This window comes from Cherax quadricarinatus, chromosome 20 (assembly GCF_038502225.1).
Source record: "Cherax quadricarinatus isolate ZL_2023a chromosome 20, ASM3850222v1, whole genome shotgun sequence".
Classification (NCBI taxonomy): domain Eukaryota; kingdom Metazoa; phylum Arthropoda; class Malacostraca; order Decapoda; family Parastacidae; genus Cherax; species Cherax quadricarinatus.
In genome coordinates this window covers 48,654,325-48,725,434 of record NC_091311.1, presented here as the reverse complement: position 1 = coordinate 48,725,434, position 71,110 = coordinate 48,654,325, and the positions used below count along the sequence as shown (strand labels likewise).

At 39.5% G+C, this 71,110-nt stretch overlaps 1 protein-coding gene across 2 annotated transcripts; it reads left to right on the top strand.

Annotated features, from left to right (window-relative positions):
• Positions 1–10,427: 10,427 nt before the first annotated feature.
• LOC128703898 (proteasome maturation protein) lies at positions 10,428–54,048 on the top strand. 2 transcript variants are annotated; one of them, XM_070087078.1, is made up of 3 exons: positions 10,428–10,587; positions 51,386–51,607; positions 53,718–54,048. In XM_070087078.1, exons 1-3 carry the CDS (start codon positions 10,585–10,587, stop codon positions 53,898–53,900), a joined length of 408 nt encoding a protein of 135 aa, XP_069943179.1. In that variant the 5' UTR covers positions 10,428–10,584; the 3' UTR covers positions 53,901–54,048. The 2 variants fall into 2 exon arrangements, with proteins under 2 accessions (XP_069943179.1, XP_069943180.1); XM_070087079.1 differs by lacking the exon at positions 10,428–10,587 and adding an exon at positions 10,781–10,800.
• The last annotated feature ends 17,062 nt before the right edge of the window (positions 54,049–71,110 follow it).

The window sequence follows — 71,110 nt, the reverse complement described above, 5'->3', positions numbered from 1 at the left end:
ATAGTTGAGACAGACAGGAGCGACCTGTTCTAAACCCATGTTGCCCTGGGTTGTGTAACTGATGGGTTTCTAGATGCGTGGTGATCTTGCTTCTTAGGACCCTTTCAAAGATTTTTATGATATGGGATGTTAGTGCTATTGGTCTGTAGTTCTTTGCTGTTGCTTTACTGCCCCCTTTGTGGAGTGGGGCTATGTCTGTTGTTTTTAGTAACTGTGGGACGACCCCCGTGTCCATGCTCCCTCTCCATAGGATGGAAAAGGCTCGTGATAGGGGCTTCTTGCAGTTCTTGATGAACACAGAGTTCCATGAGTCTGGCCCTGGGGCAGAGTGCATGGGCATGTCATTTATCGCCTGTTCGAAGTCATTTGGCGTCAGGATAACATCGGATAGGCTTGTGTTAATCAAATTTTGTGGCTCTCTCATAAAAAATTAATTTTGATCTTCGACTCTCAGTCTGGTTAGCGGCTTGCTAAAAACTGAGTCATATTGGGACTTGAGTAGCTCACTCATTTCCTTGCTGTCATCTGTGTAGGACCCATCTTGTTTAAGTAGGGGCCCAATACTGGACGTTGTTCTCGATTTTGATTTGGCATAGGAGAAGAAATACTTTGGGTTTCTTTCGATTTCATTTATGGCTTTTAGTTCTTCCCGCGATTCCTGACTCCTAAAGGATTCTTTTAGCTTAAGTTCGATGCTTGCTATTTCTCTGACCAGTGTCTCCCTACGCATTTCAGATATATTGACCTCTTTTAGCCGCTCTGTTATTCTTTTCCGTCGCCTGTAAAGGGAGCGCCTGTCTCTTTCTGTTTTACATCTACTCCTCCTTTTTCTTAGAGGAATAAGCCTTGTGCATACATCGAGTGCCACCGAGTTAATCTGTTCTAGGCATAAGTTGGGGTCGTGTTGCTTAGTATATCTTCCCAACTTATATCGGTTAGGACTTGGTTTACTTGGTCCCACTTTATGTTTTTGTTATTGAAGTTGAATTTGGTGAATGCTCCCTCGTGACTAATCTCATTATGTCGGTCTGGGGCTCCGCGCATACATGACTGAACCTCAATTATGTTGTGATCTGAGTATATTGTTTTTGATATGGTGATATTTCTTATCAGATCATCATTGTTAGTGAAGATGAGGTCTAGTGTATTCTCCAGTCTAGTAGGCTCTATTATTTGCTGGTTTAAATTGAATTTTGTGCAGAGATTTAAAAGATCGCGTGAGTGTGAGTTTTCATCAGAGCTGCCTCCTGGTGTTATTACTGCAACAATATTATTTGCTATATTCCTCCATTTTAGGTGCCTTAAGTTGAAATCCCCCAGGAGCAAGATGTTGGGTGCAGGAGCTGGAAGGTTTTCCAGACAGTGGTCAATTTTTAACAGCTGTTCCTGGAATTGCTGGGATGTTGCATCCGGAGGCTTGTAGACTATCATAATGACTAGGTTTTGGTTCTCGACCTTTACTGCTAAAACTTCCACTACATCATTTGAGGCATTTAGCAGTTCTGTGCAAACAAGTGACTCTGCAATGTACAGGCCAACCCCCCCCCCTTTTGCCTGTTCACTCTGTCACATCTGTATAGGTTGTAACCTGGGATCCATATTTCGTTGTCCAAGTGATCCTTTATGTGGGTCTCAGTGAAAGCCGCGAACATTGCCTTTGCCTCTGCAAGCAGTCCACGGATGAAAGGTATTTTGTTGTTTGTTGCTGGCTTTAGACCCTGTATATTTGCAAAGAAGAATGTTATCGGACTGGTGGTATTGTTGGTACTGGGGGGGGATTTTTTTTCCGGCATTAGTATCTGTATCTGTTGGTTTGGAGTGGAGGCCATCGACTGTGGTTCCACTCCAGGAATGACTGGATTTGGTGTACGATTTCTGCCATTTCCTGCCAGTTTTTTTTCCTTCCTGGCACTAAAAAACCTCTCCCTCTTGAGTGGCTGTGGCTACCCAGGTTTTCCCATGGCCTGGATGTTTTGTATCTTTTTGTCCCCTTTAGATGGTATGCCTGGCAATTTAAGTTATAGCACAGTCTTTCCTGTACTGAAGAGGTACACAGTTCAGGGTGAAAAAGCTTACAGGAAGGGAGTTTGCATTTTCCTGTTGTCATATGGGCATGGCATTTCCTAGGGTGGTCATAGTTGCACGTCCCATCTGTTTTTCCAGATTTCCCATGCCAGCAGATACCGAGTGCATAGTATGTGCACAGGCTTGGTTTCCGTTTGCCTTGGGTTTCTGTGACTGTATTCCCTATTGGTGCATGTTTCCCTGTCTTACTTCTATCCTCCCTAGCACCAACAATGGAGCTCCCACCAGTTGTTTTTGGTAATATATCCTCACTATTGCTAGTGGAGTCCTCTTGTTTGCTATTTCCTGCGGTATTTCTAGTTTGCAATATTGGTTTTATCTTATCTTTGACTACACTTGTTTCCCTACTATGGCTCCTGTCCCCTATGAGGTCATTTATATGTATTCCTTCCTGCGTATAATTCCCGACTACCTGGACAAAATCTCCAGCTTCACCATTACTGTCTCCCAGGACAGCATCTCCAGCTTCCCCATTACTGTCTCCCAGGACAGCATCTCCAGCTTCACCATTACTGTCTCCCAGGACAGCACCTCCAGCTTCCCCATTACTGTCTCCCAGGACAGCACTATCAGCCCCCCATTTACTGACTACCAGGACATCATCTCCAGCCTTACAGTTTCTGACTACATGGCCAGTATCAAGGGCAGTACCATTCAGCCCGGACTTTTTATGTTCCCATCTGTTGTAGAAAGCTTCCAGGTTTTCTATGAAAGCAGCTTTGATGTTGACCTCTTTTAATACCCTTGTGATTTTAGTCCACAGATTTATCTCATTTGGGCATACCCAAAAACACTTCCCTGTTTTAATACTGCTTGTAGCTAGTTCTTGGATATCTGCACAAGGGGCGTGACACCAATTTCCACAGAAATGACAATTTATGCATGTGGAAGCCCGTTTGTTTGACTGACCACAGACTACACACAGCTTCATAATGATTTGAATGGTTGATTTACTGCAATTTTACTAGCAACCTCTTGAATATTCTATTAATAACCTGCTAGGTGGTGCACACCTAGTTTGGGAAGCGATGTAGTGGAGGCAGGATCCATACATGGCTTTAAGCAGAGGTATGATAAAGCTCACGGTTCAGGGAGAGTGACCCAGTAGCGACCAGTGAAGAGGCGGGGCCAGGAGCTCGGACTCGACCCCTGCAACTTCAACTAGGTGAGTACAACTAGGTGAGTACACACACACACACACACACACACACACACACACACACACACACACACACACATATATATATATATATATATATATATATATATATATATATATATATATATATATATATATATATATATATATATATATATGTCGTGCCGAATAGGCAGAACTTGCGATCTTGGCTTAAATAGCAACGCTCATCTTGCCATATAGTTTAGTTAGTTAGTTTAATATGTTTATTATGCACCCCATACCCATCCTGTGGGCGGTAGTCAAAAGATTACAGAGGTACATAATTGGTCCAGGGACTGGACTCCAAAGTTTTGATAGCTGAGCAAGTTACAGAGGTAATGAACTCACAATTTACAAAGGTAATGAACTCACAATTTACAAAGGTAATGAACTCACAATTTACAAAGGTAATGAACTTGTGTATGCAATAATATCGCCAAAATCATTCTGAACCTAACGAAAAAAATATATTTGATTGTGTTTGTTTAGTATTAAATTATTGTAAACGTATTTAAAATATATTTAGTTGGGTTAGGCTAAAATAAATTGCTCTTGCTGTAATAAGGTTAGGTAAGTTTTCTAAGATACTTTTGGTGCAAAATTAAAAAAATTTAATGTAAATTTTTTTAATTTTAATTTTTAATTAAAAAATTTTAATGTAATTTTTTTTAATTTTGCACCAAAAGTATCTTAGAAAACTTACCTAACCTTATTACACACAGCAAGAGCAATTTATTTTAGCCTAACCCAACTAAATATATTTTAAATACGTTTACAATAATTTAATACTAAACAAACACAATCAAATAATATATCTTTAAAAAAATATATCTTTAAACGTATAAGAGAAAATTTCAGAAAGGACTTAATTTTAAATGAGTTCTTGCTAACTGACCAGTTTTACATATTCGGCACGACATATATATATATATATATATATATATATATATATATATATATATATATATATATATATATATATATATATATATATATATATATATGTGTATATATATATATATATATATATATATATATATATATATATATATATATATATATATATATATATATATATATATATATATATATATATACATGCCTACAAATGTATGCCTATATATATGTACAATCACAATCAATGAACACATTTATATTGTCTGTAAAACAATTTGTAATTTCCCATGTAAAGTTTCTGTTAGATTAGCTTTGCCTACATCTAAACTTTATTCTGAAAAAAAGATCAAGAACTCAGTGGAAATAAGTCACTTTGTTTGGCTTTACTGAGATATATGACCCTTGGAATAAATTTCTATAGTGTGTTAATTGTATGTGTCCATAAGAGTTGTGTGCCCTGAAGCCTACTGTAAGAAAGTGTATGCTGTATACATAATATCTAAATAAAAGCTTGCTTACTTAAAGGGGTGGACTGGTAAGCCAGCGAAAGGCCTCGGTCAGATGACCAAAAGCTCCAGCGGCTGGTCATCATATGACTTAGATCCGCATCAGGAAACACTTGTCCTGTTTCCTGACAAACCTTACCTACAAAGTACATTGAAATTTAACATTACTTAACAGGAATAAAAATTTAAGTTTTACACATAAAATGGGTAAATCTGCAGCTATGTACTTGAATTTCTCTCTGATGTGGTCAAATTAGGAGGCACCTTTTATGAATACAGCACCGAAGTTTTGGAAGTTCTAAGCCATTACAAGATGATGATAAATGATAAACTTTATTTCTATAAAGATGGTTCACCATTCAAACAGAAAAGGTGATATTATAGACATTTTATAGGAAGCCCCTGGTTATGCATTTCTTGTTCATTAAGTTTGGTCATGGGGCACCTGCACATACCAACTGTTTCAAGAATGTAGCTCTAGCTACTGTACACAAACGTAGATATTAATTGCATGAGCCCTTTTCGAGTTATAAGGAAAATAATAATGAAAACTTGGAAGAAAAAAAAAAGACAACTTCACTGCAGCCGCAGCAAGCAGCAACAAGGCTGCTCCTATATCTTGCCGTCCCCTGGGCCTATCCGAACTCCAGTGATGGCCAAATTTGCATGTACTGCTGCAACAACATGCAAGTTAACTATAGTTACATAAAAACTGACGGTGACGACAACGAAATGGACTAAATATGACAGAAGAGGGACCGGCATTCAAGTACCAGACCTGCTGCCAGACGTGAACCAGACACGAGACGTTTTCCACTAAATGAAATAACTGACCTCCATATCAACTGCACCAGTGTTTAACGGGAAGACAACATGGCAGAAATCCTGATCAACTAAATCTCCAAGGAAATGCCAGGTCTGTAGGACTTTTTTCGTCAGTGCCAAACGAGGGAAAGATTTGAGCCTTTAAACATGGCTGACCGGCATTCAAACAGCAGCTACTGCCAGACGTACAACTAGCCAAGTGAAATTCTCATCTTTACTGACGTTCATCTGTTGACAGTAGCATCATATCTGTACCACCATCATATCACCTGTACCAGTGCTAACGAGAGGGAAACACAGGAGACATCGTCAAATCAACAGTACAAAACTCCAAGGTATAGGACGGTTATCCCTCAGTGCCAGTCATGGGAAAGAAGTGAATAGTTAAATAGTCAAGGTTAATATTTTAGTAGCTGACCTATATTCAGCTGACCAGTGTACAGTGAGAGAATCATAGCAGAAAAAGCCAAATATATCTATAAACTCAAGGAAAGTCAGGTGGTGTTACTCCCCTCAGTGTTTTAAAAATGGCTGAGTCAGCAAAACAGGTCAGGAGACAACAACACGACACAACCCCCGATAAATGGAATTGAGGGGGATTTGGAAGGATAAAACCATTCATTAAACCTTTCTGGTCTACCAGAATGGAAAGGAGTTAGAAGTTAATTGGTGAAGCCAGACTGTGAAGTGAGGTGGGTAAGGGAGGGTGAATAAGGGGTTAAATGTAAGGGTGTTGTGAAGTTAAGGGAAAAGTGAGCAGTGAAGAGGGTTTTGAAGAGGAAATTTTACTAGTAATTCAGTGTAATTAAAGCAGATACTAAGTGTACTAGGGACTGGAAAAGAGAAATAAATATTATTGTATATGAGTAAAAGAGCGAAGAGTGAAAATGGCAGGCATTAGAGGAGTACAGGCTGCCATAATTATATTTATATTTCTTCTTCAATTCCATGAAGAAAGAAATCAGTCATGGGGGTTGGAAAAGGTGAATGGAGTAACAGCGCCCTGGACAGTAAAAGCCCAACAGTTGCCATCCTACCAGAAAAGTAAACCTCACTATCGCCGCAAGGTATGGCAACACCGCATACCCAAACAAAAACAATGGCACACAGCTCTTATTGTAGCGCTCTTAAGTGGTGATATCCAAATTAATCCAGGACCTCAAACTATTGTGCAGAGGCAAAACAGACAGATAAATGACGGCAATAATGACGGTCTAGTAGCTAGGAATGATAACCTTAACTCCATATGTAATGCATACATAGGTCAATGTGAGACAATACAGCCATTATTATCTCAAACACTACCAAACAGATGCATACACTGTACTAAAGTACGCATGAAAAACAGAAAAGGCACCTTATGTAAAATGTGTAAGGGGTGGGTGCATGATGGATGTATGTACAATTATAGCAACGGTGCCAGAATTCATTTTGTGTGTAACAAATGCACTTTGGCACAGTTACCCTTTAGCAGTGATGACATTGATTTACCTAATTTTAATACAAATGACCCATTGCCATATATTGATGATTATGATTGTTTTATGAAAACAGGCCTTCACTTTATTCATGTCAATGCAAGATCACTTCTTCCTAAATTGGCAGAGATTAGGATTCTAGCTAACAAAATTAGGGCGGCAGTTATAACCATCTCTGAATCTTGGTTGGATGATACGGTGACTGACGACGAGGTCAAAATAGAAGGTTACAATATAAAACGCTTAGATAGGAACAGAAAGGGTGGTGGAGTATGTGCCTACATTAGAAATGACTTAGCTTACAACCCAAGACCTGATTTAAATAACAATAAACTGGAGATTCTATGGTTTGAAGTGCTGCTTCCCAAGACCAAACCCATATTAGTAGGAACTAGTTACCGCCCTCCTACCCAGGACCAGTTCTTAGAAGACTTTTCCAGAGTCTTGTCCGGAGTTGAAAGCAATTACGAAACAATAATACTGGGCGACTTCAATATCTGTTTTCAGCAACAAAATAACGGGCTATGCAAAAGGTATAAGCAAATTCTAGGATTAAATAGCTACACCCAACTAATTAATAAACCAACCCGGATCACACAGTTCTCAGCCACCCTAATTGACCACATACTTTGCAACCGCGCTGAGAACATTAGTCAGGCGTCATTACCACAGGTCTTAGTGATCATTTCATCATTTACTGCACCAGGAAAATCACTAGGGATAGGATAGGCCTACACAGGACAATAAAAATGAGGTCAACTAGAAACTACAGTAAAGAAACACTGGTAAATAGGCTACACAATTGTGACTGGACAGAGATAACAAGTTGCACGGACGTAAACGATGCCTGGGAAAAATTCAAAACAATGTTCACTACCATTCTTAATAATATTGCACCAGTTAAAGAGGTTAGGATTAAACGAAGAACTGAACCCTGGATGACTACTGAGATATTAGATAATATGAAATTCAGAGACCAGCTGCTAAAAAGATTTAAAGCAAACAGACAGGATATTGCAGCACTAAATGAATTCCAAAGGGTGAGGAACAGAGTACAGAGGCTTATAAAAGGAGCAAAGGCAAAGCACTATTGCTCAAAAATTGAAGAATATAAGCATAACCCCAGAAAGCTCTGGCAACAACTAAAACAGTTGGGGTATAGCCATAAGCCAGTAGATAGGTCTAACATAGTACTCACTATCGATAATGAGGTATGCCACGAAACATCTAAGGTGGCAAATTGCTTTAATTCCTACTACACATCTGTTGCATCAACACTAGTAAGTAAACTACCAGCTGCATCAAATACCTTTAACACAGACTCTGATAAGTTTCAAACATACTATACCAATAAAGGGGTAACCCCAAACAGTTGTCAACTAGTAAGTGTATCTCATGACTTCATTCAAAAAGAACTAAGCAGGTTAAACCCAACTAAGAGCACAGGCCCTGATAACATCCCATCTAAGTTCCTAAAAGATGGTGCTTCTGAACTGTCAGTCCCTATTGCTCACATAATAAATCTATCAGTCACCACTAATACCGTACCGGAGGGGTTCAAGGAGGCCAGAGTTACTCCTATCTTCAAGAAAAATAATAGGTCTGATGTAAGCAACTATAGACCTGTTAGTATACTCAGTATAATATCTAAAATTCTGGAGAGGGCGGTGTATTCTCAAGTAGTTAAGTACCTTAATGACAACAGCATTCTCCATAGCTATCAATCGGGCTTTAGAAGATCCTACTCAACCGATACCTCCCTTATTAATCTGATGGATTACCTGAGAACTGAAATGTCAAAAGGGAACCTCATAGGTATGGTAACCTTAGACCTGCAAAAGGCCTTCGATACTGTCAACCACAATATATTATGTAATAAACTTCATGCTATCGGTATAGGTTCTGTAGACTGGTTTAAGTCCTACCTTAGCAACAGGAGACAAATAGTCAAAATCAACAAAACAGAATCAGAACCCCTGCCGATAACATGTGGAGTTCCCCAAGGTAGTATTCTGGGTCCCTTACTATTCTTATGTTATGTCAATGATATGCCTATCAGTGTCAAGTGCAAACTCCTACTGTATGCAGATGACAGTGCTCTGTTAGTGACAGGTAAAGACCCACAAGATATTGCTAATGTTTTAACACTGGAACTGGAGTCCTGCAGCAAATGGTTAGTAGACAACAAACTATCATTACACCTAGGGAAAACTGAAGCCATTCTCTTTGGAACGAAACATAAACTGAGAAGGGTAAATAATTTTAATGTTCAGTGTAATGGGGAGTCCATCACTTTGGTTTCATCAGTTAAATATCTGGGAATCCCCTTTGACCCATGCAAGTCAGGAGAATTGATAGGGAACAGTGTAGTAAAGAAAGCGAATGCCAGGCTGAAGTTCCTGTATAGACAAGCACAGTGTCTACCTACTGAGGCTCGCAGGACCCTATGTCTAGCCCTTATACAATGCCATATGGATTACGCTTGCTCTTCTTGGTACTCTGCCTTGACAAAAAAACTGAAAGATAGACTGCAAATCACCCAGAACAAAATCGTAAGATTCATCCTGGGGCTGGGACCAAGAGAACATGTAGGCCAGGATGAATTACAGCAGTTGGATATGCTGAATGTTGAAGACAGAGTAAAACAACTGAAGCTAAATCATGTTTATAAAATTGCTCACGAACAGTGTCCCGAATATCTTGCTGTCAATTTTGTCAAGGTTGGGAACCAAAGCAATCATAGTACTAGGGGGAGAGAGCACAACTTTGTAGTACCCACAGTCAGTGGCCAGGCTTCAAACACCTTTTATTGTACAGCAATAAAGGAATGGAACAGACTACCCACAAACGTCAAGGCCAGTCATAGCTTGAACCAGTTCAAGAAGACTGCCAAAAAGTGTCTGATGAATGAAGCAACAGAAAGGGAGGGGAATGATTTTCTATTTTTTAGCTAAAATACGTGTAAATTTTACCTTATCCCTAGTAATGACCCTCGTATTGTAGATAGTCGTAATGACCCTCGGGTAGTAGATAGTCTTAATGACCCTCGTATTGTAGATAGTCTTAATGACCCTCGTGTAGTAGATAGTCTTTTTAGTATGATAATAAGATGTTATCTTCATTATAGAATAATAAGAAAATATTATAACCTTTATATTATAATAATAAGGTAAAAGGACCCCAATGGAAATAAGTCACTCTCTGACTTTTTTGGGTTATCCTAGGTTCTCTACACATATGCTGCTATGTATGATAATTCTATGTAACTGTATTGTGTATACCTGAATAAATTTACTTACTTACTTACTTACTTACTTATGTGTTATCGTATTTTTTTCTTCATAACAGTAAAAAAAATATACAAGACATAAATTTCAAAAGATATACAAATGAAAATATTTTGTCAATTATAACTATATAATATACACAAACTCAGTATAATTCCGACCCAATACAGAGAAAATGTGTAAATGTAAAATATATTTTTGTGTGAGTGTTGTTGCATGAGTCGACATTACGGTAGTGTTGAGCAGCAGCAGCAGCAGCAGCAGCAGCAGCAGCAGCAGTAGTAGTGTTGTGTCAGTGTCATTCTTATTTCCATCACTCTTCCATAATGGTGAGAATTTTATGATATTGTGAAGGACCATTCAGATGGGAGGGTGCTGGTGAGATCTCTTGATCCATGGAATGTGATTTACCTCTGATCAAACCACATTGCGGCTTGAGTTCCCAGTCGCTGTGACCATTACGGGTTTAGTGTTACTCAAGGAATGTAATAATTAACACATTATTGAGTGAGATTCCTTCAAGGAAGGGTATATACTTGATGGTGAAGGGTTCATGATTGAAGGAATAGGTCACTCATACTCAGTGGAAATAAGGTCACGAACCCCAATGAAAATAAGTCATTAACTTTTTTTATGCCGGGTCATGGTATGATTTGTTTGCAATCGTGTCATTACGATTTTCTGAGTCACCATCTGGAAAAGAGCAGGACCGGGACAAGACCTACTACAGTACACACTTTTTTGGTTATTCTAGATAATTTACATGTTAGAAAGTTTATTTAGATACAGGCACACAAATACAGTTACACAAATTATGATACATAGTAATGTGTAAATTACCTAGGATAACCCAAAGAGGTCAAAGTGACTCATTTTCATTGAGGATGTGAAAAATTATTATATTTATTATTATTAGCAAATCACCTGCAGGAGGTTTACAGGGCTTTACCTGAATTATTACCTGCAAGTAATTTGGTTGAGGTAAGTGGGACTTAAGTCACAGTAGGTCACTGCACTGCAACTCCGACAGCCCACTCCCATACTACTTTCACGAAACCTAGACGTAACATTAAATTAATAATTACAATATTTAAACCAGTTACTCTGGTTCATTATTGTGGACTGTATTTTATTTTGGTTTACTTGCTAGGTACTCGAAAATATAACTATTAATACAGTACATATAATCCAATGGTGTTACTAGAAAAGAACTTTTTATTACCACTAACCATTTTATTGCTGGACGACACTTAATGCTGTTGGAACATCCTAACCTAACACCTGGGAACCAGAATTTACGATGGCCAACACAAAAACTACTGTACCTTATGGGTAGACACTTAGCTAAGGTGTGTTGTTGGGAAGGATTCATTGAAGTCATCTATTTTCGTCCTCCAGACGCAATTCTTGCAGTCCCACAAATTTCCTGTTCTAATTCTTCAGGAACCTGTCAGTAATTTCTAAATTACGAATTAAGGCTGATACACCTAATTTTGGCCTTGAAAGATGCTGAATTATTAGCACCGTGCAGACCAGTGTTCACTCATTAAATTCAACACGGCGACTCCCTCCCCGGCATTCCTACTGGCTGTTCTTCTACCCCCCCCCACTTGAAATTTCTTGAAGGGTCCAAACAGCATCATATTTTATTACACAATTATTATATTATTAATTCATATGTTCTACATTTAGGAAATTATGTAAAAAATTTCCACAGGTGTCCTTGATTTGTGACTGTATTTGTGCATACCTGTACCTTAATAAACTACAGTTTATCTCAAAATCTAGGCCCAAAAATATAACTGTTCAATGTACAACACACTTAAAGAATTTATGACATTTTATTATATCCAAAAAATCCTAAACTAAATTATTACCCATTTTTGTTTTACAATGGTTTTGAGGTCACAAATATACTGTACATTAAGTAAGTTTCTTTAGGTACCGGTACATACACATAAGTACAATTATCATACATAGTGTAAATTACCTAGGATAACCATAAAAAATCTAAGTGACAAATTTCCATTATGTAATGATAGTATAATAATGTAGGTTTATTTCTTTGTAGCTACAGGAGAAAAACCATGCTTGTGTCCCATCTTCTTTGTTATGTAATTATTTTGAAAACTTTCCAGTGGTTGCAACACTTACTACAGTGGTACTTTGACTTACGAGTTTAATTCAATTAGTGACCGAGCTCGTAAATCAATTTGATCGTATATCAAATAAATTTTCCTCGTTGAAATTAATTGAAATGCCATTAATCCATTCCAGCCCCCCAAAAAACCACTCCTATTTTTTTGTTATGTTTTTTAAGTAAGAACAACGTATTTATAAATAAGAAATATTGTATACTACACCCACCACCCTCACTACTACGCCCACCATAACATCGACTCCACCCAACGGTAAACAATATGATGTTCAATGAGGACAAATTCCATCTACTCCGTTATGGAAAACTGGAGGAGATAATAACTAGAACAGAGTATACTACAGACTCTGGCCATACAATAGAGCAGAAAAATAATGTAAGGGACCTGAGAGTAGTAATGTCTGAGGATCTCACTTTCAAGGATCACAACAGTGCCATGATTGCAAGCGCAAAGAAAATGATAGGATGGATGGTAGGTAAGACACATAGGCAACAGTTAGGCAACTTTATTCCGAAACGTTTCGCCTACACAGTAGGCTTCTTCAGTCGAATACAGAAAGTAGGCAGGAACAGTAGAGATGTGAAGACGATGTAATCAGTCCATCACCCTTGAAGTCGTAGAATTTGAGGTTGTCAGTCCCTCGGCCTGGAGAAGTTCAGTTCCATAGTCAGGAACTATCTGAAGATCAAGCGACAGTGCGGAGACTTAAATACTGTCGGAAGGAGAGGTGCAGAGTAGTAGTAGTAGTAGTGAGAGTGTAGCCACTGAGAGGTCAGGTCCCTCTCAGATCCAACAGTTCTCACTTGAAAGGGTTGTCTAAGGCATTTTCTGTACCAAGAGGCCATGTGTTGCAGTGTCTGACAAGATGAACATCAAAATGGTATACAATACCGACAGGTTGGTAGGTAAGACACATAGGCAACAGTTAGGCAACTTTATTCCGAAACGTTTCGCCTACACAGTAGGCTTCTTCAGTCGAATACAGAAAGTAGGCAGGAACAGTAGAGATGTGAAGACGATGTAATCAGTCCATCACCCTTGAAGTCGTAGAATTTGAGGTTGTCAGTCCCTCGGCCTGGAGAAGTTCAGTTCCATAGTCAGGAACTATCTGAAGATCAAGCGACAGTGCGGAGACTTAAATACTGTCGGAAGGAGAGGTGCAGAGTAGTAGTAGTAGTAGTGAGAGTGTAGCCACTGAGAGGTCAGGTCCCTCTCAGATCCAACAGTTCTCACTTGAAAGGGTTGTCTAAGGCATTTTCTGTACCAAGAGGCCATGTTTTTGCAGTGTCTGACAAGATGAACATCAAAATGGTATACAATACCGACAGGTTGGTAGGTAAGACACATAGGCAACAGTGGCTACACTCTCACTACTACTACTACTACTCTGCACCTATCCTTCCGACAGTATTTAAGTCTCCGCACTGTCGCTTGATCTTCAGATAGTTCCTGACTATGGAACTGAACTTCTCCAGGCCGAGGGACTGACAACCTCAAATTCTACGACTTCAAGGGTGATGGACTGATTACATCGTCTTCACATCTCTACTGTTCCTGCCTACTTTCTGTATTCGACTGAAGAAGCCTACTGTGTAGGCGAAACGTTTCGGAATAAAGTTGCCTAACTATTGCCTATGTGTCTTACCTACCAACCTGTCGGTATTGTATACCATTTTGATGTTCATGTTCGATAGGATGGATAATGAGAACGTTCAAAATGAGAGATGCCAAGCCAGTGATGATCCTTTTCAAATCACTTGTTCTCTCTAGGCTGGAATACTGCTGCACATTAACATCTCCATTCAAAGCAGGTGAAATTGCAGATCTAGAGAGTGTACAGAGATCCTTTACTGCACGTATAAGTTCTGTCAAGCACCTTAACTACTGGGAACGCTTGGAAACACTTGACTTGTACTCGTTGGAACTCAGGAGGGAGAGATATATCATAATCTACACTTGGAAAATCCTGGAAGGAATGGTCCCAAATCTGCACACAGAAATCACTCCCTACGAAAGTAAAAGACTGGGCAGGCGATACAAAATGCCCCCAATTAAAAGTAGGGGCACCATTGGTACACTAAGGGAAAACACCATAAGTGTCCGGGGCCCAAGACTTCAACAGCTTCCCATCAAGCATTAGGGGAATTGCCAATAAGCCCCTGGCTGCCTTCAAGAGAGAGCTGGACAGATACCTAAAGTCAGTGCTGGATCAGCCGGGCTGTGGCTCGTATGTTGGACTGCGTGCGGCCAGCAGTAACACCCTGGTTGATCAGGCCCTGATCCACCGGGAGGCCTGGTCATGGACCGGGCTGCGGGGGTGTTGATCCCCGGAATAACCTCCAGGTAACCCCCACCACTATCGGTACTCCACCCACCACTATCACTACACCCACCACCATCACTGCTCCACCTACCACTATCAGTACTTCACCCACCTTAATTAATATTTCTGGAAAAACTCTGAGTGTTGAAATGGAGGTTACCTCTTCCCCGGATTTATAGGAGAACCAAACAGTGGACGAGGTGCCTCACTACAATCTGGGATTCGTGTGGGAGTAGAGATCCCCAGTGGGACTTCTTTTTTCTCTATTGCTGTATAAATATGTTCTAGCATGTGGATGATAGCATCATTAGTATTTTTATTAGGCCTGAACCCAAATTGACAGTGGTTGAGTTTGTTGTGGGAGATGAGGTAGGAATAGATATGCTTATGGATTAATTTTTCAAAGATTTTAGAGAGAGGGTGTAAGTTGGATATTGGCCTATAGTTATTCAAGTCTGTGTGGTCTCCTTTATGGATTGGGGTGACCCTTGCTATTTTGAGAACTGTAGGAAAGGTAGAGGATTCATTGGATTTGTTAAAGAGTGTTGCAATGATTGGTGATAGCACCTGTGACACTTTTTTGTATATAATGGGTGGTAAGGTATTTAAATCTCTTGTCTTGTTTTTTAGTTTGTTGATAATAAGGGAGACTTCAGTTGGGTTAGTCGGAGCTAGGAACAGTGTTCGGGTAGTTGCCAGCAAGGTAGTCATTGGGTGGGGTATCTGAGCTTGGGATTTTATTGGCAAGGTTTTTTTCCTATAGTGGAGAAGAAATCATTGAGTCTGTTTGCTGTTTCAGTAGGTGGGAATTGGGGTTCATCTGGTTTTGTTAATTCAATTTCGCTATTTCGTGTTATCTTTTTTGTTCCTAGTATTTCTGATAGAGTTTTCCAGGTTTTTTTTATGTCACCTCGTAAGTTGGATAATCTGTTCTCATAATACAATTTTTTAGCCCTTCTTATTAGGCTGGTTAGGATTGACGAGTAACGTTTTGTTTGGTCTCTGGTTGTGTGGCCCATTCTGTGCTGTTTTTCGTATAGGTGCTTTGTATTTATGGATTTGAGGATACTGGGTGTTAGCCAGGGACTGTTCAGTCTCTTTGCAGTCATCTGTTTAGTTTTTTTAGGGCAGTGCTTGTTATAGAGGTATTGGGTCTTTTTTAGAAAATTATTAATACATTCGTCAATATCTGTATAGATTTCTAGCTCAGTGTGCCAGTCAGTGTTTGTCACTGCTGCTGTGAAGTTATTGATAGCTGCCTCATTGTGAAGTCTGAAAGTGACTTTAGTAGTGTCTAGGGGTAATTTGCCAAGGTTTGTTATGAGGAAGGTAGGGTAATGGTCTGTGGTATTATCTGTGATTATGCCTGATCTTAAGGGGGATATGGTGTTGGTCCAGATGTGGTCTAGTAGGGAAACACTAGTCTCTGTAACTCTTGTAGGTTTTGTTACTGTTGGTAGCAACATGCAGTTACTCAGTGTTTTTGAATTCAGTAACATGTGGGTCTTGGTCTTGTAGGGGATTTATATTGAAGTCACCTGAGAGTAGTAAGTGATCTTTGTTCATGCGTGCATCAGTTATCATACTTCCTAGGTTTTCACTAAAACGGCTAATGTTTGACTGTGGTACTCTGTAGATGTTTATCGCTGTGAGAGGTTTTTGTAGGTATTTGGATTTAAATTTAGCTATTATATATTCCCCATGTTCATCCCTTGTGCAAGTATTAGTGATGGTATAAACCTTGGTAATAAATACCATGTTAGAAGTGATCAAGGTCCCAGGACCGAAACGTTTTCTAATAAGTATGTCATATTGTTTGCTTACATGTCTTTCTAAACCAAGTATTAGTGATACATTCTAGTTGGTCTGAGTAGTATATAGCTGTACCACCCCCTTGTTGATCTGGCCTACAGTTGTGTATGGCTGTGTAACCAGGAATGGCATAGACATCTGTAGTATCAGGCTTTAGCCAGGTTTCAGTGAGAGTAATGATGGACATACTGGCATGCAGGGAATTTAGTAATGCTATGAGGTCATCGTAATGTTTGCTTAAAGATCTGATATTGTAGTTAAAGACAGTTATGTTGTTGTTGGCTCTGAGAAGTGCCTTTGATTGTTCTGCTGTGTAGTAATTACAGTTACTGTTTGATTCATTTAAGTCATTAGATAAGAGGTTGGTATCAGGATCAATGCTTGCTATCATAAGATTTATAGTGAAATTATAGTTAGAATTAAGTATAAGACAAAGTAAATATTCATTCATTCATTCAAGAGAATGGATTATTCTATTAGGTAATGTAATTAAAAAGGCATAGTTTGATAGGGTCACAGGTTATACATTTATGAGATACAGTTATTCAGTATTTATTTAGTTGTTGGTGAGTAAGTGGTTTTTAAGAAGAGTCTTGAATTGATAAACACAGTGTTTCTTTTATATTCACAGGTAATGAATTCCAGATTTTTTGGGCCTTTTATGTGCATTGAGTTTTTATATAGTGTGAGATGGACACAGGGAACATCAAAGAGTGAACTGTGCCTTGTGTTATGGTCATGTGTTCTGTTGAGGTTGGTAAGGAGAAGTTTGAGGGGAGGGTTTATATCCGAGTTTAGTGTTCTATGTATGTAGTAGGCACAACAATAAGTATGGATGTTTTGTACGGTGAGTAAGTTTAGAGTTTTGAATATTGGTGGAGTGTGCTGCCTGGAGTGGGAATTTATCATTCTGACTGCAGCCTTTTGTTGGGTAATTAATGGTCTGAGATGATTTATTATTGTTGAGCCACATGCACATATTACATAGGTGAGATAGGGGTAAATGAGTGAGTGATATAGGGCCAGGAGAGCTGATTGTGGAACGTAGTACCGTATCTTCGATAGTATGCCTACGATCTTGGAGATTTTCTTGGAAATTTGTTGTACATGTGTTTGAAATTTGAGTCTATTATCAAGGTGGATTCCTAAGAATTTTCCTTCTGTGAGCTTTGAAGTAAGACATTCCCGATGATGCACTGACTTTGAGTTATCTGGGGTGGTTAACCCTCCAGGTTAAAATTCTGAATAAATCTTAACAGTATGGAGTGGAGTCATTGCCAGAACACACTAAAGGACCCCTGTCTACAAATCAGTTTAAGGCCCAAATAAGAAATCACCTCATCACCCAAAATTAACCAGACATACCGTACCTAATCACTACCAGTTCTCAAAAGCTACTCATATTGTGGTGATGAATTCTCAACCACTTACTACTACAAAATTAGGATGTTTTTTTTTTTTTCATTGTAATACATTGTAATAGAGTACATCATAATGTAAATTGTTCCATTGTAATGCCAAATTTCATTGTTTTAAATAGTACTAAACTGTAATACATCAAACCATACCACGGGCGGGATTTGAACCCGCGGTCAGAGAGTCTCAAAACTCCAGACCGTCGCGTTAGCCACTGGACCAGCTAGCTGGTCCAGTGGTTAACACGACGGTCTAGAGTTTTGAGACTCTGACCGCGGGTTCAAATCCCGCCCATGGTATGGTTTGTTTGCAATCGTGTCATTACGATTTCATGAGTCGTAATATACATCATATTGTAAATTGTTTTAAATTGTTATAATGTAATATTGTAATCTTTATTAACTAATTCAATAGTGTAATAAGTCCCTACTAGACTTATCTAGAATATTCAATTCTCCTGTACTCCCTGTAACTCGTCTAATGACCATATGAACTTTGTATTATTGCCTTACTAATCTAAAGTTAATCTTTAAGTTTGCCCGAAATGCTCTGCATACAAAGGGGCTTTTGGCATGTACACCCAACTATTATATTCCTCTGTACAACCATGTAATTGGTCAAAATGAACATCTTTAATCTTAATCTATATCAATAATGCGAGTACAGGAGGGCCCCGCTTTACAGCATTTCACTAATGTGAAACTCTGTAAAGCATATTCAGACTTCCTACTTTAAATATATTCACAGCTTGCAATAAGCTAAGGATGAAAATACTTTAACAATGTGTGTGTACTGTATATGAGTATGCATTTTTTAGGCCTAGCTCTGTTGTTCATTTAACCCTTAAACTGTCCAAACGTAGATCTATGTTCACTCACGCAGCACTCCAAATATTTTGAATTTTTTTTTTTTATTTATTTATTTATTTATTTATTTATTATTTATTTATTTATTAACAATTTGAGCACACATACAGAGGTACAAAAAAATACAGATAAGAGCAGCATGCCAAAGCCACTTATACTATGCATAGCATTACGGGCTGGCTTAAAATTAACTTAAGATTAACTAAGCAATGATGAAATCAGTGATAAAACATTAATGTAAACAGATTACTATAAAGCACAAGTGAGTATTACAAAGACAGGTCATATGGTTGCATGCATTGTTGTACATTCAGTCATATGGAGTATTCTGTTAGGTAGTGTATTTAAAAAATAATAAAGTTAGATTGTGTTTTAGGTTTAACATTTATGTGATATAATTGTGAGAAACATTTAAGATATACAATTTATCAGGTTCAGTTATTCAGTATTTATTTGGTTTTGGGTGAGCAAGTGATCTTTGAGAAGAGACTTGAATTTATAAACAGGTAGTGTTTCTTTTATATTTACAGGTAATGAATTCCAGATTTTAGGGCCTTTTATGTGCATTGAGTTTTTGCATAGTGTGAGATGGACACGAGGAACATCAAAGAGTGATCTGTGCCTTGTGTTATGGTCATGTGTTCTGTTGAGGTTGGCAAGGAGATGTTTGAGGGGAGGGTTAATATCAGAGTTAAGTGTTCTATGTATGTAATAGGTGCAGTAATAAGTATGGATGTTTTGTATGGTGAGTAGGTTTAGTGTATTGAATATTGGTGGAGTGTGCTGCCTGTAGTGAGAATTTGTTATCATTCTAACTGCAGCTTTTTGTTGGGTAATTAGTGGTCTGAGATGGTTAATTGTTGTTGAGCCCCATGCACAAATTCCATAGGTGAGATAGGGGTAAATAAGAGAGTGATATAGGGCCAGGAGGGCTGACTGTGGAGCATAGTACCGTATCTTCGATAGTATGCCTACAGTCTTGGAAATTTTCTTAGAAATTTGTTGTATATGTGTATGAAATTTGAGTCTATTATCAAGGTGGATTCCTAAGAATTTTCCCTCTGTTAGCTTTGTGATAGGTGATCCGTTTATCATTATGTTAAGAGGGACATCTGTAGCTCTGTTACCAAACTGAATGAAGTAGGTTTTGTCAATGTTTAGTGTAAGTTTGTTAGTCCTCATCCAGGTAGATATTTTCTGTAATTCGGTATTTACAGTATTGGCTAGCGTGACTGGGCTCGGGTGGGAGAAGACGTATGTAGTGTCATCTGCAAATAGTGTGGGTTTGAGTAATTGCGAAGCATTTGGTAGGTCATTTATGTATAGGAGAAAGAGAAGAGGGCCAAGGACACTTCCCTGTGGGACACCAACTGTAATTGGTTGTGCAGAAGAGTTTGCCCCATTTGCATACACATATTGGCTTCTGTTGCTGAGGTATGACTTGAGGTAGTTTAGAGAGTGCCCTCTTATACCATAGTGTGACAATTTTACGTGGAGCAAGTCATGGTCAACTGTATCAAAAGCTTTACGTAAGTCAATGAAGATCCCCAGTGGGACTTCTTTTTTCTCTATTGCAGTGTATATATGTTCTAGCATGTGTATAATAGCATCATTAGTATTTTTATTAGGCCTGAATCCAAATTGGCAGGGGTTGAGTATGTTTTGGGAGATGAGGTAGGAGTAGATTTGTTTATGAATTAATTTTTCGAAGATTTTTGAGAGAGGGTGTAAGTTGGATATTGGCCTATAGTTATTCAACTTTGTTTGGTCTCCTCCTTTGTGGATCGGGGTGACCCTTGCTATTTTGAGTACTGTAGGGAAGGTGGAGGATTCAATGGATTTGTTAAAGTGTTGCAATGATTGGTGATAGCACTTGTGACACTTTTTTGTATATAAAGGGTGGTAAGGTATTTAAATCTCTTGCCTTGTTTTTTAGTGCGTTGATAATAAGGGAGACTTCGTATGGGTTAGTCGGAGCTAGGAACAGTGTGTTCGGGTAGTTGCCGGTGAGGTAGTCATTTGGGTGGGGTATCTGAGCTTGGGATTTTATTGGCAAGGTTTTGTCCTATAGTGGAGAAGAAATCATTGAGTCTGTTTGCTGTTTCTGTTGGTGGGAGTTGGGGTTCATCTGATTTTGCTAATTTTATTTCGCTATTTCGTGATATCTTTTTTGTTCCCAGAATTTCTGATAGGGTTTTCCAGGTCTTTTTTATATCACCTCGTAAGTTGGATAATCTGTTCTCATAATACAATTTTTTTTGCCCTTCTTATCAGGCTGGTTAGGATTGACGAGTAACGTTTTGTTTGGTCTCTGGTTATGTGACCTATTCTGTACTGTTTTTCATATTGGTGTTTTGTATTTATGGATTTGAGAATGCTGGGTGTTAGCCAGGGACTGTTCAGTCTCTTAGCTGTCATCTGTTTAGTTTTTTTAGGGCAGTGCTTGTTATAGAGGTATTGGGTCTTTTTTAGAAAATTATTAATACATTCATCAATATCTGTATAGATTTCTAGCTCAGTGTGCCAGTCAATGTTTGCTACTGCTGTTGTGAAGTTATTAATGGCTGCCTCATTGTGAAGTCTGAAGGTGACTTTAGTAGTGTCTTGGGGTAGTTTACCAAGAGTTGTTATGAGGAAAGTAGGGTAGTGGTCTGTGGTATTATCTGTAATTATGCTTGATTTTAAAGGGGATATGGTGTTGGTCCAGATGTGGTCAAGTAGGGAAACACTAGTCTCTGTAACTCTTGTAGGTTTTGTTACTGTTGGTAGCAACATACAGTTACTCATTGTGTTTGTGAATTCAGTAACGTGTGGGTCCTGGTCTTGCAGGAGATTTATATTGAAGTCACCGGAGAGTAGTAAGTGATCTTTGTTCATGCGTGCATCAGTTATCATACTTCCTAGGTTTTGACTAAATTGGCTAATGTTTGATTGTGGAACTCTGTAGATGTTTATCACTGTGAGAGGTTTTTGTAGGTATTTGGATTTGAATTTGGCTATTATATATTCCCCATGTTCATCCCTTGTGCAAGTATTAGTGATACATTCTAGTTGGTCTGAGTAGTATATGGCTGTGCCACCCCCTTGTTGGTCTGGCCTACAGTTGTGTATGGCTGTGTAACCAGGAATGGCATAGACATCTGTACTATCAGGCTTTAGCCAGGTTTCAGTTAGTGTAATGATGGACATATTGGCATGTAAGGAATTTAGTAATGCTATGAGGTCATCGTAATGCTTGCTTAAAGATCTGATATTGTAGTTAAAGATAGTTATGTTGTTGTTGGCACTGAGAAGTGCCTTTGATTGTTCTGCAGTGTAGTAATTACAGTAACTGTTTGATTCATTTAAGTCATTATATAAGAGGTTGGTATCAGGATCAATGCTTGTAATCATAAGATTTGTAGTGAATCTATAGTTAGAATTAAGTATAAAACAAAGTAAATAGTCTTAAGCTAAAAAATAGCGCCTGAATTATTTAACAAATGTAAAATAATGAGCTAAGGTAGTTTTTTTTTTTTTTTTTTTTTTTAAGCTAAAATAAAGGAGACAATATAAAAGGGACTAATACAAATAAAGTGATGATCAAATAATGGAGCTTGGGAATATGATAGTAGGTAGTACTATAAAGGTAATTCTTTAAAGTTAGAATTATAGTATAAAATTATAATATAAAAGGGACTAATATAAGTTGTGGTGAACAATAAAGTGGTAATCAAATAAATGAGCTTTGGAATATAATGGCAAAATTGTGAACTTATTCTACTTTAGCACCTGAGAATAGCACCTTGATTATTTTAACAATTGTGAATACGTATATAAACTAGGGTAGTTATATAAAGCTAAAATAAAGGAGAAAATATATAAGGGACTAAAATTAAGTAATGGTAAACAAAGTTAAATGGACAGATGGTCACTATGAAATAATATTGGTTTAGGAGTAAGATCTGATTTGTAATATTAAATAAATTGAGCAGTTTATTGCACAATAAAAAGTAAAAAAAAAATGAGGTAGTTGGTACTAGCTAGCAAAAGATAGTTTTGGTACTTGCAAAAAAGTAATTGGAATATACACTAATTGCATACACAATGAAAAGTGACTAAAAAACAAGTAGTGATAAACAAAATTAAATGGACAGGTAAGAATAATGAATATTATTAACTTGGAGTTAGATTTGACTTGTAATTTAAAATTATGAGCAATTAATAGCAGTAAGAAAGAAGTATAGAGTATTGGAGGTAGTTGGCATTAGCTAGTGATGAAAAATAATAAAAATAATAATGCACAATATAATAGTAACGTACACTATATGCACCACACGTATATATGTATTAAGGGCACTTATCTAATCTGTTACAGAAATGTCAGCTTTTCTAAGGAAGGTAGAGAAATCATGTTCGTTTGAGATGGTATATTGTTGTCCTGTTGATGTTTTCCTTACTAGTATTTTCCCATCTCGCGTGAAACACTGTTGTATTTTGTTTTCCTGTTTAAGTTTTCTCAGCCTGAACAGAAGGTTTTGACGTTTTTTTGTTAGACACTCATTTATGTACACTCCATTTTTCATTGTAATTGCTGATTTAATTAGGTCCTTTCTTTTATCGTATGAATGAAGTCGGATCATTATACTGTGTTTACTTCCTGGTTTTCCTAGCAAACGTGTTTCTTTGATTTCATTGTTTTGCACGATGACTTGTACGTGGTTCTGTATTATCCTGATAGCAGTTTCTTTGCACTGTGCGTGTGTTATGTCACTAGGAATGTGTGGACTGTTTATTATAACTGCATCAGACAACTTATCTTGTTCAGTTTTGTCGTCTTGGAAATCAAGGTATTCATTTAGTCGAGTGTGCATGTTCTACCTGGAGTTTACCTGGAGAGAGTTTCGGGGGTCAACGCCCCCGCGGCCCGGTCTGTGACCAGGCCTCCTGGTGGATCAGCGCCTGATCAACCAGGCTGTTGCTGCTGGCTGCACGCAAACCAACGTACGAGCCACAGCCCGGCTGATCAGGAACTGACTTTAGGTGCTTGTCCAGTGCCAGCTTGAAGACTGCCAGGGGTCTGTTGGTAATCCCCCTTATGTGTGCTGGGAGGCAGTTGAACAGTCTCGGGCCCCTGACACTTATTGTATGGTCTCTTAACGTGCTAGTGACACCCCTGCTTTTCATTGGGGGGATGGTGCATCGTCTGCCAAGTCTTTTGCTTTCGTAGTGAGTGATTTTCGTGTGCAAGTTCGGTACTAGTCCCTCTAGGATTTTCCAGGTGTATATAATCATGTATCTCTCCCTCCTGCGTTCCAGGGAATACAGGTTTAGAAACCTCAAGCGCTCCCAGTAATTGAGGTGTTTTATCTCCGTTATGCGCGCCGTGAAAGTTCTCTGTACATTTTCTAGGTCGGCAATTTCACCTGCCTTGAAAGGTGCTGTTAGAGTGCAGCAATATTCCAGCCTAGATAGAACAAGTGACCTGAAGAGTGTCATCATGGGCTTGGCCTCCCTAGTTTTGAAGGTTCTCATTATCCATCCTGTCATTTTTCTAGCAGATGCGATTGATACAATGTTATGGTCCTTGAAGGTGAGATCCTCCGACATAATCACTCCCAGATCTTTGACGTTGGTGTTTCGCTCTATTTTGTGGCCAGAATTTGTTTTGTACTCTGATGAAGATTTAATTTCCTCATGTTTACCATATCTGAGTAATTGAAATTTCTCATCGTTGAACTTCATATTGTTTTCTGCAGCCCACTGAAAGATTTGGTTGATGTCCGCCTGGAGCCTTGCAGTGTCTGCAATGGAAGACACTGTCATGCAGATTCGGGTGTCATCTGCAAAGGAAGACACGGTGCTGTGGCTGACATCCCTGTCTATGTCGGATATGAGGATGAGGAACAAGATGGGAGCTAGTACTGTGCTTTGTGGAACAGAGCTTTTCACCGTAGCTGCCTCGGACTTTACTCTGTTGACGACTACTCTCTGTGTTCTGTTAGTGAGGAAATTATAGATCCATCGACCGACTTTTCCTGTTATTCCTTTAGCGCGCATTTTGTGCGCTATTACGCCATGGTCACACTTGTCGAAGGCTTTTGCAAAGTCTGTATATACTACATCTGCATTCTTTTTGTCTTCTAGTGCATTTAGGACCTTGTCGTAGTGATCCAGTAGTTGAGACAGACAGGAGCGACCTGTTCTAAACCCATGTTGCCCTGGGTTGTGTAACTGATGGGTTTCTAGATGGGTGGTGATCTTGCTTCTTAGGACCCTTTCAAAGATTTTTATGATATGGGATGTTAGTGCTATTGGTCTGTAGTTCTTTGCTGTTGCTTTACTGCCCCCTTTGTGGAGTGGGGCTATGTCTGTTGTTTTTAGTAACTGAGGGACGACCCCCGTGTCCATGCTCCCTCTCCATAGGATGGAAAAGGCTCGTGATAGGGGCTTCTTGCAGTTCTTGATGAACACAGAGTTCCATGAGTCTGGCCCTGGGGCAGAGTGCATGGGCATGTCATTTATCGCCTGTTCGAAGTCATTTGGCGTCAGGATAACATCGGATAGGCTTGTGTTAATCAAATTTTGTGGCTCTCTCATAAAAAATTCATTTTGATCTTCGACTCTCAGTCTGGTTAGCGGCTTGCTAAAAACTGAGTCATATTGGGACTTGAGTAGCTCACTCATTTCCTTGCTGTCATCTGTGTAGGACCCATCTTGTTTAAGTAGGGGCCCAATACTGGACGTTGTTCTCGATTTTGATTTGGCATAGGAGAAGAAATACTTTGGGTTTCTTTCGATTTCATTTATGGCTTTTAGTTCTTCCCGCGATTCCTGACTCCTAAAGGATTCTTTTAGCTTAAGTTCGATGCTTGCTATTTCTCTGACCAGTGTCTCCCTGCGCATTTCAGATATATTGACCTCTTTTAGCCGCTCTGTTATTCTTTTCCGTCGCCTGTAAAGGGAGCGCCTGTCTCTTTCTATTTTACATCTACTCCTCCTTTTTCTTAGAGGAATAAGCCTTGTGCATACATCGAGTGCCACCGAGTTAATCTGTTCTAGGCATAAGTTTGGGTCTGTGTTGCTTAGTATATCTTCCCAGCTTATATCGGTTAGGACTTGGTTTACTTGGTCCCACTTTATGTTTTTGTTATTGAAGTTGAATTTGGTGAATGCTCCCTCGTGACTAGTCTCATTTTGTCGGTCTGGGGCTCCACGCATACATGTCTGAACCTCAATTATGTTGTGATCTGAGTATATTGTTTTTGATATGGTGACATTTCTTATCAGATCATCATTGTTAGTGAAGATGAGGTCTAGTGTATTCTCCAGTCTAGTAGGCTCTATTATTTGCTGGTTTAAATTGAATTTTGTGCAGAGATTTAAAAGCTCGTGTGAGTGTGAGTTTTCATCAGAGCTGCCTCCTGGTGTTATTACTGCAACAATATTATTTGCTATATTCCTCCATTTTAGGTGCCTTAAGTTGAAATCCCCCAGGAGCAAGATGTTGGGTGCAGGAGCTGGAAGATTTTCCAGACAGTGGTCAATTTTTAACAGCTGTTCCTGGAATTGCTGGGATGTTGCATCCGGAGGCTTGTAGACTACCACAATGACTAGGTTTTGGTTCTCGACCTTTACTGCTAAAACTTCCACTACGTCATTTGAGTCCTTGATTGCTTCTTCAACCTTCATATTTATTGTTGTTATTTGCTCAGTGTGACTGGCTATAGCTGCTTTTAGAGTATTTTCTGTGTCAACACTTCCCGATGTAATCTTCTCTTCAAGGTTTTGGATCTTGTTCTCGAGGTTGGTTATCTTGGATTCTCGTCGCTCGAGTGTTGCTTTGATATCTTTGATTTCATTTTCTAGAGCAACGATGTAGTCCTTGATATTGTCAGGAATAATCATACCTGAGTTATCATGGGTGAATACTTTGAAGGGAGTGGAGTTGGAGGGGGAGTCAGCCATGTTTGTTGTTGTTGTTCCCTGGGTGGCGTTGGTGAGGGGGGTTGATGATACACCGGCGTCCTGCTGGGTAGACAAGTTGAGTTCTAGGGTCCTTGCTGTTATTCTATTATTACTGGTGTTGTTTCTTCTGCGATATCCTTTCATAGTATCACTGAAGTAGATACTGTGTAGCAATGGAGGAGAAATTTTCCTGTGTGTTATAATGCCAAAAAAAAAAAAAAAAAATTTAGGACCAGTACTTACCGAAATATAAGACCACGAAGTTGGTGCTGGATGTTCACCTGATGGCAACATAGAGTCCTGCCGCTTGCAGAAGTGTTGCTGATATACCTTTTTTCCTCATTTTTATTTTAATTTATATAATTTTTATGTTCTGATTACAATTTATAATAAGAACATAAGAAAGAAGGAACACTGCAGCAGGCCTACTGGCCCATATGAGGCAGGTCCAAGTCTCCTACTGGCTTAAGCCAATGCCCCAACCTAGTCAGGTCAGGTCACATTCACTTAAGGAAGGAACACGGCAATTGACCTAGTAGCACAAGCTAATTAGGTCCAACTCTCACCCACCCACACCCACTCATGTATTTATCTAACCTATTTTTAAAACTACACTGTTTTAGCCTCTATAACTGTACTTGGGAGTTTGTTCTGCTCATCCACAACTCTCTTACCAAACTAATGCTATATCCTTCCTGAATCTGAATTTTTCCAACTTAAAACCATTGCTACGAGTCCTGTCTAGGCTAGATAATTTCAGCACGTTATTTACATCTCCTTTATTTATTCCTGTCTTCCATTTATACACCTCGATCATATCCCCCCTAATTCTACGCCTTTCTAGAAAGTGCAGATTCAGGGCTCTCAGTCTATCCTCATAGGGAAGATTTCTGATACATGGGATCAACTTTGTCATCTTCCTTTGTACGTTTTCCAGAGCATTTATATCCATTCTGTAATACGGTGACCAAAACTGTGCAGCATAATCTAAATGAGGTCTAACCAAAGATATATAGAGTTGAAGAACAATCTGAGGACTATTATTCATGCTTCTTGATATGAAGCCAAGGATTGTTAGCTTTATTGCAAACACTTATGCACTGTTGTCTTGGTTTCAGATTACTGCTAACCAGAACTCGTAAATCTTTTTCTCAATCTGTAATATAAGATCTACATTATTTAGTTTATGTGGCATGGTTATTTTCCTGTCCAGCATTTAACTTTGCATTTGTCTACATTAAACTGCACCTGCCACTTCTCCGACCACTGCATCAATCTATTCAAATCTTCCTGGAGTACTCTAATGTCCTCGTCGGAATGAATTCGATGGCCTATTTTGGTGTCATCGGCAAACTTGCTTATGTCGCTCTTTATGCCCTCATCAATGTCGTTTATGTAGATTGTGAACAACAGGGGGCCCAACACTGACCCCTGTGGAACACCACTCGTGACACTTCCCCCACTCTGAATTCTCCTCATTTATGCAAACTCTTTGCTGCCTATTTGTCAACCATGCCTCTATCCAGGAAAAAATTTCTCCTCCTATTCCATGTGCCTTAATTTTCCTCAATAGTCTCTGATGTGGGACCCTGTCAAAAGCTTTACTGGAGTCCATATACACAATATCATATTCATTACCATGATCTACCTCCTCAAATACCTTAGTGAAAAAAGTTAATAAATTCGTAAGGCAGGAACGCCCCTTTGTAAAACCATGCTGAGATTCGTTGATTAATTTGTGCTTTTCAAGGTAGCTACAAACTGCCTCGGCAGTTATTGATTCCATAAATTTTCCCACTATGGAGGTTAGGCTTATTGGTCTATAGTTCGAAGCTAAGGACTTGTCACCTGCTTTGAAAATAAGTATCACATTTGCCATTTTCCACTACCTGGCACCATGCCAGTCTGTAGTGATATATTGAAAAGATTAGCCAGAGGTTTGCTAAGCTCCTCTTTACACTCCTTTAGAACCCTTGCATACAGTTCATCAGGGCCTGGGGATTTGTTAGGTTTTAATTTATCAATTTGCCTAAGGACCATGTCACTTGTGACCCTAATCATGCATAGTTTATCATCATCCTGTTCTACGTAATTTATTATTTCTGGAATATTGCTAGTACGTACAGTGGACCCCCGCTTAACGATCACCTCCCAATGCGACCAATTATGTAAGTGTATTTATGTAAGTGCGTTTGTACGTGTATGTTTGGGGGTCTGAAATGGACTAATCTACTTCACAATATTCCTTATGGGAACAAATTCGGTCAGTACTGGCACCTGAACATACTTCTGGAATGAAAAAATATCATTAACCGGGGGTCCACTGTATCTTCCTGTGTAAAAACTGAGAGGAAATGTGTTAAAAATTCTACACTGTCCATGAGCTGACCCGAGTAACTTTTGAGTGGGCCTATCTTGTCCCTGATCTTACTTCTGTATACCTGAAAGAATCCTTTTGGGTTAGTCTTCAATTCTCTTGCAACTTTAACCTCATAATCTCTTTTTGCTTTTCTTATTCCCTTTTTTATTTCTCTCTCTAACTGAATATGTATACTGATTTCTTAATTGCACCTCTCCTCTTTTGATTTGCCTATATATGCCTCTCTTTTGACCAATGAGATGTTTTAATCTATTGTTCATCCGTTTAGGATGAGCAGCTAGAACTATGCCCTGGAAAACATCATATCGGCAATCATCACCACCTACCTGACCCATAGTCAGGTCATTACAGTTCAGCCCACCCAAGTAATTTTTCAGTCCTATGAAATCAGCCAAGCGGAAGTCAGGGACAGAGACTTGATTGCCATTATTAGGGGAATTCCACGATGTATTAAAACTGAGTGATTTGTGATCACTTTCCTCAAGCTCATCATTAACCTCGAGATTATTAACCCCTTCAGGGTCCAAGGCCAAAATCTGAAGTGGTGCTCCAGTGTCCAAGAAATTTTGAAAAAAAAAAAAAAATTATTTTTTCTTACATAATTAGAGTGTATTTTTGTGAAGGTAATAAGACAAAAAAAAAATTTCTGATCAGTACTTACCGAGATACAGTGCCGAGAAGTTTACCCCAAATGATGTGGTGGTGGCAACAGCGACGATTTCCACATATGCACATTACTTTGTTTACCTTTTTTTGTAGTTTTTTCTTTTCTTTTCTAATTTTTTTTCTTTTCCTACTAACATTTGAGGCCTGAGAGACCAATACTGTATATAATGTTTATATATAAACTCACTGTATTGAACACAATAACTGCACTAAAGTTATCATCATATTATTGTTTACCACTGTTGTTTATTACAATAAACATGCACAAATCTTGTATAATACTAATGTTCTATCATATATTTACATATTTACAATCACTGGACATGGTTTTAGAACTGCTGGAGCTTGTGGAACTCCTTGAAACAAGGCACCATGCACAGAGGTACCTTATATTCCTCACACATAACCGAGTGTCTTTGCATCTGTGTTGCCGTCGTTTTGTTTGTGCACAGACGATGCATCTCTTCTGAGCAAATTTCTTCTGAGTTGAAGGAAGCTGTATTATGAAATGATCACCTTCCCTCCTCAAACGCTTTGGTATATCCTGAGGAGTTCGAGGACCTTGTTGTATAGCAGGTGTTGTTACCTGGTACTTCATTATGAGTTGTCTGACAACAGACAAACAAAATTCATTATATGGTGGTCTGTTGCCAGTCTTCATTTGGTACATATTATATGCATTGAGCATTGAAATGTCCATGAGATGGAAGAAAAGTTTCATGTACCACTTGTAACTTTTACGAACGCAATCAACAAAGCCAATCTGCATGTCACATTTGTCAACCAAGTGCATGTTTTGTGTATAATTACTCACTGTCACTGGTTTTCGAATACGTTCATTAGTCACTTGATCAACTTTGCCACTGTCTTGCATTTCATTACGGTGAATGGTTGTCAACAATGTGACATCTCGTTTGTTATGCCACCGTAATGCCATGATGTCATTGGCAGTAAACACCTGCACGTCATCACCACGAGCACCTGCGTTGAGCCTGGGCATATGTTTACGATTAGAACACACTGTGCTGCACACATCTGTTTTGTTCACTCGCAAGAAATCGCTGAGTAATGGGCTCGTGTACCAGTTATCGTTATATCATGTATGCCCCTTACCAAGATAAGGTGCCATCATGCTTCTCACTATGTCACCTGAGATACCCAATAACATCTTGGTATCTTTCAATGTTTTACTTCCTGTGTATACAACAATATCCAATACCAGGCCACTGTCACAGTCACAGAGTACAAACAGTTTTATACCAAAGCGTTTCCTCTTGCTCAGTATATACTGCTTGAATGACAGCCTACCTTTGAACAAAATCAAAGACTCATCAATTACAAGATTCTTGAATGGATAAAAGTACATGCTGAACTTTTGTTTGAGATACATAAAAACATTTCTAATCTTGTATAACCTGTCCCTTCTGTCAGGCCTGGTTTTGTCAGAGAAGTGTAACATGCGTAACAGTAAGATAAACCTGTTCACTGGGATGATTTCACTGAAGACCAGGGTAGAAATTAGCCGATCTGTGGACCAGTATGCTTTTATATTATGCTTATAGACATGAAGCATAAGCATTATTGTTGCAAAAAGCAAATACATTTCTGCAACAGTCGTCTCTTTCCACCGATGTAGTCTTGACTGTGGTGATATGATCGTATTTGCCATGGTGTACTCAAAGTACTTATTACTTTCCCTGACAATAGTTTCCATCAATGGCTGGTCAAAGAATAGTTCTAAGAATTCCAGTTTATTTGCAGTGTTTCCAAGGGGACAAGTTGGTAGAATTCCACTTTCAGAGTCATCAAAGTGGTGGGGCTTGGGAACAAAATTGGGATTTTGCTGCCAATCCCAGATACGGTTTGCTGGTGGATACTGGACATCATAGGCTGGTTGTGCGGGTAGTTGTGGTTGTGGTGGGCTGGTGGCTGACGCTCCGCTTTGTCCTTGAACTGCGGAGTCAGCAGCGTGTGTCCCAGCCTGGACTGCTGAGTCACGCATGGCCGTGGCACTACCATCACCACTACCACCATCTACTGATGCCTGTGGTCTATCCATGCCAAGTGTAGCCACATCATCCTCACTATCACTATCTATACCTGGTGTAGGGCCACGGGATGTACTCCAGGATGTACTCCGTCCCCTGGGCACGGCATAGGATACACTACCTGAGCGCATGCGGTGGCGTACATACCGACGCTTCACTGGTGAATATGATTCCTTACTATCACTACTCGAATGATCGTCAAGAGCAATAAAATCACAATCCACGTCACTATCATCATCATTACTGAAGTCAGAGGCCTGGCCATGTGAAAATAATAGTTTTCTCTTGCATTGAGGTACAACCAACTGTGACTGACGAGTGCCCACACCAGAGGTAGAAGGTTGAGGATCGTCAGGGTTTTCTGCACTATTATCGATATCCTGGTCATGCCTTTCGGTCACTAACTGATCAAAGCCAAAGAATTCGTCTTCATTTCCACTTCCATCACTGTCACAACTATCAGATAGGAACAGGAGAGTCCCAATTTTCCTTGGCGTGAGAGCTGCCTTGCGACAAGGCATGGTGAACAAGGGTAACTGAGCCGGCGTTCCCACAATGCTATGCGGGCGCCTAGATTTTTTGTTTATGGCGCACATCCACCACACAGACCCGCTCTCTCACATGTAGGCCTATGAGTGTTTTCGCGCTAAATTTGTCGGCGCTAGAATTTTGGCATAGATCTACGGTTTGGACACTCAACGTGAAGCCGTAGATCTACTGGACAGACCCTGAAAGGGTTAATTAGCATTTCCCTGCTGGCAAGAACCAAGTCAGGTTATTTCCTCTAGTTGGCTCTGTCACAAACTGTTTTAAAAAACAATCCTGAATTGTATCAAGAAAGCCACTTGACCCTAAATTTCCTGTCAAATTGCTCCAGTCAATGTGTCTATAGTTGAAATCTCCCATTATCACAACATTTTCGTATGTAGAGGCCTTATGAATTTGATAAGATTTGGGGCCCTGTAAATCACACCCAAAATTAGTTTTTCACGGCTCTCAAGAAGCTGTAACCAAACAGATTCAGTGGCTGACACTTCTAATTTTATATCTTGTCTAACACAACAATTTAAATTCTCTGACATACATCGCTACTCCACCACCCTTTCTGTTGACCCTGTCAGTGGGAATAATTTATAGCCTTGTATGTGACATTCAGAAGGCAACTATCTATCTTTCAGATTGAGTCAGGTCTCTGTTCTAGCAATGATATCTATGTTTCCTGCACTTGCAATTAATCTTAGCTCATCTATCTTATTTCTTTCACTCCTGCTATTAGTATAATAGACCTTAAGGGAGCTAGTCCTTTGCTGCTCTCTGCTGTCTCCCTTTGTTTGCTGACCTGATCTATTGTCTTTATTTATAACTTCATGATGAATGCCTTTTATACATTTACTGTTTTCAACCCTAGTGTTGCAATCTGACTGTTTCCCCCACACACCCATACCTCTATCTTCTATCAGTTTAAAATCCTAGGCATTTCAGCAATGGCCCTCTCGATTGAGTTTGCAAGAGCTACCACCTCTGCCCTAGAAAGATGTACCCCATCCCTTGCATACATATCATGTTTGCCATAAAAATTGTCCCAGTTGTCAATGAATGGGATTGCAAGTTCCTTGCAGTATCTGTCTAGCCAGCAATTTACACCAATTGCCCTAGATAACCATTCATTGCCCACTCCCCTTCTAGGCAAGATGCTACATATGATTGGGACCCCTCCTTTAGACTTAATTAAATCAATAGCTGACCTGTACTTATCTAGCAGCTCTTTCAATTCATTTCAAATTCAAAGTTTATTCTCTATAAGGATTACAATGCTGAGTTTACAGAATTTGGTTATTGTGTGGATTACATGTAGTAAAATACTAATTACAGAGGGGGCCACTAGAACACCTAGCATGGCTAGGCATTTCGGGCAGACTTAGATTAATTCTTAACTTTAAAATATTACAAATTATGAGGTAAGTTGGTATTATGGCTAAGTGACTAAATACTAGTTTGTGAGTTTAGTAATGTGAATGCTTTTGTTTTGGCACAATACGTAGTTTCAGTATTGGAGTATCACAGGCCAACTTATGACTAGTTAGGATTCATTTTTTTAAGATTGAGATTGATATTTCTGTTTATGGTCAAATGGGTGAGTGAGTGTGTGAACCACCAGGTGGCATTCGTGTAATTAGTTGACGGGGTGTATCAGGGAGATAAGATGTTTTCTAATGGTAGTTTTAAAGGTGATGAATGTGTCTGCAGTTCTAGAGTTTTCAGGTAGGATGTTCCAGATTTTAGGGCCTTTGACATACATTGAATTTTTGTAAAGGTTTAGTCGTACACTGGGAATGTCAGAGATGTTTGTGTCTGGTGTTATGCCTGTGGGTTCTGTCACAACTATCAAGAAAGCATTTTAGGTCAAGGTTAATATTGGAATTTAAGGTCCTGTAGATGTAGATTGCACAGTAGTAAGTGTGGATGTACTGAACAGGGAGTAAGTTTAGATCTATGAAGAGTGGGGGGGGGGGGGGAGGTGTTGCCAGGGATGGGATTTAGTGATTATTCTTACTGCAGCTTTTTGTTGGGTTATTATTGGCTTTAGGTGTGTTGCTGCAGTTGATCCCCAAGCACAAATAGCATAGGTGACGTATGGATAAATAAGTGAGTGGTATAGTGAGAAGGGCATTTTGCGGCACATAGTATCGTATCTTGGAGAGGATCCCAACCGTTTTGGATACTTTTTTGGTTGTGTGTTGGATATGGGTGCTGAAATTCAGGTTGTTGTCGAGGTATAGGCCTAGGAATTTGCCCTCATTATGTCTGGCAATTAGAATGTTGTCGATCTTAATGTTAATTTGCGCAACTCCTGCTCTGCTACCAAACATAATATAGTAGGTTTTGTCAGTGTTAAGCGTAAGTTTATTGGCTGTCATCCAAGTCGATATTTTGATCAGCTCTTCGTTCACAATGGTGTCGAGGGTGGCAAGATTAGGGTGAGAGATGACATAAGTCGTGTCGTCAGCAAAGAGAATGGGGTTCAGGTGTTGGGATACGTTTGGAAGATCATTGATGTATATGAGGAAGAGCAGGGGACCAAGGACACTTCCCTGCAGAACTCCAGTATCAAGTGGCCGTGTTGTTAATGCTGTGTCTTTAATGGTGACATACTGATACCTATTAGTAAGGTAAGATTTGAAATATGCAAGCGCATGGCCTCTTATACCATAATGGTCAAGTTTGTGGAGTAGGATGCCGTGGTCTACTGTGTCAAAAGCTTTTCTTGGGTCAATAAAAATTCCTAGTGGATATTCCTTATTTTCCAATGCTGTGTAAAGCAGATCTAGCATTTTTATAATTGTCTCCTACCCTTCCCAATATCATTTCCACCAGTACTGAGACAGATAATAGGCTTGTACCCATTACCTGACATATTATTATCCAACCTCTTGACTATGTCACTAACACCAGCTCCTGGGAAGCACACACTATCTCTTGCCTTCTTATTCCTATTACAGAAAGCATGGTCCATATATCTTACCTGTGAGTCACCAACCACAAGTATGCACTTACCTCTATTTGCAGGGGAAGTAGTACCTTTACCTTCACTGGCCACTGAAGTACACTCATCCTGAAGAACAGAAAAGTGATTTCCTACCTTCAAATCTTCTCTTAAGTTTCCTTATTTTGATGCTCTTCCCATTACTGGGAATCACTTGCCACTTGTAGCAGGTACTGGACTGCGCCTCACTGCTGGTAGCCATTGCTACCTCCCCACCTACAGCTTCCTCGCAGCGAGAGACAGACTGCACCTCACTGCTGGTACCCTCATTCCCCTCCACCATTCCAGCCACCTCACACTTGCTCCCAACCCCATTGAGGTGAACCTTCAGCTTCCTAATTTCCTCCTGGAGAAGCAAGACTTCCTCCAACTCTCCAACCTCAATTTTTAAAACACTGCAAAAGCAAGCCATGGCTTTGTAACCGTCCACACTAATCCCCAAAGCAGCTCAGGGCCTGTGACCTCACGTGACGACTGACCACTGACCACTAATGCATTGGAACCTCAAATTCCGAACATATCGCTTATCGAACTCTTTGAAAATAGAACCCTTTTTTCAAACCAACTTTGTCCCTATTATCGAACTTGCCCCTATTTTCGAATCCCCGGGTACCGGACCTGTCTGGCAGCCTGCTCTGTCTGCATCCCCACACAGGCGCCGTGAGCCAGTCTGGTTTTGTTGATGCTTGAGTGACATGAACCTGTGCTCTCATTCAAACATTTTACGATTATTTCATTGTGTTTAATGCTTGTGGGATTGTGAAATAAGCTACAATGGGAGCAATGAAACTTGCTAGTGGTACCCCTGTGGTAAAGAAAGTGAGACACACCATAGATGTGAAGAAGGAAATAATACAGACGTGGAATGATGTCCAAATGTTTGTGGAGAAGTACCACCCTGAGCAAGCTGAAACAAGCCATCTTTACAACAAGTTCAGTGACAGAACCATGTCCCATTTTAGGGAAATCTTAGAGGCACCAGAAACAGAGGACTGTGGACAGTTATTTTGTGAGACGGGTCCAGTGACTCTCAAGGGAATTAACCCCAGAGAGGGCTTTGATACCTGAAGTCCTCATGGAGGGGGATTCTCCTTCCAAACATTAACCCCAACTCCCTCTCTCCTCCTCCCTATCTTCCAGATGCCATCACCAACCTTCAATGAAGGTAAGTAAAATGTTATTATATATGTTTATTTAAATTTATTAATACATAATTGAACACTATATTTGTTGTGTGTATGTAAAACTATAATTAATCTCTATAAAATGTATTTTTTTGGTGAATATTTTTGGGTTTCTGGAACGGATTAATTGTATTTCCATTATTTCTTATGGGAAATATTGCTTCGCTTTTCAGACTTTCCGAATTTAGAACTAACTCCTGGAACGAATTAAGTTCGATATTTGAGGTTCCACTGTATTAGGTACTGAAATAGTATTCAAATAGTCACAGTCACACTGACAAGTGTACATTTTCACCTGCCTTGGTCATTTATTATTGTCTAGAAGTATATGCAAAGTATTTATAGGTCTCAGCAATGTTTTAGGCATGGAGTATATATGAAACTTCTTGAAGTATGGTGTTATGACGAGTGTCACTAAACTGCTGACAGAGCAGGCATTGGAGTGACACTTGATTATTACACACAAATATGTGTATGTATGTCTGTCTAGCTCTACTTATCTTTATCTGTCTTTCTGTCTGCCTATGTGTTTCGGTCTTTCTGTCTGCCTGTGTGTGTCGGCCTTTGTCTGCCTGTGTGTGTGTCTTTCTGTCTGCTTGTTTCTCAGTCTTAGAGAGCAGCTCATAAACCAACAGGTATTACACATGATGCAGTAGTCATGTCTGATTCCTGATGAAGTGAAAATGCATATTACTTGCCACTGAGTTGCCAGTCATGCTAATTATGTCTTATATGTACAAGCACTGTATAGCACATTGCCTGGAATTTTTGGGTTATCCTAGGTAATTTACACTATGTATAATTTATTTATACATGTGAGAGAGAGAGAGAGATATATAGACAGAGATATAGATAGAAACAGCCAGTGGTATCAAAAATGAAGGAATGTTGCACAAATGTTACACATGGGTTATCAGGGTTTTTGATATTTCCTCAACTGCTTGTGGTCACATCCATCACTTTCCTCTTAAAAGGGGAGTGTTAATATGATATGACATCAGTGAATCCTTGGTGTTTGCTGTGCTATTTGTTCTAGCTGGTGCTCAGTTGAACTAGTGTTCCCACAAGGTACTAAGTGGTCCCAGATTTTTTTAATACTGCGCACACCGAGGGTTAAGACCCATTCTATGCTGACCAGGCATCTCGGGGCAATCGTGCCAAATTTGGAGGCAGGAAAAATAAAACGTAGATCTATGTTTGGAGCTCTAGCAGTAAGAATGTAGATCTGCGTTTGGACAGTTAAGGGGTTAATGGTGATGAGGCATCTGCTGATCATGAAGTGGCAGAGAGATTCATTGATGTTTGCCAAGATTGTTGCTGATCAAAATCTAACAGCAGAGACATTGCTGTTCTGGTGTAAATGCTTCAGAAAAACATTGACTACTACTGATGAGAAAGCTCCAATAGGAGTTAAGAATGCCAAGGATACATTAACTGTGCTGAGATGTGCTAATGCAGCAGATACACACAAATGTAAACTTGCTGTAGTGGGCAAAAGCCTCCATCCTCATTGTTTTAAAGGCGTGAATACCTTACCAGTCCATTATTTCGCTAACAAAAGGGCATGGATCACCAGGGACATCTTTTCTGATTGGGTTCACAAAACTTTTGTACCAGCCGTTCATGCCTAGTGCAGGGAAGCCAGACTGGATGCCAAGTGCAAGGTTTTGTTATTCCTTGACATCTGTTCTGCTCATCCTCCAACTGAACTTGCCAAAAATAAGGTTTGTGGCATGTACTTAACCTCAGATGTGAATTCATTAACCCTTTGAGGGTTTCGGACGTACTAGTACGTCTTATGCGCAGGGGTTTTTGACGTACTAGTACGCATAAATTCTAGCACCGTCAAATCTCGCGGGAAGAGGCTGGTAGGCCTCCATATGAAAGAATGGGTCTATGTGGTCAGTGTGCACAGTATAAAAAAAAACCTGCAGCACACAGTGCATAATGAGAAAAAAAAAACTTTCACGTTTTTTTTTGGCATAAAACAGCGTCTTTGCACTGTATTTTCGTATGGTATTTATTGTTGTATTCTAGTTTTCTTGGTCTCATTTTATAGAATGGAATGCATATCACAGAAATTGAGATGATTTTCACTGGTTTTACAATGAAAAGTACCTTGAAATTGAGCTCAAAGTAGCAGAAATGTTCGATTTTTACCAAGTTCAAAAGTAAACAAATCATGCCAAGCGTCCAATACACGTCAACTGGTGAGCCTAACATTCTTTTGCAATTGCGCCAATATGATTTATATCATTTTTTACACTAATGCAGTAGTCTGCATAACAGTAAATCTTCTATTTTTCGTGAGAATAAAAATTCAAAGTGGAAAGCAAAAGAATGTAAGAGGGGCCTTGAGACGTGACTAATGAGCAGAAGAAATGTCATTTTAGTGCCAGGAATGTATTTCTTGTTTGTTCTGGACACTATTCGGAAATTGGCATTTTTTGAAATTTGTGTGAAATTGGCAAAATTGCTAAATTCTGACCACTGTATTGGATAGTTGAAAATGGTAAATGGGTGGTTTCTTGCACTCATTCAATAGAAAAAATGTAGTTCTAGCTAAATATTCATGTTTTTTGTCGACTAGTACAGAGGAATTGGCCGAAAATGGGGCTCAAATTGGGCAAAATCGCCAATGCGTAAACATCGCCGAGACCGCTAACTTCGCGAGAGCATAATTCCGTAAGTTTTCCATCAAATCTCATAATTTTGGTGTCATTATGATCGGGAAAAGATTATCTTTTCATAAGAAAAATTATTTTTTTTTTTTTTTAAATTTGGCCGACCCTGAGAACGAGTTTCTGAGAGGGCCTGTCGACCCTCAAAGGGTTAATTAACCATGTGATAGACATTCTTAGATCAGTGAAGACTAAATATAAAGACAATTTCTTGAACAGCACGCCAGCAGCAGTAAACAGAGGCGTGGGTGTGGATGGCTTCAAGAAACAGTTTACTCTAAAATCTGCCATATATACAGCTGCTAATTCATGGAATTGTGTAACTAAAGATGCACTTACCTGACACAAGCTCTGGCCTGCAACCATGAGTGGTGGTGATGGACAAAGTGAAGAGCTGAAAGGATTCCAAATGTTAACCCCCTGGAGGGTCCAGACACCCAATTTTTTTTTTATGAAATGGTTAAGAATCTTTCTGATAGTAATAAAAAAAGTGCAAAATTTGATGAAAAATTGACAAAATTACACTTTTGCAAATTTTGATATCAGTGATACTTATGCATCAGCAATTTTGCCCACTTCGAGTCCTATTTTAGGCCAGTTACATTGTTCCAGTAGACCAGATTCTTAGCTATTTCACTAGTATATCTTCCATTTTATCGATTAAGTACAAGAAATTGTCCAATCAAATATTTCAGCTACCCAATAAAGTGATCTGAAATTGGTAATTTGGCCAGTTTCACACAAATTTCGGAATGTCAATTTCAAAATACGGTCTAGAATAATGCAGGCATTCCTGCCATGAAAATAACATTTCCTTTGTTTATTAGTTACATTACCAGGACTCTTATATTACAGGTCCACCATCACAAATCCGGCAATCAGTTATTCGGTTCCTTCAGTTATTCGGCACTAATTTTGGCTAGCATAATTTCAAATTTCCAGGGTCGCCACACCAACCTGCTGGTAGTGTTTGGTGGCGCTACTTGCTGCATAAGTCATTCCAATTTCTTTTTCTCCATTTATTGTTTTAACCCGCTTACTTTTAGCCCTAGCCATGGTTCCAATGAATAAAAGAAATGCTTCTCATTATGTAAAGCACCTACACAGTACATTATCCATTAAAGATAAGGTGGCTTTGAAGCCACTGTCAGTTGCCATGAGCTCAGTCTCGTGAAGCAGGGGAGTATGCTTTATTATTACGCTAATATCAACACTACAGCTTATTTGCCTATCACAATTGATCTAATATGACATAAGAAACAATATAAATAACATTAAACATGTTAAATACTCCAGAATGAATAATATTTGGCATAACACCAAGCAGTTTGACAGAGTTATGAAGAGGATATAGTAAACAAATACCATTCTCCTATCTTTGTCTTGGGGGCTTATATTAGAGAAAACGGAGTATAGCACAGGGCTAACTGTGATATACACTCGTACTCCACCATAAGCATGAAACAAAAAAGTTATTTTCTCTATAGACTATCACACATAGCAGCATATGTGTAGAGAACCTAGGATAACCCCAAAAAAGTCAACGTGGCTTATTTTTAGTACCTGGCTTGGATTAGCCATGTATGATTTTTGGTAAATATTCAATTCCCAGCCAGGGTAGAAACATTAGGCGTGTTTCTTTACACCTGTTGTCTGTTTACCCATCAGTAAATGGGTACCTGGGTGTTAGTCGACTAGTGAGGGTGTTATCCTGTGACACTGACCTAATTTTCTTGAAATACTTGGCATAACAAGTGCCTTTCTATACAGTAGTATGTCACTGATGTCAGCAAGGCCTGTATATCTTGTACATGTACGTGTAGTAAATAAAGATATTATTATTATTATTATTATTATTATTTTCTCAGTTGTTTGTTGGGTTATCTTATTCAAACTTGGGCAATGTATGATGGAAAGATACTTCTTCACATAAACCAAAAATGAAAGAAATCAGACCATAAATAGCGGAGTTCACTTCTCAGCCATTAGCGGCCGCTTAGCGGTATATTTTTGTATGGTTGTTATGGTTATATTCTCATTTTTTCGGTCTCATTTGATAGAATGAAAGATGTACTACAGAAATAGATATGATTTTGATTGCTTTCATGACGAAAAGTACCTTGAAATTGTGCTCACAGTAGCGAAAATGTTCTATTCTTCAGCGAAGCTCAAGAGTAAACAAACTCTCTGCAAACTCTCTGCTGCCTATTTGTCAACCATGCCTCTACCCAGGAAAAAAATTTTCCTCCTATTCCATGTGCTTTAAGTTTCCTCAACAGCCTCTGATGTGGAATTCTATTGAAAGCCTTACTGAAGTCCATATACACAATATATTCATTACGATGATCTACCTCCTCAAACACCTTAGTGAAAAAAATTAGTAAATTTGTAAGACAGGAATGCTCCTTTGTAAAACAGTGTTGAGATTCATTTATCAATTTATGCCTTTCAAGATGGCTGCGAATTGCCTCGGCAATTATTGATTCCGTAAATTTTCCCACTACTGAGGTAAGGCTTATTGGTCTATAGTTCGAAGCCAAGGACCTGTCACCTGCCTTGTAAATGGGAATTACATTTGCCATTTTCAACTTATTAGGCACTATGCCAGTTTGTAGTGATATGTTGAAAAGATTAGCCAAAAGTTTGCTAAGTTCCTCTTTACATTCCTTTAAAACCCATGCAAACAACTTATCAGGACCTGGGGATTTGTTAGGTTTTAATTTCTCTATTTGTCTGAGGACTATGTCACTATTTACCCCAGTCGTGCATAGTTTATCATCATCCTGTTCTACATAATTCATTATTTCTGGAATTTTGCTAGTATCTTCCTGGGTAAAAACTGAGAGGAAGTAGGTATTGAAAATTTCACACATCCTTATCACTGTCAATGATCTGGCTTGAGCTACTCTTAAGTGGGCTTATCTTGTCTCTAATCTTATTTCTGTATACCTGAAAGAATCCTTTTGGGTTAGTCTTCGAATCCCTTGCAACCTTAGCCTCATAATCCCTTTTTGCTTTTCTTGTTCCTTTTTTTATTTCTCTTTAATTGAATATGTTGATTTCTAACTGCCCTTACCCTCTTTTGATATGCCTATATATGCCTCTCTTTTGACCAGTGATATGTTTTAATCTATTGTTCATCCATTTGGGATCATTTTTGTTAGATCTAATTTCCCTACTTGGAACAAAAGTTGTCTGAGCAGCCAGAACTATGCTCTGAAAAATGCCATATTGGCAACCAACATCACATACCTGACCCATAGTCAGGTCACCCCAATTTAGCCCACCCAGGTATTTTTTCAGTCCCACGAAATTGGCCAAGCGGAAGTCTGGGACAGATACTTGATTGCAGTTTACTGGGTAATTCCATAATATATTGAAACCAAGTGATTTGTGATCACTTTCCCCAAGCTCATCATTAACTTCAAGATTATTAATTAGTGAATCTTTGTTGGCAAGAACCAAGTCGAGCAGCTTGTTTCCTCTAGTTGGTTCTCTCACAAACTGTTTTAAAAAGCAATCCTGAACTGTATCAAGAAAGTCGCTAGACTCAAGATTTCCTGTCAAGTTGTTCCAATCAATTTGTCTAAAGTTAAGATCTCCCATTAACACAACAGTTTCATATCTAGACGCCTTATGAATTTCGTCCCATAGCAGCTTACTGCACTCCCTATCAAGGTTTGGGGGCCTATAAATCACACCCAAAATTAATTTTTCATGCCCTTCGAGAAACTAGCCCAACAGATTCTGTGTCTGATGTTTCTAATCTGTCATGTCTAACACAACAGTTTAACCCTTAAAGGTCCAAACGTATATATACGTTCTTACGCATAGCGCCCCAAAGGTATACAGTGGACCCCCGCATAACGATGGCATCACATAGCGATTATTTCGCATACCGCTTACTTTAATTGCAAAAATTTTGCCTCACATACCGCTTAAAAACCCGCTTACCGATTTTCGTCCGAGATGCGTCCAATGTGCGGCCTGAGCCACGCTCACATGTTCCGCCGGTGGCATTGTTTACCAGCCAGCCTCCGCGGTAACATCCAAGCATACAATCGGAATATTTCGTATTATTACAGTGTTTTCGGTGCTTTTTCTGGAAAATAAGTGACCATGGGCCCCAAGAAAGCTTCTAGTGCCAACCCTACAGCAATAAGGGTGAGAATTACAATAGAGATGAAGAAAAAGATCATTGATAAGTATGAAAGTGGAGTGCATGTCTCCGAGCTGGCCAGGTTGTATAATAAACCCCAATCAACCATCGCTACTATTGGTGGTACAGCTGCTGCTGCTGCTGCACTGTCAGCTGCTGCTGCTGCTGCACTGTCAGCTGCTGCTGTAGCACCGTTGTTGGTGTGGCTTATTGAGAATACCAAGAAACAATTAACCCCAGAGGATTTGCCACCCAGGATAACCCAAAAAAGTCAGTGTCATCGAAGACTGTCTAACTTATTTCCATTGGGGTCCTTAATCTTGTCTCCCAGGATGCAACCCACACAAGTCGACTAACACCCAGGTGAACAGGGAAAAATGCCTGGAACTAGTGCTCATATTGGTGAATTTAAAGCCAGCAAAGGTTGGTTTGAGAGATTTAAGAATCATAGTGGCATACACAGTGTGATAAGGCCTGTTCTGGAAGAAAATGCCAAACAGGACCTACAGTACTCAGGAGGAAAAGGCACTCCCAGGACACAGTGTCTCATCAGTCATTGCTGCATCTTCAATAAAGGTAAGTGTCATTTATTCTTCATTTAGTAGACTAGTACATGCACAATATATACTGTGCATGTACTACTCTACTATTGTGCATGTATCCTTCTCTTTGTGTGTGGGAAAATGTATATTTCATGTGGTAAAATTTTTTTTTTCATACTTTTGGGTGTCTTGCACGGATTAATTTGATTTCCATTATTTCTTATGGGGAAAATTCATTCACATAGCGATTATTTCGCATAACAATTACCCCTCTTGCACGGATTAAAATCATTAACCGGGGGTCCACTGTATATGTTTTATTTTTTTCATTTTTCCTGCCTTCAAATTTGGCACGATTGACCTGAGATGCCTTGTCAGCGTAGAATGGGTCCTAACACTCAGTGTGGGTGGTATTAAAAAAATCTGGGACCATTTAGTACCTTGTGGGAGTGCCAGCTAGAGCAAACGGTGCAGCAAACACCAAGAATTCACTGATGTAATGTCATATTAACACTCCTCTTTTAAGAGGAAAGTGATGTTAACCCCAAGTTTAGGGTCTGTCTATATCTGTCTATCTGTCTACCTCTGTTTATCTGTCTCTGTCTATCTGTCTGTCTATCTGTCTCTCTTTGTCTATCTGTCTCTGTATCTCTTTAAATCTGTCTGTCTCTTTCTATCTGTCTATCTCTGTCTCACAGGTGCTCATAAATACAAGTATACATAGTGTAAATTACCTAGGATAACCCAAAAAATCCAGACAAAGTGCTATACTCTGCTTGAAGATATGAGTAAAGGTGATGACACAGTCTTGTGGCTCTCTCTGAGACAGAGAGCTAGATGGATAGACAGACAGGGAGCTTGACAGACAGACAAATAGACAGACAGACATGTTTGTGTACCAGCGAAAACAAAGTGAGGGCGATGCTCATCAAATATCACCTCTAATCTTTTCTTATCTGCTGCACCGTCCCCCACCCTTGTGTATCCTCATCAAACTTCAGCTCTTATCAGATGTTATCTCATCTTATCATGTCACTGTCAGGGGTGGACTTTGTTTTTCATGCTTCAAGGGAGGTTATTATTGCCTATTATTATTATTACGTATTATTCTTTTCACCTCCTCCTCCTCCTCCTCCTCTTCCTCTTCCTCCTCCTTCTCTTCCTCTTCCTCTTCCTCCTCCTTCTCTTCCTCTTCCTCTTCCTCCTCCTTCTCTTCCTCTTCCTCCTCCTTCTCTTCCTCCTCCTCCTCCTTCTCTTCCTCCTCCTCCTCCTTCTCTTCCTCCTCCTCCTCCTTCTCTTCCTCCTCCTCCTCCTCCTCCTCCTTCACCTCCTCTTCCTACTCCTCCTCTTCCTCCTCCTTCTCTTCCTCCTCCTCCTCCTTCTCTTCCTCCTCCTTCTCTTCCTCCTCCTTCTCTTCCTCCTCCTCCTCCTTCTCTTCCTCCTCCTTCTCTTCCTCCTCCTCCTCCTTCTCTTCCTCCTCCTCCTCTTCCTCCTCCTCCTCCTTCTCTTCCTCCTTCTCTTCCTCCTTCTCCTCCTTCTCTTCCTCCTTCTCTTCCTCCTTCTCTTCCTCCTTCTCTTCCTCCTTTCATCCTCTTTCTCCTCCTTCTCATCCTCTTCCTCCTCCTTCTCCTCCTCTTCCTCCTCCTTCTCCTCCTCCTCCTCCTTCTCCTCCTCTTCCTTCTTCTCCTCCTCCTCCTCCTCCTCCTCCTCCTCCTCCTTCTCATAGTTATTATATACTTCCACATATCCAAAACATTGCTGGGACATATAAATACTTTGTATATATTCCTAGACAATAGTAAATGGTTAAGGCAGGTGTAAATGTCCACCCATCAGTGTGTTTGTGACAATTTCAGTACCTAATACTAGTGTCAGAACAAAGATTGGTTATAAAATGACAAGAACTTCTACAAATTGTAATTATCAGAACATAAAAATTACATAAAATAATATGAAAAATAGAAAAAAAGGTATATTGGCAACACTTTTGCAAGAGGCAGGACTCGATGTTGCTGTCACGTGAGCATCCAGTGCCAACTTCCCCGCCTCATATCTCAGTAAGTACTGACCCTAATTTTTTTTTATTCTAAAACATTTCAAAAAATGTGTTCTTTTTTTCTATAAACAAAAGATTTTTTTTTTTTTTTTTTTTTTTTTTTTTTTTTTTTTTTTTTTTTTTTTTTTTTTTTTTCAAAATATTAGGGGCGCTGCGCGAGTGAACATATATATACGTTTGGACCATTTAACCCTTTGACTGTCGCGGCCGTATATATACGTTTGTGAGGTACCGTGTTTGACGTATATATACTCATAAATTCTAGCGGCTTCAAATCAGGCAGGAGAAAGCTAGTAGGCCCACATGTGAGAGAATGGGTCTGTGTGGTCAGTGTGCACCACATAAAAAAAATCCTGGAGCACGCAGTGCATAATGAGAAAAAAAAAACTCCGACCGTTTTTTTTTAATTAAAATGCCGACTTTGTGGTCTATTTTCGTATAGTATTTGTGGTTGTATTCTCGTTTTCATGGTCTCATTTGATAGAATGGAAACTATATTATAGAAATGGAGGTGATTTTGATTAATTTTACTATAAAAAGAACCTGGAAATGGAGCACAAAGTACAGGAAATGTTTGATTTTTGCCGATGTTCAAAAGTAAACAAATGATGTCATTTTCCAATAAATGTCCAAATAGCCATTCTAATACGCAGTCATGAATGGGTTGATGTAATTTTTACAATTATTACAGTATTGCAGTAGTCTGCATAACAGTAAATCTTCTATTTTTTGTTTGAATAAAATTTCAAAATAAAAAGCAAGAGTAATATCACAGGGACCTGGAGACATGACTGATGAACAAAGAAAATCTTATTTTAGAGCCAGGAATGTCTGCATTGTTCATTCTGGACCTTATTTTGAAATTGTCGTATTTTTTAATTTTCGTGAAATTGGCCAAATTGCAAATTTCTGACCATGTTATTGGGTAGTTGAAATCGGTAAATGGGCAGTTTCTTGTGCTCAATCGATAGAAAAAATAGAGTTCTGAAGAAATAGTTATGAGTTTGGTTGACTGGAATAACGGAATTAGCCGAAAATAGGGCTCAAAGTGGGCGAAATTGCCGATTTTTAAATATCGCCGAAGTCGCTAACTTCGCGAGAGCGTAATTCCGTCAGTTTTCCATCAAATTTCGTTTTTTTGGTGTCTTTACAATCGGGAAAAGATTCTCTATCATTTCATAAGAAAAAATAATTTTTTTTTTTTCGAATATTTTGCGACACCAGGAGCAACTTCAGGATTGGGCCCTTCGACAGTCAAAGGGTTAACCCTTTGAGGGTCGACAGGCCCTCTCCGAAACTCGTTCTCAGGGTCGGCCAAATTTAAAAAAAAAAAAAATTATTTTTTCTTATGAAAAGATAGAGAATCTTTTCCCGATCATAAAGACACCAAAAGTTTGAAATTTGATAGAAAACTTACGGAATTATGCTCTCGCAAAGTTAGCGGTCTCGGCGATGTTTACGCATCGGCGATTTTGCCCACTTTGAGCCCCATTTTCGGCCAATTTCACTGTACTAGTCGACAAAAAACATGAATATTTCGCTAGAACTCCATTTTTTCTATCGAATGGGTGCAAGAAACCACTCATTTATGAAATTCAACTATCCAGTACAGTGGTCAGAATTTAGCAATTTTGCCAATTTCACACAAATTTCAAAAGATGCCAATTTCCGAATAGGGTCCAGAATAAACAAGAAAGACATTCCTGGCACTAAAATGACATTTCCTCTAGTCATTATTCACGTCTCAAGGCCCCTCTTATATTCTTTTGCTTTCCACTTTGAATTTTTATTTTCACAAAAAATATAAGATTTACTGTTATGCAGACTACTGCATTAGTGTAAAAAATGGTATAAATATTATTGGTGCACTTGTGAAAGAATATTAGACTCACCAGTTGACGTGTATTGCACGCTTGGCACGATTTGTTTACTTTTGAAGTTTGGTAAAAATCGAACATTTCTGCTACTTTGAGCTCAATTTCAAGGCACCTTTCTTTGTAAAACCAGTCAAAATCATCTCTATTTCTGTAATATGTCTTCCATTCTATAAAATGAGACCAAGAAAACTAGAATACAACAATAAATACCATACGAAAATACACTGCAAAGTCGCTGATTTTTTCAAAAAAAATGGTCAAAGTTTTTTTTTTCTCATTATGCACTGTGTGCTGCAGGATTTTTTTTAGACTGTGCACACTGACCACATAGACCCATTCTTTCATATGAAGGCCTACCAGCTTTCTCCCACTAGATTTGAGGCCGCTAGAATTTATGAGTACTAGTACGTCAAAAACCCCTACGAGTAAGACGTACTAGTACGACGAAAACCCTCAAAGGGTTAAGGGTTAAATTATCTCTGATATACATCACCACTCCACCACCCTTCCTGTTGACCCTATCAGTGTGGAATACTTTATAACCCTGTATGCTGCATTCAGAAGGCATTTCTTTATCCTTCAAGCTGAACCAGGTCTCTGTTATAGCAGTAATATCTATATTACCTGCACTTGCAAGTAATCTTAGCTCATCCATCTTATTTCTTAGACTTCTACTATTTGTATAGTAAACCTTAAGGGAACTAGTCACTCGTTGCCCTCTACTATCTCTTTTTGTTTGTTGATCAATTGTTTTAATGTCACCTTTGCACCATTTATAACATTTCTGGTATATGTATTTTTAAATGTTTATACAGTAATGTACTGTATATTGAAATAAACAGAATAGAGGAAATCAGCTCTTATATACACCTACCATCCGACTTACGACCTGCTTGACTTACGACCTGCTCGACTTACGACCTGCTTGACTTACGACCTGCTCGACTTACGACCACTCGACTTACAACCGTGTTTTTTTTTTTTTTTTTTTTTTTTTGTCAAATTTCTGGGAAATAAACAACTATTTGTGTTGTACACAGTGTTTATCCTAAACCTTACAGTATAAAATACAGTACTAACAGCATAAAAAGTAAAGTAAAACATGAAATACCAAAATAAAACAATAAAATAGTCATTACAAAAATGTGATGTTGATATTCAGTAGTAAAGTGCGACTTGCATCCATTTTGACTTACGACCGGTTTCTCGGAACCGAACTCGGTCGTAAGTCGGATGGTAGGTGTACATTATTTATGTATAAATACTGATCAGAGAGCCTGTCGTAAGTCCGAGGCGTCAGTAAACAAGTACGTCGCTAAGTAAGGAGAGGTTGTATACAGTTGGAAAATCCTAGAGAGACTAATCCAAAATCTGCACATGGAAATCACTTCCTATGAAAGCAAAACACTTGGTAGGCAGTGCAACATCCTCCCAATGAAAAGAAGGGGTACCATGAGTATACTAAGAGACAACACAATAAGTGTTAGGGACCTAAGATTGTTCAACTTGCTCCAAGTATACATATGGGGGATTACCAGTAGACCCATGGTTGTGTTCAAGTGGGAGCTGGACAGGCACCTAAAGTCAGTACCTGATCAGCAGGGCTGTGGTTCGTATGTCGGTTTGTGTGCAGGAAGCAATAACAGTCTGGTCAGGCCCTGATCCACTGCAAGGCACGGTCATAGACTAGGCCGAGGGGGCATTGACCCCTGAAACATCCTCCAGGCGCTCCACGTATATCCTTGTACAGTGGACCCCCGCATAGCAACTTTAATCCGTGCAAGAGGGCTCATTGTTATGCGAAATGATCGGTATGCGAATGAATTTTCCCCATAAGAAATAATGGAAATCAAATTAATCCGTGCAAGACACCCAAAAGTATGAAAAAAAAATTTTACCACATGAAATATACATTTTCCTACACACAAAGAGAAGGATACATGCACAATAGTAGAGTAGTACATGCACAATATATATTGTGCATGTACTACTCTACTAAATGAAGAATAAATGACACTTACCTTTATTGAAGATGCAGCAATGACTGATGAAACACTGTGTCCTGGGAGTGCCTTTTCCTCCTGAGTACTGTAGGTCCTGTTTGGCATTTTCTTCCAGAACAGGCCTTATCACACTGTGTATGCCGCTACGATTCTTAAATCTCTCAAACCAACCTTTGCTGGCTTTAAATTCACCAATATGAGCACTAGTTCCAGGCATTTTTCCCTGTTCACCTGGGTGTTAGTCGACTGGTGTGGGTTGCATCCTGGGAGACAAGATTAAGGACCCCAATGGAAATAAGTTAGACAGTCTTCGATGACACTGACTTTTTTGGGTTATCCTGGGTGGCAAATCCTCTGGGGTTAATTGTTTCTTGGTATTCTCAATAAGCCACACCAACAACGGTGCTACAGCAGCAGCAGCAGCAGCAGCTGACAGTGCTACAGCAGCAGCAGATGATGCTACAGCAGCAGCAGACGGTACTACAGCAGCAGCAGCTGACGGTGGTACAACAGCAGCAGCAGCTGACAGTGCTACAGCAGCAGCAGCTGACAGTGCTACAGCAGCAGCAGCTGACAGTGCTACAGCAGCAGCAGACGATGCTACAGCAGCAGCAGACGATGCTACAGCAGCAGCAGACGGTACTACAGCAGCAGCAGACGGTACTACAGCAGCAGCAGCAGCAGCTGATGGTGGTACAACAGCAGCAGCAGCAGACGATGCTACAGCAGCAGCAGACAGTACTACAGCAGCAGCAGACGGTACTACAGCAACAGCAGCAGCAGCTGACAGTGCTACAGCAGCAGCAGATGGTACTACAGCAGCAGCAGCAGCTGACAGTGGTACAGCAGCAGCAGCAGCTGACGGTGCTACAGCAGCAGCAGCAGCTGACGGTGGTACAGCAGCAGCAGCAGCAGCTGTACCACCAATAGTAGCGATGGTTGATTGGGGTTTATTATACAACCTGGCCAGCTCAGAGACACGCACTCCACTTTCATACTTATCAATGATCTTTTTCTTCATCTCTGTAGTAATTCTCACCCTTATTGCTGTAGGGTTGGCACTAGAAGCTTTCTTGGGGCCCATGGTCACTTATTTTGCAGATAAAATCACCAAAAACACTGTAATAATACGAAATGTTCCGATTGTATGCTTGGATGTTACCGCGGAGGCTGGCTGGTAAAAAATGCCACCGGCGGCACATGTGAGGCTGGCTAAGGGCGCACATTGGACGCGTCTCGGACGAAGAGCGGTGAGCGGGTTTTTGAGCGGTATGTGAGGCAAAATTTTTGCGATAAAAGTGAGCGGTATGCGGATTGAACGTTATGCGATGCATACGGTATGCGGGGGTCCACTGTATAACTGTTTCATATCTCCCTCCTATCAGGCAGCACAAACATCTTTAATATTTTGGGGTATATATTTTTTTTTTTTGTAGTATTCTATAGTAGTCTGTACTTTTTCAGGCATTTCCACAAAACCTAAAGGTTGAACCCATTGTGGTGCAAGAAAAGGATTATGGGTCAGAGGTGGGCCTGCTGCGTCGTGCACCAGCCACGTCTTTGCAGCATCCTCTTGAAGCTTCAGAACGATCTTATCACAAGCGCCAGGAGCAACTGAGGCTGACTTCTGCTAATAAAGTTTTTGGAATTGGATTTGCATTGCACCTTCGGCACGAAAGATCTGCTGTAAGTTTTTGTATATCTTGTCTGGTATTTAGCTGTCACTTTTTGACTGAAAAAATCTGAAGTTTGAAAATAGTACTGTGTTTTACTGTAGTTGGAGATTCTGTGCTCTAATACAGTGGACCCTTGGTCATTGGCCGTAATCCTTTCCAGAAGCTCGGCCTAAAACCGAAATGGCCGAAAACTGAAATATATTTACCACAAGAATTAATGTAAATACAATTAATCCGTTCCAGACAAAAATATTCCCCCAAAAATAGTTTTTTTAACAATTAAATCAGTTTTACATACCTTTATTGAAGATTAATGCTGGCTTCTGGAATGCCTGCTACACTCCCTGCATGTCTGCTACACTCCCTGCATGCCTGCTACACTCCCTGCATGCCTGCTACACTCCCTGCATGCTTTTTACACTCCCTGCATGCTTTTTACACTCCCTGCATGTTTTTTACACTCCCTGCATGCTTTTTACACTTCCTGCATGCCTGTAACACTCCCTGCATGTCTACTACACTCCCTGCATGCCTGCTATACTCCCTGCATGCCTGCTATACTCCCTGCTTGCCTGCTACACTCCCTGCATGCCTGCTACACTACACGTTTAAATTCCATGGTGTTTTTCATTTTCTTTACCACAGGAACTTTACTAGGAACTTTCTTTGTAGCCATGCTTACTTGTTTTGCAGTTGCACTGCAAAAAACCCACAAAAAACAATGGAAAATAAGCGAAATGTTTGGATGTATGAGCAAAAGCTTCCTCACACACCGAGACACAGCCAAACTGACACGCAAGCGGCCTAGCTGGAGGACGGACGTGTCCCAAACAGCCGATCACCGAAATAACTACTAATCACCAAGTTGGCTGATAACAGGGGCGGCCGATAACAGAGGGTCCACTGTACAGTGGACCCTCAGTTATCAGCCATTTCGCTTACTGGCCATTTTTTTGGCTTCCGGCTATTGGCTGTTATTTCACTTATTGGCCGTATGGGATGCGTTAACCCGCCGCTGCTAGCCGCTCGCATCAGTCTGGCTTTGTCTCTGGGCGAGTGAGGAAGCTTCTGCTCGTTCACCCAAATATTTCACTGTAATCCATTGTTTTTGTGGTTATTAAGTGCAACTGCGAAATAGGCAACCATGGGCCCAAATAAAGCTCCTAGTAAAGCTCCTTTGGTAAAGAAAGTGAGAAACACGATGGAATTTTAGGAAAGGTGTTGAAAAGTATGAGAGTGAAGGAGGAAGAGAGAGGGGAGAATGTGCCTTCTTCGATGATTCAGTGATTGTGATATGTATGATACTAAAGCAGCAGGAGTCAGTAATGGCTATAGCGTCAGCCAGTGATGAAGTGTAGCATTAACAGTGTAGCAAGTAAGTTAAGCGATAGAAAAAGGACAACACGAAACCGACTCCTCCAGTGTTGTTGGAGGTATATAGGGCCACTGACAATATATGCTGCCCTGCCTATATATCTTGTTTCTATGTTATTAATATTGTTTATTATGTCATATTAGATGGATTTTGATAGATAAATAAGCCGTAGAGTTAATAGCATCATATTTAAGCCTCCCTCTCCGTTTTGCATACACCAACAAGACTCTTCATTAAAGATAAGAGTGATTTAAATGTTCATTTATCCATTTAATTACTCATTTTATTTAGTTATAATTGTTTTCTGTATGTAAAACTATAGTTAATCTTTAAAAAATGTATATTTTGATAATATTTTTGGGTGTCTGAAATGGATTAATTGGATTTACATTAATTCTTATGGGAAGTATTATTTCAGTTATCAGCCATTTCGCTTTTAGGCAGACCTTCTGGAACAGATTATGGCCGATAACTGAGGGTCCACTGTATAAATATGTATACATATTTTTTTTTTTCAACAAGTCGGTCATCTCCTACCGAGGCAGGATGACCCAAAAAGAAAGAAAATCCCCAAAAAGAAAATAATTTCATCATCATTCAACACTTTCACCTTGCACATAATCACTATGCAGAGGCGCTCAGATACGACAGTTTAGAAGACCCTCCAAACTGTCACTATCCCAAACGCCTCCTTTATCTTTATATATTTGTTAAAATTGATTTTTACCTATTTATATTTTTTCAGGCTGCATGTCCCGAGATTGGCCATTTAGGCTTCCTGCCGAAGTCTGATGCTCACTTTCAGGCATTAACAGGTCGAGATTTGGACTTGGATTTCACTGATACACTTGGCCTTGAACCAGAGGTTTCATGTAATCCTCATTTATATATGGAAAAGATGCAGCAGTGTTCCCGATTTGGCATATAGAAACAATTTATTAGATGAGTGAAGAATAAGTAAATTCTTTAATATGCTGTTTCTAAAGTTTTTGGATAACTAGGAATTTTCTCTGATGTATACAGAGTACATATAACATTTATTTGTAAGGTTTCTTGTATAAAACTAAATGAGAAAATTAATTTGTATAAAATTCCTTTATTTTTATATGATCGAACTTCTAGGAGGAGGTTGCAGTAGATAAGCCTTCTACCCTTCCAGTGTTGGTTATCTGTATGATCTCAGATAACACAATTGATGTCTGTTTGCCCCTTCTTTGTTGCACAGAACAATTTTACAGGCTAAGAGCTGTTATCCTACCTCAGCTGATTTCAAAACCCAGCCCCATCTCAGGTATGCTACCATCCCTGGGATGTGACCCACAACAGTCGGCTAACACCCAGGTGTGTACTTATTGCTAGATGAACAGACGCAGCCAGTGCAAGGAAATTTCCGATGTTTCGCTTGTGATAAGGATTGAACTACAGTATGTGAGCTAAGTGCCCAACAAACCCTGACACGTGAATTCCGAGTACAAGGCCATGCACAGCACAGTAAGAAGATTTACTCTAGTAAATTTAACTTATATTCTTTCTATACTAGAATTTTCCTTGATTCTAACTTTCACATGGCATTAATTCCAATTTACTTGTTATACAGTTTGCAATTATCAGATTTTTTCCATGAGCTCATACTAATTGTGTGATACTAAACAATTCTCCAGTAATTTAAAAAAAAAAAAAAAAACTGAAATTTAAATTTGCCTCTTTATCCTCCAGAGGACAGATTCCTTTCCGTGGTTGAGATTACAGCTTCTTGTTCCATACGTTGGTTCGTACTGGCTGGGACTTCCCATGCCAGTGGCTGTACCCATGCATGTTGCGCATGGAAACCTGTATACTCCTCATTTTTGCTCTTGGAAGGCGAATCTGCTGCTGCATGGCAGTAAGGTTGGAAGTATACTTCTTTGGTGGATGGATAGAGAAAAAATGGGAGATTGAATGTTAAGCCCATGTAAATCAATCTGATTACTTCTCATTCCCCAGGCACTGTATGACCCCTATGGGTTTAGCGCTAGCTCTGCAAATGTAATAATAGTGATGTGCCATCCCCCAATGGAGTTGTGGAAAATGCAGAGGCAGGAGATACTTCATTTTTTACCAGGCACAAGGAAGGGCAGTACTCTACAACTTATGAGAGTTTAGTGCCTTTTTTTTTTCCAAAAAAAACGATATACAGTGGAACCTCAGGTTACGAACGATCCACCATGCGAATTTTTCAGGCTACGAACTGTCATTCGGTTGATTTTTTGCTTCAGGATGTGAAAGAAATTTCAGGATGCAAACTTCCCCTTCAAGGGAGGTTCCTTAACCCTTTGACTGTCGAAAGGCCCAATCCTGAAGTGTCTCCTGGTGTCGCAAAATATTCGAAAAAAAAAAAATTTCTTATGAAAATGTTAAGATTATTTTTCTGATTGTTTTAGTCCAAAAAAAAAATTTTCCCATCAGTACTTACCCAGATATAGAGGCATGAAGTTTGCAGAAAATGAGCTGCATGTGGCAACAGCGGCAACTGCCGCTCACCCGGTAAACTTTGGTTTACTTGTATTTGAATTTTTTTTTTTTCACTATTTTATTTTTTCACATAACTTATGTGGCCTGTGAGACCAAAGTAAGGTGCAATGTACATATATACACTCGTTGTATACAACACAATAAGCACACAAACATAATTATCAATATATTGTTTACAAAACTTGTTTACAAAAACAAACAGTACAAAAAATTTTTTATTACTATTCTATAATACAGGAAGGCCCCACTTATACGGCTGGTTAGGTTCCAGACTACCGCCGTAAAGTGGAACACCCTTTTTTTCCACTTACAAATGCATACAAACACTAGATAACAAGTTTACACTAACAAATACTGTATTAAGTTAGCAATAGAACCAGGCATCAAAAAACAATAAAAAGTACAATACACACATAGTGCACTCATTACTTACCTTAAAATATTTATAGTCTTAATCTAGGGTGAGACAAGTAGTATTTATTGTAAGAAATCAAGTGTGGTATGTATGGTAGTCAGCCAGGCTACCATACCAGGCCACCCCCACCCACACATACAATTCTATGATATTTAAGCATCCCAGAGCGATAAAATGTATATACAGTTCACTCATTACTTACCTTAAAATATTTGTAGTCTTAATGTAGGGTCAGGAGTAAGTAAATGAGATAAAACGAATAAATGAGAGAGAGAATGAGTGCATGAGAGGGGACAGGCGCAGAGTTATGTAAACAAACCAGGCGAACGTAAGTTTTGTAAACAAACAAAGTGTACACGTCTGGTTTGTGTACAAGTTACATTGTGTACAGGTTGTCTCTACATTGATACGGTAGAATTAATAAAGAAGAACGCTCCCATTCTCATGTAACATCATTTTGAGAAGAAATGATGCTCTGAGTGAAGGCAATGCAAATAAGTCACTCGGACTTTTTTGGGTTATCCTAGGTTCTTTACACATATGTTATGTATGATAATCTATGTAACTGTATTTGTGTATACCTGAATAAACTTACATACATACGAAAGGAATAATTTTCTACAGTTACCCCCAGTAACACATTTTCTCTTATGTTAGATTAGAGAAAATGTTATTCTTGGCATCACTTGTACAAGTTACCTGGCTACCACATCTCATATTTATGTTTATTTATTCTATTGTAGGGTGTATTTATCATCTTTTTATGTTATGTATCGTGTTTATTATATAATTTTGAAAAAAATGTCATGGATGGATTAATGAAAATGTGTATATTAACGTAATATACAACATTTAATAAGACTCGGTGATTTTTATTATTATTATTAGCATTTCTAATATGTCGTCACTTGTGCAAGTCGTCTGCTACCACATCTCATATTTATGTTTATTTATTCTATTGTGGGGTGTATTTATCATCTTTTTATGTTATGTATCGTGTTTATTATATAATTTTGAAAAAATATAGATGGATTAATGAAAATGTGTATTTAACGTAATATACGACATTTAAATGAGACGATGATTATTATTATCATTACTAATATGACGTTTGGAGACATAAGACACTCTTACTGATTTTAATGTGTACCTGCATGCCAGCACAGTATGTAAGTTTATTTAAGTACAGGTATACATAAGTATAATTATCAGAGTATATATAAAATATGAAATAACTTTTAAAAACATTTGAAATTTTGGAGTTTCCAGACAAAATGGAGAGACTTAGTGCTTACTGAGCTCACGAAGAATGTAAACAAACAAGGTGGGGCGCAGTGACCGTATTAGAAAGTCAGGTGGGGGGAGCCGTATAGCGAGTTTTGGTCATAATTTGAAATGACCGTATTAGCGGATCGCCGTAAAGTGAAACGCTGTAAAGCGGGGCCTTCCTGTATATATACCAATATACAGTCACTGGGTATATTCCTAGAAGTTCTGCAGCTTGTGTAACTCTTTGAAACATGGTGTCATACACATTGGTGTTTTACACTCCTCACACAAAATCAGTGTGTTTACCTGGAGTTTACCTGGAGAGAGTTTCGGGGGTCAACGCCCCCGCGGCCCGGTCTGTGACCAGGCCTCCTGGTGGATCAGCGCCTGATCAACCAGGCTGTTGCTGCTGGCTGCACGCAAACCAACGTACGAGCCACAGCCCGGCTGATCAGGAACTGACTTTAGGTGCTTGTCCAGTGCCAGCTTGAAGACTGCCAGGGGTCTGTTGGTAATCCCCCTTATGTGTGCTGGGAGGCAGTTGAACAGTCTCGGGCCCCTGACACTTATTGTATGGTCTCTTAACGTGCTAGTGACACCCCTGCTTTTCATTGGGGGGATGGTGCGCATTTTTGTGGAAGTCTTTTTTATGTGCAAAGACAAAACACCTCGTCTGAGCAGTTTTCTTCAAAGTATTAGCAGGCAGTTGTGTTATGTAGTTATCCTAGGTAAATGGTCGTGTGTCATCATTCCTTCCTGCATTCCTTTCCTGCATTCCTTTCCTACCTTCCTTCCTACATTCCTTACTTTTTTCCTTCCTTTGATCTCATCCTTCCTTCATTCCTGCCTTCCATTCTTTCTTCTGGTTTCTATAATATATATACACATATATAGTTACTAGATACTTTCAAAACAGTCAGTGGCAGCGGCAACAGGAACCTTGTCCTCTATTTTTACTTCTACCTGAGGTTCCCAGCAGCCCAGTGATGACCTAATCAAGACCCACATAACACTAACATGTGTGGATACCCAGAATGATATAAATCAACTGCAGAAATCACCCAAAAGTTCACAAATTACCAACTAATAGGACTCGTACTACCTCCTACCCCGCTGCCACTGAAGTGATACTCCACAACATTCACCCATCGCCTATTATTCACCCAAAGCCACAGCCAATGGACAAGGGTCAGAGCAATAAAAGATCTAGTAACCAGCTAAGGACTCCTAACATCAAAGGTGAGAGCAGTAAAAACACGAGGAAAACTTGTGGTACTGCCAGCCAGGACACAACCCTCATCACCCACCGGCACCACCACAACACACGACAGACAACAACAAACATGGCCGCCGTCACAGTCCAAGATAACTTCTTCCCAGTATTTGATGTCAAGAAGATCACCGACCCAGAAATAGCTAAACTCCTTACGATTCAGAACCAAACGATCACCAAACTAACTCAAGAAATGCAGGAACTAAAAGCTAGCAATGCAGATTACCTCAACAAGATCACTGCTCTAGAACATAAACTAGACACTCTGGAACAACAAAGCAACACCCACACCCAGTCCCTAGACACTATCAACACTCTAAAAGACCAAGTCACCCTACTTACTACCAACATTACAGAGGAAAGATCAAGAGTGGACCAACAACTTGCCAATGTCATAACCAACTTCCAAGACCATAATGACCAATAACAGCTATCTGACGCTGTTGCAGTTAACAACAAACATCTCCCACCCACAGTCACCCAAGAGACCTGCATGGAGACCACCCTACAGCTTATCAAGGACCACCTTCGCCTTAACATACGTAGTGATGACCTAAAGGATTGCAAACTGATGGGCTACCAAGCAGGTAAAAAAACAGTGCTGTTTAAATTCCAAACTAGCCTACAAATTGCCTGTACATAGCAGAGTCACTTGTTTGCACAGAACTGCTTAATGCCTCAAATGACGTAGTGGAAGTTTTAGCAGTAAAGGTCGAGAACCAAAACCTAGTCATTGTGGTAGTCTACAAGCCTCCGGATGCAACATCCCAGCAATTCCAGGAACAGCTGTTAAAAATTGACCACTGTCTGGAAAATCTTCCAGCTCCTGCACCCAACATCTTGCTCCTGGGGGATTTCAACTTAAGGCACCTAAAATGGAGGAATATAGCAAATAATATTGTTGCAGTAATAACACCAGGAGGCAGCTCTGATGAAAACTCACACTCACACGAGCTTTTAAATCTCTGCACAAAATTCAATTTAAACCAGCAAATAATAGAGCCTACTAGACTGGAGAATACACTAGACCTCATATTCACTAACAATGATGATCTGATAAGAAATGTCACCATATCAAAAACAATATACTCAGATCACAACATAATTGAGGTTCAGACATGTATGCGAGGAGCCCCAGACCGACAAAATGAGACTAGTCACGAGGGAGCATTCACCAAATTCAACTTCAATAACAAAAACATAAAGTGGGACCAAGTAAACCAAGTCCTAACCGATATAAGCTGGGAAGATATACTAAGCAACACAGACCCAAACTTATGCCTAGAACAGATTAACTCGGTGGCACTCGATGTATGCACAAGGCTTATTCCTCTAAGAAAAAGGAGGAGTAGATGTAAAATAGAAAGAGACCGGCGCTCCCTTTACAGGCGACGGAAAAGAATAACAGAGCGGCTAAAAGAGGTCAATATATCTGAAATGCGCAGGGAGACACTGGTCAGAGAAATAGCAAGCATCGAACTTAAGCTAAAAGAATCCTTTAGGAGTCAGGAATCGCGGGAAGAACTAAAAGCTATAAATGAAATCGAAAGAAACCCAAAGTATTTCTTCTCCTATGCCAAATCAAAATCGAGAACAACGCCCAGTATTGGGCCCCTACTTAAACAAGATGGGTCCTACACAGATGACAGCAAGGAAATGAGTGAGCTACTCAAGTCCCAATATGACTCAGTTTTTAGCAAGCCGCTAACCAGACTGAGAGTCGAAGATCAAAATGAATTTTTTATGAGAGAGCCACAAAATTTGATTAACACAAGCCTATCCGATGTTATCCTGACGCCAAATGACTTCGAACAGGCGATAAATGACATGCCCATGCACTCTGCCCCAGGGCCAGACTCGTGGAACTCTGTGTTCATCAAGAACTGCAAGAAGCCCCTATCACGAGCCTTTTCCATCCTATGGAGAGGGAGCATGGACACGGGGGTCGTCCCTCAGTTACTAAAAACAACAGACATAGCCCCACTCCACAAAGGGGGCAGTAAAGCAACAGCAAAGAACTACAGACCAATAGCACTAACATCCCATATCATAAAAATCTTTGAAAGGGTCCTAAGAAGCAAGATCACCACCCATCTAGAAACCCATCAGTTACACAACCCAGGGCAACATGGGTTTAGAACAGGTCGCTCCTGTCTGTCTCAACTACTGGATCACTACGACAAGGTCCTAAATGCACTAGAAGACAAAAAGAATGCAGATGTAATATATACAGACTTTGCAAAAGCCTTCGACAAGTGTGACCATGGCGTAATAGCGCACAAAATGCGCACTAAAGGAATAACAGGAAAAGTCGGTCGATGGATCTATAATTTCCTCACTAACAGAACACAGAGAGTAGTCGTCAACAGAGTAAAGTCCGAGGCAGCTACGGTGAAAAGCTCTGTTCCACAAGGCACAGTACTAGCTCCCATCTTGTTCCTCATCCTCATATCCGACATAGACAAGGATGTCAGCCACAGCACCGTGTCTTCCTTTGCAGATGACACCCGAATCTGCATGACAGTGTCTTCCATTGCAGACACTGCAAGGCTCCAGGCGGACATCAACCAAATCTTTCAGTGGGCTGCAGAAAACAATATGAAGTTCAACGATGAGAAATTTCAATTACTCAGATATGGTAAACATGAGGAAATTAAATCTTCATCAGAGTACAAAACAAATTCTGGCCACAAAATAGAGCGAAACACCAACGTCAAAGACCTGGGAGTGATTATGTCGGAGGATCTCACCTTCAAGGACCATAACATTGTATCAATTGCATCTGCTAGAAAAATGACAGGATGGATAATGAGAACCTTCAAAACTAGGGAGGCCAAGCCCATGATGACACTCTTCAGGTCACTTGTTCTATCTAGGCTGGAATATTGCTGCACTCTAACAGCACCTTTCAAGGCAGGTGAAATTGCCGACCTAGAAAATGTACAGAGAACTTTCACGGCGCGCATAACGGAGATAAAACGCCTCAATTACTGGGAGCGCTTGAGGTTTCTAAACCTGTATTCCCTGGAACGCAGGAGGGAGAGATACATGATTATATACACCTGGAAAATCCTAGAGGGACTAGTACCGAACTTGCACACGAAAATCACTCGCTACGAAAGCAAAAGACTTGGCAGATGATGCACCATCCCCCCAATGAAAAGCAGGGGTGTCACTAGCACGTTAAGAGACCATACAATAAGTGTCAGGGGCCCGAGACTGTTTAACTGCCTCCCAGCACACATAAGGGGGATTACCAACAGACCCCTGGCAGTCTTCAAGCTGGCACTGGACAAGCACCTAAAGTCAGTTCCTGATCAGCTGGGCTGTGGCTCGTACATTGGTTTGCGTGCAGCCAGCAGCAACAGCCTGGTTGATCAGGCGCTGATCCACCAGGAGGCCTGGTCACAGACCGGGCCGCGGGGGCATTGACCCCCGAAACTCTCTCCAGGTAAACTCCAGGTCTCCAGGTAAAGAAACAACCTACTAAAAACATCTATTTTTATGAAAACTGATGTTTACGTCAATGAGTGCCTTACCAAAACAAGACAGAACCTTCTTTATCGGCTAAGAGAATTACGCTATGCCCAAAAAATCCACCAGTGCTTTGTGAGGAATGGAAAAATCGCAATTAGGAAACAGCCCACTGGGAAGAGATACTTCATCTCTACAGAACATGACCTTAAAACATTCCTAAGTGAGGCTGGACTAACAGAATCAGAGTGAAGTGCAGATAATACCCACAGTCCACAGTTAGTGTTATATTGTCATAAATTTGTGCCCCCCTAAAATTCTAATACCCCAACTACTTTTGATTGTCATTGTTGTATTCAACGACCATTCTACCTCATAGTCTTAATTTGTTTAATATCTACAGAATCTATCTCCTTTTTTTACAACTTACTACATCACTGTTCCATCTTATTTTATTATAAACTAGCCATAACTTGTCCTCAATAATTCTACCTCACTTTAAAAAATACTCAATTGCCCAATTTTATTCTAAAATCCCTATTATTGCCCAATTTTGCTTTAAACTATATTGATCAAACTTATTGTAAACTTCTTTTATTGACCATTTTATTCTATACTTTTTTAAACTAGTATTTTCAACTACAACTTTTATATTATCCTGTCTACCATCTTACTAGCATATTATAACCAAGTCATTGCCATTTTTATTTTTATCATTTTTTTTTTTTTTATTATTCTTTTGCTACCATAACTTGTGTATTTTATCCTGTCAATTTAAATCTAGTTATACTCTAATTCTTGTAAACAACTTATATAAGACCTTAGTGCAATTACAATTGAGAGTCTTGTGCCTTTTTTTATATTATTAGATTAAACACAGTTGTACTATAGTCAATACCAAATTCATATATTAGACCATAGTGCAGTACTTAACTACAACATCAGGTCCTTAAGCAAACACTATGATGACCTCCTGGCACTCCTTGAATCACTAAAGACACCCTTCTCCTGCATTATTCTTATTGAGACCTGGCTTAAGCAGGACACAATAGATATCTACCCTCTACCAGGATACACAGCAATTCACAACTGCAGACCAAACCAAGTTGGGGGTGGTATTGCAATCTATTACTCTAACCAATTATCTTGTATTAGCACCACTTGCTTTAGTGATGAATATGGGGAATACATTTTTGCTAATTTTACTGTAAAAAACCTTAAGACACCTATAACAATCGGTGCCATTTACCGGATACCTCACACAAACATCCCAAATTTCAGTGAGAAATTAAAGTCACTAATAACAAACAGACAAATGAATAAGCACCACCTTCTCTTAGCTGGAGACTTCAACATCAACCTTGGCTTACTAGATGATCAGCCTGTAACTGATTTCATCAACAATATGAACAACATACTTCTCATACCAACAATAACTAAACCTACCAGGCTCACTGAGACAAGTGCAACCATAATAGACCACATATGGACCAATATACTAGCCCCCCTTAAATCAGGGATAATCACAGATAGCACTACAGACCACTACCCTACCTTCCTCCTGACAAACATTAGTAAACCACCACTTGAATTCAACAAAGTCTCATTTAGACTCCATGACGAGGCCTCAATAAGAAAGTTCACAGCTGACCTAGAGATTGTTGACTGGCCTACAGAATTCTCCAAGGCCAATGGTATTGATGACTGGACAGACATTTTTCTTAACAAATTACTTAGACTATACAACAAACATTGTCCTATAAAAACGAAACAGATCACAAACAAACGGCTTGGTTGCCCATGGCTAACCAGTACCATTCTGAAATCCATTGACAAGAAACACCAATATGAAAAGCAATATAGACAGGGCTTAATACACAAAGATATTCTTAAACACTATTCATCAGTTCTCACCAAAGTAATAAAGAAAGTCAAACAACTATACTACTCCAGTAGATTCACAGACACTAGAGGAGATATAAAAAAGACCTGGAAAACACTCTCTCAGATTCTAGGGACCCACAAACTGAAAAAAAACAAGAATATTGTCCTAACTAAACCTAATGAAACACCACTACATCCCACTGACACAGCTAACAAGATAAACGACTTCTTCTCAACCATAGGATCTAATCTCGCCAATAAAATCCCACATACCAATGCCCATGCCGGGGACTACCTAGATGGGAATTTCCCAAATTCCTTCTATCTTGCACCAACTGAGCCCTCGGAAGTCACCGAGATTATAAAGTCACTTAAAAACAACTCAGGGAATCTGTCTAATGTCCCACCATTACTGTACAAGCGAGCAGCCCATATCCTTTCGCATGCTATTTCATTACTTTTTAACAAGTCACTAGAAACTAGCACCTTCCCAAAACTACTCAAGATGGCAAGGGTTACACCAATACATAAAGGTGGTGACCCTACAGACTTAAACAACTATAGGCCAATATCAAACTTACCATTGCTATCCAAAATCTTTGAGAAACTCATGCACAGGAGACTATATTCATTTATAACAACACAAAACATACTCAACCCCTGCCAATTTGGATTCAGGAAAAATAAAAGCACTAATGATGCAATCATAAAAATGCTAGATCTGCTTTACACAGCATTGGAAAATAAGGAATATCCACTAGGAATTTTTATTGACCTAAGAAAAGCTTTTGACACAGTAGACCACGACATCCTACTCCACAAACTTGACCATTACGGTATAAGAGGCCATGCGCTTGCTTATTTCAAATCTTACCTTACTAATAGGTATCAGTATGTCACCATTAAAGACACGGCATCAACAACACGGCTACTTGATACTGGAGTTCCACAGGGAAGTGTCCTTGGTCCCCTGCTCTTCCTCATATACATCAATGATCTTCCAAATGTATCCCAACACCTGAAACCCATTCTCTTTGCTGACGACACGACTTATGTCATCTCTCACCCTAATCTTGCCACCCTCAACACCATTGTTAACGAGGAGCTGATCAAAATATCGACTTGGATGACAGCCAATAAACTTATGCTTAACACTGACAAAACCTACTATATTATGTTTGGTAGCAGAGCAGGAGATGCACAAATTAACATTAAGATCGACAACACTCTAATTACCAGACATAATGAGGGCAAATTCCTAGGCCTATACCTTGACAACAACCTGAGTTTCAGCACCCATATCCAACACATAACCAAAAAAGTGTCCAAAACGGTTGGGATCCTCTCCAAGATACGATACTACGTGCCGCAAAATGCCCTTCTCACACTATACCACTCACTTATTTATCCATACCTCACCTATGCTATTTGTGCTTGGGGATCAACTGCAGCAACACACCTAAAGCCAATAATAACCCAACAAAAAGCTGCAGTAAGAATAATCACTAAATCCCATCCCTGGCAACACACCCCCTCCCCACTCTTCATAGATCTAAACTTACTCCCTGTTCAGTACATCCACACTTACTACTGTGCAATCTACATCTACAGGACCTTAAACTCCAATAACAATCTTGACCTAAAATGCTTTCTTGATAGTTGTGACAGAACCCACAGACATAACACCAGACACAAACATCTCTACGACATTCCCCGTGTCCGACTAAACCTTTACAAAAATTCAATGTATGTCAAAGGCCCTAAAATCTTTAACACCCTACCTGAGAACTCTAGAACTGCAGACACATTCATCACCTTCAAAACTACCATTAGAAAACATCTTATCTCCCTGATACACCCCATCAACTAACTACACGAATACCACCTGGTGGTTCACACTTACACTCACTCACCCATTTGACCATAAACAGAAATATTAATCTCAATCTTAAAATAATGAATCCTGTGATACTCCAATACTGAAACTATGTACTGTGCCAAAACAAAAGCATTCACATTGCTAAACTCACAAACTAGTATTTAGTCACCTAGCCATAATACCAACTTACCTCATAATTTGTAATATTTTAAAATAAAGAATTAAACTAAGTCTGCCCGAAATGCCTAGCCATGCTAGGCGTTCTAGTGGTACACTCTGTAATCATTATTTAACTACATGTAAACCACACAACAACCAAATTCTGTAAATTCAACATTGTAATCTTTATAGAGAATAAAATTTGAATTTGAATATAACTGCTATTATCTCCATTCAGCAAGCTTGTCTTGTGTGCAAGTGTGTGGCTTATAATTGTTTTGAGTCAGGAGTTGGCAGCTGTCAAAATGACATAGTCTCATTACTCACTCCTCCTACCGCCTGTCAAAACAGTGGGGTCGGATGCTGCTTCCCCTCCATTCTATCTAATTATCTTTCTCCCTCATTCTATCTCTTTCAATCTGTCTCTCTCTTTCTCTCTGTCTATCTCTGTCTCACAGGTACACATAAATACAAGTATACATAGTGTAAATTACCTAGGATAACCCAAAAAATCCAGACAAAGTGCTATACTCTGCTTGAAGATGCAAATAAACGTGATGATGGCAGTCTTGTGGCTCTCTCTGAGACAGAGCTAGACGGATAGACAGGGAGCTTGGCAGACAGACAAATGTTTGTGTACCAGCAAAAACAAAGCAAGAGGGATGGTCATCTAATCTTTTCTTATCAGCTGCACCCTCCCTCCACCCTCGTTTACGCTTATCAAATGTCAGCTCTTATCAAATGTTATCTCCCCTTATCATGTCACTGTCATGGGGTGAAATGTTTTTCATGCTTCAAGGGAACATATTATTACATATTATTATTATTATTATTATTATTATTCCTCTTCTTCCTCCTCTGCTGTTGACATGGTTGACGGAGAAACAGCTCACAGGAGATACGTAGTGTAGTGAGATAAATATAAAAGTTGTACATAACAGTTATTATTATTATTATTATTATTATGTATTATAATCAAGGGGGAAGCACTAAACCTGTAGGATTATACAGTGCCTGGGGGGGGAAGGTATTCAGGCTTAATTTGGAGAACTGGAGCACAGATCCAATTCCCTAAATCAAGAGCCCCTCACCATCATCATGGAGCCTTCCTTGAGGGGCAGTTCTTAAGAAAAGTGTTAACTCCTGACAGGATATGCCGCTCTGCATTTCTTCTCCAAGGTATGTAAATGCCGTATGTACACCAGATCTAATTTAGTTAGCCTCGCAAATTCCGTTTTCTCTTATAACACCTCTGACGTTTTTATAGCAAGAATGCGCAACCACTCCCGACCACAATCCTCTTCCCTCCGCCATCCATGAATGACATATTTTATTCATTCTAGAGTGTATATCAGGTTTCTATGTTATTTATATTGTTTATTATATATTAGATGAATTTCTCCATGGGGAAGTGGAACAGAATTCTTCCTCCATAAGCCATGCGTGTCGTAAGAGGCGACTAAAATGCCAGGAGCAAGGGGCTAGTAACCCCTTCTCCTGTATATATTACTAAATTTAAAAGGAGAAACTTTTGTTTTTTCTTTTGGGCCGCCCCACCTCAGTGGGATATGGCAAGTACATTGAAAGAGGAAAGATTAGATGACTTGTGACAGATAAATAAGCCATAGAGTTGATATTAGGGTTATTTTGTCATGCCTCCCGAGAGCAGGAATTCAGCTGGAACAAATTAATTGCTTTTCAATTAACTTAAATGAGGAAATTTGACCCAGCATACGAACAAGTCCATGGAAAGGATTAAATTTGTAACCCAAGGTTCCACTGTACCTATGTTCATCAAAATTACAGCTATGGTTCACACAAGGTGAACTATAGAATTGATAAAGGTAAGATGGGTGGTGTATTAAGGTATCTGTGGAGACATATTTTACCTCCATGGATAAAATAATATTGTAGTGGTGATGGTACCAACACTTACATGGGTGTGAAGAATGAGTTTTAAACTTGGGAGTGATGAGGCTGGAGGCAGTGGAGAAGTTGTCTAAGGGCAATGTGTAGTGTGAATATTAATATGACAATTCGTGGTTTGGAGATTAGGAGGTGTGGAGGTAGTTTGGAAATTTAGAGATGATAGAGCAAAATAGGATGCCTTGGAAGGTGTATAAATCTGTAGTGGAGGGAGGGAGGAGTGGGGGGGTCATCCTAGGAAAGGTTTTAGAGAGGGTAAAGATTGTGTATGTGAGGGGCTTGGACATTCAGTAGGCATGTGAGAGTATGTTAGGTAGGAATAGAGGCAGGTGGTTTGTATGAAAGAATTCAGGGAAACCAGTTAGACATGAGTTCTGGAGGTGGGAGGTACAGTGCTTTGCACAAGGCTACCACCTCCCAGAACCGACAGGCAGCCTCCAGAGATACACCTGTCACCCGAAGGACACCCTAACCCCCCCCCCCAGACTCAGGAGGGGGATCGGGACATCCCTAGATGATCCAGATTCCACGGCAAACACCATCACCAACAAGGACCTCGACAGAATGGGATGGACAATGACACCCTTTCCCCAACCTAAGAGCTAGAATTTTGGAGGGAAGAACCCCAAAGGTCAAAAGCAGGAAAGGAGAGGGAAAAGAAGGATGGAGTATGAGGTATGACCACTTCCCAAGAAGACCCCGGAGTCTACCTGGAGGGTATTCCGGAGATCAGCACCCCCGCGGCCTGGTCCATGACCGCAGGGTAGGGATGGGGGGTATCCAAGTTCAGTTGGAAGAAGACAGAGATCCAGTTCCTCAACCAATACAAATATTTATTCCTTGGCATAGTATACATTGTGAGATTTACATGTTAAGCACAAAGCCACTAGCATGCCTGAACATTTCAGGCAGACTACTACTAATTACAGACTACTTAAAACTTGACATCGATCAAGGAGTGGTAAATTTTAATTATGCAATTTTTGAATTATTATGAAAAGAGAGGTAGCAAAAAATTTATAATTTATAAGATTTATAATAAAAAATATTACATTTAGTATAAGTTACAATATTACAACAATATAATTTTAAGTGTGTATTAATATTTTAGATTGATTTAGTGGTCATAAGTTAATTGGATAGCAAAAAAAGGCACAATACCATGACTGGAACAATACACAAATAACCCACACATAGAAGAGAGGAGCTTACGACGACGTTTCGGTCTGACTTGTTGAGTTAACCCTTTGACTGTTTTGGTCGTATATGAGGTACCATGTTTGACGTATATTATACTATACTCAAATTTTAGCGGCTTCAAATCAAGCAGGAGAAAGCTGGTAGGCCCACATGTGAGAGAATGGATCTGTGTGCACCATATAAAAAAAATCCTGGAGCACGCAGTGCATAATGAGAAAAAAAAAACTGACAATTTTTTTTAATTAAAATGCCGACTTTGTGGTGTATTTTCGCATAGTATTTATGGTTGTATTCTCGTTTCCTTAGTTTCAATTGATAGAATGGAAGACTTACTATAGAAATAGAGGTGATTTTGATTGGTTTTACTATAAAAAGAACCTGGAAATGGAGCTCAAAGTAGGGGAAATGTTTGATTTTTACCGATGTTCAGAAGTAAACAAATGATGTCATTGTCCAATAAATGTCCAACTAGCCATTCTAATATGCAGTCATGAATGAGTTGACATTATTTGTACAATTATTACAGTATTGCAGTAGTCTGCATAACAGTAAATCTTCTATTTTTTGTTTCAATAAAAATTCAAAATAAAAATCAAGAGTAATATCAGAGGGGCCTGGAGACATGACTGATGAACAAAGTAATGTTATTTTAGAGCCAGGAATGTCTGCATTGTTCATTCTGGACCTTATTTTGAAATCGTCATTTTTTTAATTTTCATGAAATTGGCCAAATTGCAAATTTCTGACCATGTTATTGGGTAGTTGAAATCGGGAAATGGGCAGTTTCTTGTACTCAATCGATAGAAAAAGCGGAGTTCTAAAGAAATAGCTGAGTTTGGTCGACTGGAACAATGGAATTAGCCGAAAATAGGGCTCAAAGTGGGCGAAATTGCCGATTTGTAAATATCGCTGAGGTCGCTAACTTCGCGAGAGCGTAATTCCATCAGTTTTCCATCAAATTTTGTTTTTTTGGTGTCATTACAATCGGGAAAAGATTCTCTATCATTTCATAACAAAAAATATGTACATATATATTTTTTTTTAAATTTTGCAACACCAGGAGACACCTCAGGATTGGGGGTTGTGACAGTCAAGGGGTTAATTGGATGTATACGCAACCTGTACATATTAATATTATTATTATAATAAAAAAGAAGCGCTAAGCCACAAGGGCTATACAGCGCTGCAGGGTAGGGAAGGAAGCGAGGGTATTGGGTGGCAGAAGGGAGGAGGGATGATCAGTAGGTTACAGAAAACAGCGGGGCAGGGGATAGTACAGGGGTAGAGGGTAGCAAGAGATTGAAGTAGAAAGGGCTGAAGGTATCAGAATTTGTGAAGTAAGTGAGTTGTTGTCAAAAAGTCAATGAGAGAGTCGGGATGAAAGGTGGGTCCATCAGCGAGAAGGGAAGGTAAAGAGAGAGCAGCGGAGCGAAGACGACGACGAAGGTAAATTCTGCATGCTCGTTGATAAAGTGGGCAGTCCAACAGAATGTGGCTGACTGATAATGGAGCTTGGCAATTCTCACAGAGAGGAGCAGGGCGCCTCTCCATGAGATATCCATGAGTAAGATGAGTATGGCCAATGCGAAGACGGGAGAGAGTAGTCTCCCAATCTCGACACTGGTGATAACAAGACGGCCAGTAACCTATACTCGGTTTAACCCTTTCAGGGTCCGTCCCGTAGATCTACGGCTTTACGTTCAGGGTCCAAACCGTAGATCTACTCCATGAGCTCAGCTCACTCTGATAAACTGTGAGTGGTACATTTGGGCCTAGATATGAGAGAATACACCTATGTGGTATGTGTGCACCACATAAAACAGATCCTGCAGCACACTGTGTATAATGAGAGAAAAAAAATGAAATCATGATTTTTCGATTAAAACAGCAACTTTGCAGTGTTTTTTCGTATGTTTTTTATAGTTGTATTTGCGATTTCTTGGTCTCATTTGATAGAATGGAAGACATATTACAGAAATAGAGATGATTTTGATTGGTTTTAGCACAGGAAATGGCTTTAAACTGAGCTCAAAGTAGCAGAAATGTTAAATTTTTGCCGATATTCAAGAGTAAACAAACGACCTCACACGTCTAATACACGCCAGCTGGTGGGTCTAATATACATTCACAAATATGGTGATGATATTT

Excerpts from the sequence above, each read along its gene's own strand:
- LOC128703898 (XM_070087078.1), top strand. Across the intron at positions 51,608-53,717 it reads TTCGGCACGAAAGATCTGCT|GCTGCATGTCCCGAGATTGG; the intron begins GTAAGTTTTTGT and ends ATATTTTTTCAG.